Source organism: Symphodus melops, assembly GCF_947650265.1.
Source record: "Symphodus melops genome assembly, chromosome: 2".
NCBI lineage: Eukaryota > Metazoa > Chordata > Actinopteri > Labriformes > Labridae > Symphodus > Symphodus melops.
The window spans coordinates 6,381,434-6,453,522 of NC_136692.1; the positions used below are offsets into that span (position 1 = coordinate 6,381,434).

Below are 72,089 nucleotides of genomic sequence, written 5' to 3' on the forward strand. Positions count from 1 at the left end.
ACCTATTTTTAGCCGGTGCGGCTTATATCCAGGTGCGCTCAATAGTACGGAATTTACGGTACTTCCTGTTGACTCGACAGTCATTTGAGAAGAGGGCCTGTGACAACGAGAAGCTGCAAGAAATCATCGCAAAGATCTCTAAACTCTTTCCAGCGTGTGTCTTATTGAAAGATGTGTGATTTATAAAAAAAAAGACAGCTTGTGTACTATCAACGTTTTGAAAAGGGGTTTATTTGTATAGCAGGTTTAAAACAGCCTCACCTGACAGACAAGGTGTAAAAACAACAACAAACAAAGAAAAGCTTTAAAAATATATCTTTATAGAGTTTGTTTTTATTATTTCAAAGGCCAGGGAAAAAAGGAGGGGTTTGAGTTGGACTTTGTATTTATTCACACCTGTGGTAAGGGGAGGCAATTGATTCCACAGATGATGGGGCCAGCAACTGAGAGGTCACAGTCGCCCCTGAGTTTCCATTGCGCTCTAGCAGCATTTTGTACATACACGAGAGGGAGGACTGTGACGCAGCGGTGTCAGTGCTGATCCCAGTATTCACAGCGTGCTCAAAGGGGATTTCTCTTGGCGTATACCTGTATCCTTCCTGTCTGTCACACCTTCTAAATTCCCGAGAGCTGCTTTCAACAAGAACACAGTTGTCCATATTGTGCAACAGCACCCTCCTGTGGTCATTTTCACACATAACAGATCTGTAAAACTCACTGAGTATCGTGACATGTACCACGAATCTCCTTGTAAAACATGATGAGAACAGAATTAAATGTCATCAAAGGTAAACATTGAAGTATATATTGAATATATCTTCTTTATATTGTTTATTTTATTTCTATTCAAATGATTCAACTTAAGATGATCATAAAGAAAACACTCATGAACATACATGATTAATAAAGATATCAGAGACATTTGTGTCTTTTTCAATTTTCTTTCCCAACTCAATCTCTTTACTGACTAAACCTCTAACCAGTTTATATAGGATGTCCATGAGGTGGAGCACAACAGAAGGTCTCATTATACATGGATAATTTATTTCTGTTCGTATCTGTTTCCATCCCTTTAACTCTGGCAACACTTGGGAAAACCAGTTGGGAAAGATCTGAGGATGATGATTAAACCTGAATGAGAGCGCTCTCATGCACATCAAATTGGCTGCGAGAAACTCCCTCCCCCAACCAGCTGCTTTTGAAAGTTTAGAGATTTGGGATTTGTGTTTCGTTCAGACCAATTATGTCTACATCAGCAACCCTTAAGTATTATTTTGTCTTGAGAAAATTCCACATGATATCTGAAACTATAGTCATAACTGCTGTTCATATCCAGGTAAAAAAGCTTATTTTTGTCAACAGTGAAGATGTTGAACAGCTAATTATACTTACATTTCTCTCACAGGCGAACTCACTTCATACTATATACTTTTTTTATGAACCAACAATTTAGTCTAGTATGCAGTATCAGTCAAATTCCTTTTTTTTTTCAGATCCCTTAGCAGGTTGGTTAAAAAAAATGCTTTGCAGCGAACACCTGCCCCTGTGGACTGCAGGACAGACCGAAACCTGATTTCGAAGAACATAACTTAAAATACCTGAAATCCCTCAGTTAGTTCTGCCACTTGTCAGAGATAGCAGACGAGTGCAGGGTTTAAGCTAAAGATACAGTATTATGTTTCAGCTCTCATCTGGACCACCAAACAGGTTTTTTAACATGCACATCTTTTTGAAAGGCTTCCTTAAAACAGTAGATGAAATAGTTTTAACTTAGTCATCCTGTGTGACATTCCTGCACCTTGAACTTGTCCTGCATTCATTCCTGTCTGACTGGTATATGTCATTATTGATTTATTATTAATCAGTGCAGTCCTCCACTCCAGGCGCTTTTGTTTAGACCACCAAGGCATAAATCGGCTGACGTGATGTCACTGCTCATGTCGTGACCTGTTTCTCTGGTAATGTCAAAGCTCTCCATCACATTTATAGGGAAGTTACTTGTCAATAGCTCGGCAGTCATTCTACCTGGCAGCCCTTACTGCATTTTATTCCAACACTTACCAACATCCTCTAACATTGCTTGCAGAAAACCCAACCAGGACCCTCAGGTCATCGAGTGAAGGTCTGTTAGTGGTACTAAGAATTCGATCAAAGTCTGGAGAGGTGGCCTTCAGTTACTATGCTCCTTCTCTCTGGAACAAACTGCCTGTTGAGCTGAGATCCCTACTGTCTCCACTTTTAAGGCCAAATCTATTCATCCAAGCATACAAATAGTTGCTCTGTGTCTGTGTGTGTAAATATCATCCCCTGTTTCAGTGGTTGTATATGCAGTTTGTCTTTTTGGTGTTTGATTATTACGTGATTTAATTGATGTTCATTTGATGTGTCCTTAAAAAAAATATGAAAAAATGTACAAAAAAAGATTTTTATATCTTATAAAAGATTGTTTTCTTCCTGTGTTTGAATCGTCAATGTAAAGCAAACTTATGTGCGATGCCCGTCCACAGACTCGATCCTGTTATTTATACAGGCTATTCAAAGATGTCTTGTGCTCTGTACATTTCTTCGTCACCAACAACAGTGAAATATCCTTGTTGTTTAAACGTGTGTGTATAGGAGGTAGGCTGTTAGGGACTAATGCAATACCTGACAGACATACATTCTTCACACATCTCACTGTCATGTGTGACACTATTACTCCCCCGGGAGGACAAACAGTCCATTGTTTCAAAGACTGTGCGACTCTGTGATACAATGTGCAGCTGAAGACGTGTGCCAGCAGAGTATGGATCACATGTGTCGCTTGGCATGGGAGAACAAAAAACAGCTCATGTTGTCATTCATTTCCATGTCTTTAATTTTGGTTTCTGTGTTTCACATTTTGTGGGGGGTTTTGCAGTCAAATTGAAGCTCAACAACGTAGGCCACTGATTTTTTTTTTTACAAAGGAATAAAAAAGGAGGTTCAAACTTGAATGAGATTATGATAATGCAAAAAAGTGGCCTGCAGTTACAGAAGCTACTTAAAGGGTCTTGGAATGAAGTGTCGTATCCATTTGGCCGGTTTCGGTTCCTTTTCATCCGCAGAGTCATGTTTCCTCGGTCCTTAGCGCTTAAATCACTAGCGCTGCCGCTCTGCTGGACTGACATGCTGTTCTTCTGCATGCCTCGTCGCAGGAAAATAATGAGTGGGCAAATGCATCTTGCTTCACCAGTCTATACTTTCCAGTGAATGCCCAAAGTGACATCTTTAAGGGGGATAAATCTACCAGAAATTATCTTCAATTAAAAAAAAACAAAAAAACTAAAGTAAAGACAAATTATGATGGAAAGTAATAGCCTGCCACCCACCCTGAGTCTACACACTTATTACCCATAATGATTCATTCTCATTGTAACAAAAAAAAAAGAACAAAAAGAGGAAGTAAAACAAATCTACACTGGGTGCATTTTTCCCTTTTTGTCTTGGAAATACATGGAATGGATTTTAGTGCAAAGTCATATCTCTGGAAACCACGCACAGCCGACCAGCGCTGCCCTGGCATCGTAAATCAAAGATGAAATGAAACAACAATAAGAGAAATCACCATCTGATTCTCTGCTGGTCTGCAGTTAAAAGCTTGCACAGCTCAGAACAGGGTTGGAGTATTCAAGAGTTGCAAAGATGCTTCTCTTCTGCCAAATTCCTCTTCATCAGGTCTCAATTTCTGCTGACGGTAACCTAAAACTTGCATTGCTTTAGTCCCTCAGATGGTTCATCCATTCAATAGTTCAGTGTCAGCCCGTCTAAGTGTCTTTACGCTGTCCTGACCTCTGTTTTCTCCAGCAGGGTCACAGCTCCTACGTGAGACAAGGCTTCCTGTCCTTGCCGTCACCTCAGGGTTCACTCAAAGGCCGCAGACAGTCACATCTGAAAGTCAGGCGCTGCTCCTGGTCTCTTCCCGTCATTGACCCATTGACCTTTATCCCCTGTTCATGGATGCAAAGGTTATCTAACCTTCAGAAAGAGGTGAAGAGAGAGATGGGATTTGAGAGGGAAACAGAGAGAGAAGAGGGGGTGAGAGAGGGAAGAAGGAGTAATTTAATTCCGTTCTGTTTATTTATTGATTTAAATGTCAGCCATGGAAAAAGAAAGATAACATGCTGTGATGGCTGTGAATGGGTTTGAAAAGCAAGCAGACTTGTCAAGTGGCTCCCTCTGATGCATAAGCAGTGAGTAACAAAAACAAATTCTCCGACAAAAAGACAAACAGTGTCGAGCAGTGAGCGAGCGGGCCATGCAGGGATCAAGGTGAGGTGGCTGTCAGGAACAGCACTTAAACCATGAATAGAAAGTGAATGCTTTGAATGCTTTGAAAGAATTCTGAAGCAAGACAGTTTGAGAAATATCTCACTTGTCTTCACTATCACCCACTGATAGTTTGAGTTTTTTGTTGGTCACTCCGTTTGTCCAGTAAAACTTTCTCATCCACTTTTACATTCTCACTAAAAGCGACGGAATCCATCATTAACACATTTTATTTCTGCACTGTAAGAATTTCTATGTCGTTAAATATTTTTGAAAGACTTCTGTATGTTGCATTTTGTCCTTGCTTTTCTGATTGGTTCGACAGGACTTATGAAAGTCTGATGTCTGATGGGTGCCATGCTCATTGGTTACTTTCACATGCTTCTTCATTAACTCGTGGCACAAGGCGGTTTTAACTTGATCTTAAGTTGGATCAATTTGATCCAACTTTTTTCAACCTAAAACAAGCGTGCTCGACGGAGCGAACACATTAAATGGCTCAGCTCTGTTCACTCTTGCAGGCTTCTTTGGCTTTATAGATTAATTCAACCGTTAAAAGGACAATTTATGGCGGTTATGTTGTGCAGAGGCTGCAGCCCTCGTTGCAGAGGCTGTAGTTTAAAATCCAACATTGGCCCTTCGCTGCATGTCCTCCCCTACGATCTCCTCACTACATTTCTCGTCTCTATCCGGCTGTCCTATCCAATAAAAGTAAAAATGTTATAAAAAAAAAAAAGAAGAGAAAAAAAAAAGAACACTTCAGAAAACATAAATTAAAAGACCTCTCTCCGTTATCTTATTTTTATGACCTTTTGAGGGTTACAAGCTTCACAAAAACGTTTCTACATACTGTAATTGTGACCGACAAGTTTTTCAAGACGTCCTTTACCACTTTTCAACCCTTTCAGAAGAACTTTTCTTTCACTGCCACCTTTCTTAAATTGGTTTAGCCAATTTATCTCCCACTGTCTTAAATTGTGTGATGAGTGTCCCAGAGTTTAATGCTGCTGACCTTCTGAAGCTCCTCTCTCAGCCAGGAGGGAAGAGGCTGTCCGAGACGATGCAGCAGCTTTGACAGCTCCACGTTGTGTTCCCTGTAGTACCTGGAGAGATATGCATGAGCCTGAGGACAGAAGGGGGGAGAACAGAGGATAAGCAAAATAGATATAAGGAAGAGCATACATACATTGGGAAATACATGCAATGGAGTGTGGAAGCAAAACAATTAGGGGAATAATTCAAGTTGGTGAGCAAGTACATGGCAAAGACAGGAAGAGGAGACAGAATGAAGGGAAGATGGTGGCAGGAGGGATGTAAAAGTGTTGTTTAAGGAGGGATATTAAGTGAAGAAAATAAAAGAGACAGCGTGGGAGTAAGGGACAAACACGAAATTGAGAGAGATTAATGATGTGCCACTATCATTAGATTAGTTTATTTCTCCACAATAGGACTTTAGGGCCTCTAAACGCAGAGCTTCAAGAATCGAGCTCAGAAAGTATAGAGGTCAGAGAGAGGGAGAAAATTACATGAAGGATGCATGAGATCCATTATCTTTCTCCCTCCTGTGTGCATCCCTCATCTCTGCCTTTCCCTGTCTCCCCTCCCCGATGTTCCCCATCGTCCTCTCTCCCTCTCCGTCTGTCCCTACGGTGGAAGCTCAAATACAGTTTAATTACAGGTGACACTGCAAGGCAGCCATTAGCCATGTGTGATCACATGTGTGGAGACAAAGCGTATCCCTGTGTGTTTGTCTTCATGCGAGAGCAAACGTGTGATTCATTGTCTGCACGTCTGCTCTCTCCTCTGTGGAATCAGTGGCCGGAACAAAGATTTATGGATTGGATTTTCTCCTTCTACCTTCCTCTCTCCGTCCTAACACTCCCCCCATCTTCTCTCTCGCGGGTGTTGTGTCACTATTGAGTCCTCATAATTAGGTTGTAACTTTCTGGCAGGATCTGATTGGCTGACAGTTTCCACCCCAACGCAGAGTCCTGTGGGAAATTTTGCCACAGCAATGGAAAGCACTGTGGGCTGTCACTGTCAGTCAGACTGCTGCTTTCTCTTTATTATTTGTCTTTTTCGCCAACATGTCATATAATTTTTATTCCAACTGGGCTGAAATCTGTTTTAATTAAAATGTAGACTTTTTACCTCTGGCTCCATAGGTGGGTACTTTCTCCCTTTGCTTTTTCCCAAACACTTGGTCTTTCCTCCCTCAAGTAGCTGGCACCAAAAGCCCTTCTGAGGGTCGAAACTGTGAGAAGAGAAACCGAGAGAGGAGAGAAAATGATGACACGTCTTTGTGAGAAATTCAAAATGAGTAGTATAAAGCAGAGCTTCTTCCTTGAAGGAATTAAAGTTGAAAAAGTATGGCTCACGTACACTCACTCACACTCACATAAATGTCAGCACACATTGGGCACACTCTCTGTCTATCTCCTACTCTTTGCTATCGGTGTCTCTGCAACTGACACACTGTCTCCTCTCATCTGTCTCCGCCTCTCTCGCCCTCTCTTTACATGCTTCTCCTCTCCGTTGAGAAGCCTGGCTCTTTCTCGGTTACGTATACTGGTACTCAATGCAGACACGCAATACTGAGGGAATAAGTTCTTCTGATCTTTTGGCCCCTTACACAGTCGTTGTTTTTTTGTTTTAAACTGAGGGACTAATGTTTTACTGCAATTGTGTCAAGCATTTGAAGAATATTATAAAACATACAGCACATCTTTCCTCCTTTTATCAAATGCTTTTTTTCAATAGGCCTCCATCCATCCATCATACATTCTTTAACAAAGGACCTTTCATGCAATCAAGGCAGCCTATAGACAAACAGAAAAAGCTGACTATTATCTCAATGATGTGGTTGTCAGATTGACATTTTTGGTCACAAAACAATGGACAATGTTTCTTAAGGCAGTATGGGTTGTGTGTGGGGTTTTCTCATCTTTACCTCATGGATGTTGTTTTTTATGCATAAGGGTAATGTGCAATATATGTTGTTTGTGTTTTCATTGGCGTGTGCTTCTCTGTTAAAATGTGTTGTTTGTTTCTATGGTTTTTATTCACAGATTTGACAGTAGAGACAGCTTAGTGTGTGCACTACAGGAGTCCAAGACAAGTTTCTCCTGGGACAGTAAAGTGTATCGTATTGTAATGTATCAGATTGCGCAGCAGCCTTATTATTGGAAATTTGGCAACCAAAGACGTAAAATAACAGGAAGAGGAAATTGTCTGATCACTTGGGGATGTACCTACAGTATGTGCATGGCTGATGGTTGGCAGCTTTTTGGTGATTGAATGTGAAAAACACAAAATTAATTTAATGAATATTTAAAAAGATCTGCTGACTCTATAACATTCAATATTGGCCAAAGCAAAGCATGTTTCTAAATATATGAATTTGTCCATATAGAATAAATAGATACACTTTGATTTATGCAGGGACATAAAGTAAATAGGCTTTATTTCATTGTATATGTGCATGTGTTTACAATATGCATTAGTATAACTGCTCACGCATAAAGAGCACGCATTTATGAAATGTATTTACATTTTCTTTTTAATTACACAGTTATGCACCTTGATCATGCAGTACAGTCATACAGCTAAATAAGCAGTGAACAGACTGTTTCCATCTATTTGGCAGTCAGAGTATAGTTTCTGATGTGAATTTGACTGAAGGGCGCAAATATTGTTATTTATCTGCACGCATCACCGGTGAATAAAAAAGAAGAATCAGTTAAGAGGTTCTCCTTCACTTTTCCTCCGACAGGACAGGAGGGAGAAAGGAGAGAGGGGGGATTAAATAAATAGGCTCTGGTGTTGAGGATCTGTCAAACGGCTGCCATGTCAAAAGACTGAGAGGGAGAGAAGAAAGATTAGGCTTTTGTGTGACTCTGTCTTCGCCCAAAACATACGCACACACAAACCCCCTGCGCGCACACTTACACACCAACACAAACACAGCTTCGTTATTATTCTGTCAAAAGCTTCTCTTTACGAATTATTTGTATGCATGTGAGCTTGTGATTCAAGACAGAGGCATTCTTTGTCCCAATTGAAACTATAAGTTCTCGGTGTCCCTGTCTGGAGATTTGAGGGCCTGCGAGCAGATTGCATTTTGATGAGTGGTGCTAGAAAAATAAAGTCACTTGCGAAATATCTAATGGGGTTGAAACAGAGGAGTGTGCTAATTATCTGGACTTGTATTAAGGCCCTTCTTATATACTGAATTTGCCAAGATGCCAAGATACATTCTATCTGCATTAAAGAGTAAGATATACTTGTTCTGAAAAATACCTTAAATGTGCCTAACACAACTTTTTCATGTCATTTTCTAAAAGTACGTGTAGTTCATACAAATTGCATTACTTCTGTGCAACTGATCGTTGTGTATTCAGGCTTCTAGTTTTTTGTGATTGACATTTTGCAGGAAACTAACATGTTCCTGCTATTATTTATTCAGATAGCAGTAACAGAGACAGGAAAGCAGTGTACGTCTGTGAGACAGTGAAATCTCTGTTAGGTTTCGATCCCAGACAAGCAGTTTAGGGGGCTTGCACTTCAAATATTTTTTGTTTGTTATTGTTATCATTACTGGCTCAACGGCCTTGGAAAATAAAGGGTGAGGTGACAAAAAATATCACTACATATAAATATTATTACACCAAACTAAATACATTTACAAAAGAGATGAGCTTTGGGTGTCATTATAGTCAGTTGTAAACAGTAAGTGAGTGGGTGTGAGAAAATTGTGCATTTGTTGGCTGGAGAAGGAAGACAAAACAACCAAAGAATGCGCACGCAGAGCGTTTCTAAGGTTCAGCTTATATAAAGAAAGAGAGCGTAGGGCCCAGATGCTATCAATCAGGCTGATTGGACAACCATGTCCACCTATTACATGCAACTCAAAAGAGAGGGATTCAACAACGAGGTTTCAGTGGTTACTTCAAAAAAAGATGAAAAATAAAAGAACTAGCACTGTTTATGATACATGCAGTATTCATGTATCCACATGTAAATACTTTGGGAAGTAATACCTAAAGTCTGGGTGTGAGTTCAATCACCAGAATCAGAATAATCAGAATAAATCAGAATCACTATTGCTAACCAAGCCTTTTTTTATGCAATTCAAGCTACATCTCATGACACTAATCTCCTTTAATGCTGTTAAAGTCGTTCCAGTACCTTGGTATTTTACTTTGCTTTTATATCTATGTATGTTTTAATATTTCATGTGTAATATTTGATGTCAAATCAGTGCATCCACCCATCAAGTCTCCATCCCTGACACCACCTGGCACCAACGATGAAGAGGAGATGACCACGTTAGTTCCCAGCTGTTCGCCAGTAGATGTCAGTCTTCACATAGATTAAGCTTTGGCGAAATGTTACAGCTGGAGTATGAAAACATATTTTCTCTCACAGCACATGCCAGGTGAAAGGTACCCTTACACTGCAGGACGCCAGGGACAGAGTGAATAAAGAGAGAAAGAAGGAGAGACTTACGTGAGAGCCTGGGAGTAGTTTAAGTGAGGAGTGACTCCCAGGAACTTCTGGACTTCATCCATCACTGCAGCAGGATCCGTTCTCAGCTGATGGCCGTCTATAATCATCACCTACACAGACACAGAATAGTTAAACCAGTTAGGTAGGTACCAATAACTGCTCAGAAAATGCATTCAGCCATACACACAGAGCGGCCATGTCTCTTTTACATCATGCTAAGGGTAGAAAGCTCAGACACATAATTGTGTGATGTAATCCATGTTAAAGGATCCGATAGCTGAGCCCACCTGACAACTCTTTCTTATTTAACCACTTCTTATATAACTTACAACTGAAACTGAACTTGGGACATTTAGGGACATAAAGTTACAAATTATACCTAAGTCGCAAAGGTAACAGCAAACAGCTAACAACCTTTTAGGCTACATAAGCAAGCAGCCAATTCCTGGCTAACTGTCAGCTAGCATTTCAGTTCGCAAATACTGCCAACTGCCAACTGCGAAATGACACCTCTTTCCTATCATATCGTTGACACTATTAGAATAATGTTAGCGAGGAAGTGCTTTATTGCTTTTTAGCTGCTGTCAAACAGCAGCTTTTGGGACATAAAATACGCTGTTAAAACCTGGAACACAGCAGATTGAAATTTGAAAAGCTTTAACTTCCAACCCGAGTGTAAAAAAAGAGAAAAAATGGCCACTGTGAAAGCAGATACTGCGCTAAAGCATTTGGGCATATTCTATCATATGATCCTCTTTTTTTTGGGAGGGGGGGGATAACATGCGGGAAAACAGCAACAGGTCAGATTCGATTTTGACAACCACATCCTCCGAACATTGGGCGTGTGGACTAACCAATATATTACCGGCGCCCCCATTTCATCCGCTTGATCCAACTTATTCCTGTCAAAAGTGTACAAAGTGTGCATGTAATGTCTAAACACTACATTTAGATCAGTAACAAAAATGTTGTCACCAATCCAACAATAAACTCTCTGACCAATATTTACTTTAGAAGAGGAAGTTTCAATTGCAGTTTCATAAAAAATAACGCCCTTCTTTAATCCCCAGTCATCAAGGATGTAAATGACAAGTATCATCTTCCAAACTTAATGCAAGGCTTTAACATTACATACTGTATGAGGTGTGCATGTGTTTCACCTAGCAGTGGAATAGTATCTGTGCATGTACCTGGTTGGCAGGATAGTAAGTCAGCCACCTCTCCAGGTGTGTGGAGTAAAGACCGGGGATGAGGCAACGGTTCTGGAGGGAGCGGAGCTCAGTTGGTGCGCCTGGTCTCGCGCTGATGACATCATAGAAGGTGAACTGTAGGGCTGCACGGTCCTCGTGAGCTCTTTGATGCTAGAAAGGTTATCAGAAATAGATCTCAATTTTAACGCAGTCTCTCTTTTCCAAAACTTTTCACCAGAGGGTGTTTTCTTTGTAAATGAGACATTTGGGCCCACACATGTATCTCCATAACATTTAAGCTGGCACGTTGTTGACATTGATGTCTAATTAATTAAACACAATACATTTTCAGGACCTTGTGACATTTCCGGCGTTAAAGTGTTTTGGTGAATCAGCCTAATTAATTTCAATGCAGACTGAAATCTGAGTGCAAAGACAATCTTTGAAAATTAACTTAATTGCTTACAGAGATGAGCATGTTGAGATAAAGCAAGCAGCTGCAGAGACTTTAAAATATTGCAGACACGGGCATCTAATACATTGTGTGTGTTTTGTGTATGCACCTGATACCAGCTGTAGGCTCTGTCAGAGGGGTTGATGAGCAGGGTGATGATCTTGGCCTTTGGCAGCAGGGCAGCAGCCCGCCGCGGGGAGTCCTCTGATGGAAAGTAGTTTGCGCTTTTCTCAAACAGGAAGTCAGTGCTAACATTAGAAGGCACAGGGAAAAACTCCATGTACCTGAGGCAACAGACACGCAGAAAAATGGAGAATATAAATACACACGCATGCACGCAAAGATACAGAACTCATAGAAGAGCCTTACTGCAAATCTTCAAGTGAAGTTGATGCAGATTTTTTCAAAGTCGGACACAAGTGCCAAAGTCACATCAAGTTATTGTCAGTTAATCTGAGCAAAGGCAATGAGTTTGAAACAAACTTGACAATGTAATTTTGAACACTGTCTAATGAAGAATTTTCAGAGTGAAGCCTTTTTCCGATGACTTCAGAGATTGCACCAGCTGTGTTTCTGTCGTCTAAGTAAACCATTATGGGTCAATTTAGGCAGCCATATGTCTGTTGGCGCATGTTTGCAGTCGTAAAAGATCATTTTGAAAACATTTTTTAGTACTTTTAAACTACTTAATGTAACATTTAAGTCTACACAAAGACACTACAGGCTGTTGTAATGAAAAAGGCTTGTTTGCAGTCTTTCATTTCACCTTCGCTTCGAGCTCATAAAAAGGCAGTGGGGGAAATCAAGATAGCTGTAAGTGTGGGTCGTGTGTATGTGCTCGCACCAGTCGATTCCTTTGTGGTAGTTATTGGTGTTGAAGAACTGGACCTCCTCGTAAGTCTTAGGACTGGGGAAGTTACTGGAGATGGAAGAATGCATGAGCAGGAAGAGATAAAGTGCCGTCGTTCCTGGAAGAAAGGGCATAATTCATAACTGGCTCATTAATTCAGCTCAACAGAGTGTGTGTCAGAGTAGTGTGTGTGTGTGTGTGTGTGTGTGTGTATGTGTGTGTGCTTGATCAGTATGTGTGAGAGCTGTCCACTGATCCTTACTGGATGATTTTTCCCTCGATGAGATTTATATCTTGCTGAGTTCACACTATATGTGTTTGTGTGTGTGTGTGTGTGTGTGTGTGTGTGTGTGTGTGTGTGTGTGTGTCTGCAAAGATCACAGGCTTCCCCATCAAATGATTCAAGACCATTTGACACCAATCAGCAGAGGGGCTCTGGTTGTGCCCTCTGTCTCACCCTCAGCAGCTCTTTCGTGCCCCACTCACCCCACACTGACTCCCACACATCATGTTACAACCTCTTTCACTCCGTTTTCCGATTTGCCTTCGAACATCTGTGACATGTTGAAATGACATTTTAATGAACTGCTGCTGTTGTTGGCCTGCTAAAGTTGCTCAAGTGAGCGCTCCTCCCCTTCAGAAGCTATCACCCGGTTAACTAGCATCATTTCAGCACCTCTTTACCTCTCCAACTAAACAACGGCAATATTTGAAATCACACCATGACAAAAAAAAAAAAAAAAAGGAGCCAAAAGTCATTTATACAGATTTTTAACAATGTCCTCCTCTTTTTGCCTCTTTGACAAAGACAGAGTAGAGTTTAAAAAAAGAAGGAGGGTACAGTCGGCCAGTACTGTATCTCTATACATCTAAAGCAGATATATGTGGGTGGAAGAAAGGAGGTAAGAACCTCCGCTTTGTCTTCCTCTGACAGGACCAAAGGAGCAGGAGGGATTACGGGAGCGGGCTGTGATGTTGTGGATTCCAACAACTCGGCACAAAGAAGGAGCCTCTTTTGTTGCTCGTGTGTGTTTGTGTGTGGCTCACCTGTTTTCTGTGGGCCTATGACCATAAACTTGGGTAGCCTGTCACATGTTTTCTCTTTGGACCAGATGTCTTTGTGCCGTTTGTCATCACAAGGGTTCTACAGAGGAAAAGAAAAAAAAAAGGATTAGCTGGTTAAAGTGATTGCGTACGGATAATACGAGCAGGAACATACATGCCCATACATCCAAGGGGGATTTACCACGAAGAATAAATTAAGCTTATCTTATTGTTTCATGCATAACACTATTACAATCGCACATGAGAGTACATAACACCACAGAGAAGCAGCATATATACTTTAATAAATACATTAAAAAAAGTCTGAAAAAGGAAAACAGAAAAACTGCTTTTTTTTCAGGTAAACCTTCTGTCCTCTTTTTTTTTTCAACAAATAATTTCATAAACCTCTATGAGAAATGTGCTGTTGTAAATCATATATAAACGATATTATGGGTGTATGAAGCCTCTTCGTTTGCAAGCGAAACAAACACAATACAGCTGTTTTTTTTCTTTCTTTTCGAAAGGCCTACAGGGGGAACAGAGAACAAGTTGAGAGAACGACCCTGCTTCTCAGTTTGTTGTTAATCTCTGAACATTTTTCTACTGATTAAATTGTCTCCGTTGCCTCTTGTCTTGTATAATACAGATGATAGTTAGTTTAGTAAATGATGATGGTCTCATTTAGGGGGAAAACAGAATAAAACAGGTTATTCTTTAAAGTAGGGCTTCAACCAGGAGACAGACATCCTGTCATCCAAGTGTTGTCACTTCTGGCTCCAAAAGGACAAGATCGCAAATGTAAAAAAGGATGAACTCGAGGCTCCAAAACATTTGTTTCTAAAACAATGAGTGAAGTCAACGGAGCTGCATCTGCTCATTTTATATTGCATCGGGTAAATACTTCTTCAGGAGGCATGCACTCCTTCTTTCCCGACATTTGAGTCAAAGTCAGCAATGTGCAAAATGAACTCAATAAATTATCCCACTTTGTACAGTACAAAAGACAATGGGCCCCACTTAGCTCATACAATCTGTTTTTCTGCTGAATATTTTTCAATCTACATAATAAGCCTATCTTATTGCGCAGAAATGCAGCTGCTAACGCAGACAAGAGAGGAAACTCACAAGCCTGCACATGTGGGCAAACACCTATGCATACACACCTGCCAGTGTGGGTTCCTTTGTTCGGGGAAAAGCTGGAAGTACTTGTGTGCGAGCTGCAGAGGCGGGAGCGTGTGGAGTCTCAGGTTAGTCCACGAGCGAAGAAAGGAGGCCAGGTTTACAAATGTGTACAGACCCAGGCGATCATTGCCGTAGTTGGACAGGTGGGTCATGAAAATACTGATCTAGAGTGGAGAGAACAGAGACAGAGTAGAAAATGGAGAGGGGAAAAATAAAGGTTTTTTTTTGTTTCGTGCACAATGAAGTCAAAATCTAATTTCCCGAGTTCCAGTGTGTGCGGGAAAAAAAACAGAGGCAGAGCAGAAAATCTAATTACTGGAGTTGTAGCTGCAGTTGGAAAAGCAAACAGATTATTTTTCAGTTTGTGATGGTTTTTAAGTCACTTACAGAGCAGCCGTCCACCAAGTATCAATATTTGCTATCGCTTTGCAAAGTGACACTCTCACTTTAGTTACGTAAAAGAATATGCATTAACTGTTCAGCGCGAAAATAAAAAAATAAAAAAATAAAAAAACCAGTTTCAAGTACAGAGAGGAGGACAGATAAACTGGAGCAGACACATTCAGCCCTCCTGACAGATAAAGAAGCCGAGGAAGGCAGCACAATACTATGATGGGGGAGATGCAGCTAAACACATGGGAGAGTGTTTTTGGGAGTGTGTCGGCTGTTTGTTCATGATGGTTAATGTGTGAGAGGGAGAAGGAAAGACTCAGGGGGGGAGTGAAGGAGCGATAGGGTGTTGGTCTGAGCTATCTGTCCACGCCTCGGTGCTTTTATAGGCTGATCAAAGAGACAAGCTACGATAGCTACTACACACGCGCACACACACACACACACACACACACACACACACACACACACAGTCGTCTTTTGTGATTTAGAAGGGAAGTTGGGAATGTGAAGAGTCTGGATAAAACTGTAACATCAGCCATTAAGATATAAATTATTCGGTGAATGTGAGAGCATGTGTGTGTGTGTGTGTGCATGGATGATTATTGTGTGTCAGTGTACTTGGTCTATGAGAGTGAACACACACATGCAAACACACACACACACACACACACAGGCATGCACAGTGAATTTCCTGGTGACAGCGGGCTGTCGGTGCTCCGCTCTAATGCTGAAGGTTCCCGTAGATACAAAGCGACACAATGTCGGGGCTTGATGGATCAGCGTCCGGTCGACCTGGAAAGCTGTTCAGAATATTGATGTGAGGATCATGTGTGTGTATGCGTGTGTGTGTGTGCGTGAGTATGAGAGAGAGAGACACTGTGGGAGGGAGAAAGAGAAAGCAGACGTGTGTGGCTCCTTGTGTGCGTCTTTGTGACAGAGAGCACGACAGGGAAAGAAAAGAGAGCAGCAAGGGTATGCATGTCAGAGTCATTTTTTATGTGCCCGTGTGCGTCTGCGTAATTGTTTGTGCCAGTGCAATTGTGTGCATCTGCCACCGCCTTCTTATCACGCGCTCACTCTAAGTAAACCAGCAGTGTGCCCTCCAGCCTCGCCTGCTTCATATCAATCTGGCTGATGTTGGAGCAGCAATGTGGAACCACTGTCAAGGCTTCACCAAGCGCTCAAACGGGAACAACAGCAGCGAGAGCCAGGAAGAAATGTATGTGTCCTCCAAATTGTAATGTCAAAAAAACCCAAAACATCCGTCTTTGAAGCATGAATGCAGAGCTTACTCTTAGAGGATGTGTAAAATTAATTTGACAGTGTTTCACTGGAAACATCTTTTCACATTTGAGGCTGTGAGGGAGCGTTTCCCACAGCATACTGCAGCAGTTCAGAGGAGGAAGGAGAAGTGAGGGCAGGATAGGCTTATTATCAAATGAAAAGGTTTAGGAGTCATATATAGTGAATTCAGACAAATCTTAGTTGAGTAAATAAACCGTTTAGAAGTCTCCCACCAACCTCCTTCTGTGCTGTTTCACGCTTTTTTGAAAGCAGGCAAGGTGATCAAAAAGTGATTTATGTTCCCTTCAAACCTCTCAATAGCCTGTGATGTGTGACTCAAGCAGTGAGGGGACGTGGTGTACTATATATACTGTGCATGTGTGCTGTATGTGCATGAAAGACAAGAGGGGGATGGAGGAAGGGAGAGAGTGAAAGAGAGAATCTGAGTATTATTGAACATGGAAACATTCATTATGGAGCTTAAGCACTTGCTGCCAGATTAAACAAAGGAGGGGGTGAGAGAAGATGATTTGTGTTCGTAATTGGAAGACTGCGGAAAAAAAGAGAAGAAGAAAAAGAAGAACAAGAAGAGCGGGGTGACGAAGGGAAAGACAATGAGAGTAACCTTGGCAGGTGAGTCTGAATTAAAAAACAAAAAAAACAAAGAAAAAAGGCACTTGAGAGAGTGTTAATCTCCAGATGCAGAGCTAGTCCTTAACTCCTTTTCAGTGGAGGAACTCACCGTGGCTACGAATTCAATTAACTGAACCGTATAAAACCTTTTCTCTGCATCCAGTGCCACGTCTCATTTCCTGAATTTTGAATTGCTTCAAGTCCCCCCCCCCCCCCACTCCTTTTCACCTTTAATAAAGAATACCACACTAATAATTTAACACCAGAATTGGACTTAAATCACACTCAGAGCTCGGCTGGGAGAGAGAATTATAAAGACAGAAATAAAAGACCCCAACCCTGCAGCGTCCCTCTTTTAATCCTTGTCCCTTGTCTTCTCTCCTTAATGCTCCTGCACGGCTTCATTTTCCTCCCTCTTCTCTCATCTTTTGTACGCTCCAAAAAGTCACTCTTTTTCTCTCTCTCGTGCTGACCTAGATGCTCTGATGAAGCTCATGGAGTGATGTTCTTCAAAACCCCATGCATACATGAGTACATAGGCGCTGGAAAAACCCCCCCCCCCAAAAAAAACATGCACAAATGCCATGTCTTGGAGGATTAAGGGAGCCACCGGTCATGTATTTGAGTTAGTGACATGGTCCAATCCTCTCTGACATGATTGCAATTTTGGAGGAATTGCTTGTTTTAGTGGCCTTTGCTCTATCTGTGTACCATTTTTGCCTCCCGCTGCCCGTTCCCTCACTCCCTGTCCCTCTCTGCCCCTCTCTCTCCTCCTGTTAGAGCCTATTTCCCATTACAGACCACTTAGTTCCACATACATTTCTCCTTGATTGAACTGTTATTGCTACTAAAAAGAGCACTGCACATTCCCTCGTCCTCCCTCTCCTTTCTCCCCTCTCCTTCACCATCCTCATCGTCCTCTTTCCCCTTCATTCTCCTGCACTGTCTCTGCCCCTTTCTCTCTCATCAGTGGATAATTGAAAGTTGAACGTCAATACAGCAAATGATTTCAATTCAATTTATTCTGCCTGCTCCAGTCAACATCTTTTGGCCCTTTCAATTGTGCCAGTCTTTCAGTGCGTTCCTCTCATCTTTGTAATTTCTTCTTCTGTTTGGATTGCAGCTTATTGTGTGTGTGTGTGTGTGTGTGTGTGTGTGCATGCACGTGTGTGTGTGTGTGAAAGGGAGAGAGAGACACACACACAGCCTGTATGTGTTGATGAGACGTCAAAGCCTTCAGTAGCAATCAGCACGACTCCGCAGAAAGAAATGAAAGGAGTGGAAATGAGAAACAAAAAGAATTGTGGAGAGGTTCACGTGCGTGGGCAAAGTCAGCATTAACAGGTTGAATATAAGAAATCGACAAGGGTAAAAAAAAAAAAAAAAAAAGAGAGAGAAAGAAGAAAAGAGGGAGGGAGGGAAGCAGGAGAGAAGAGCCACCAGCGCTCTAGACAGGAGCGGAAAGGTGGGGGTTGTGGGGGAGAAGGGGGGGGGGGGCGCACTGGGTGAAGAAAAAAGGGCTGTAAAGGGGAGGAAGATTGTGCTGATATTTGGTGTTTGGCTAATAAGCTTAGTGGCACAGCTAAGCGCTAAATGTCAGGCCTGATATATGTCTACAGCTCTGCTTATGTCAGCTCGACACACATTTAAACAAAACGTACACATGCGCGTGGACGCAGATGCTGGGGTGCTGACACACAAGAACATGCACTGGCGTGTGTGTGCGTGTGCGTGTGTATGCGCACACGCCCGTATGTGCATCGCTTCCTCTCTGTATGTGTCTGGATTCTCAAGTGACACAAGATGCCGTGACCTGAAAATTAAATCTCAATCTGTCTGCCACCTTCTCACCCCACTCCTCCTGTTTGTCCCCCTCCCCTCTCTCTCTCTCTCTCTCTCTCTCTCTCTCTCCTATCTCGTCCCCTTTTTTTCTCTCTCACCATTTCCTTGGTCATTTATTGGGGAATGACTTGTTCCCTATTGGCTGTTTGCAGAGTCGAGGTCGTCAAATCGATTGCAGAGCTTATGCGAGATGGGGAGTTCGATGATCGCTGATGCAGGCCAGAATGATGCAAAAGTATCCAAACACACGTAGACACATGCACACACATAGAGTACACACACATCTGAGCACACACACACGCACAATGATTTGGTCAGTGGTTAACTGTCACCACAGGCCACATGTGATTGAAAGTCATTGAATGGGAAGTTACAATGTTACCGGAGTGCAGATGATCAAACAAAAGGAAACTCCCGCGGGACCAAAGCAGTGAGCAACAAAACAGTATTGATTACACACACACAGAGTGCACACTCTAATGAAGGCGTTTGCATCTGCAAATAGAAGCATATCAGAGAGAACTTAAAATAATGCATCAGCCTACACGTGAGTGTGTGGATGTACAGTACATCACGGTGGAGAGCTCTCATTTCAGGCTTTCATGTTTAATAGGTCTCTTCATTAAGAGATAAAACAAGAGGAGGGTTTCATCTCGTATTCAGCTGATGATAAAAGGGGGCACTGAGAGAAATGGAAAAAGAGTTTTTTGGAAACAGCGGAAAAAAAATGTCATTAGCCAGAGAAACAGTGCGTGTGTGTGTGTGTGTGTGTGTGTGTGTGTGTGTGTGTGTGTGTGTGTGTTTTTGGTGTGTAAGTATGCAGCGGTATCCCTCATGGTTTGTGAGCTCATGTTGAGATGACATCACTGAAGATGAGAGCATCTTGTAAGGTCCTTTGTCATATGAGCTCACAGAGTATGAACCCACATTCACACACATGCAGGCCATCAAACATGTTCCTGGCTCTCATCGTCCCCATGGAAACACAACTTTGTAACAATCAATAAAATAATGACATTAGCCCTTTTTCTGAGGGTTTTTTTTCTCAGTCTAAAGTGCCGTCGCAAAGCTCATCCATAATAACGTCTTAACACATTCATACTGAATGTTTAACATTGTTGTCTGAGTCTGTGAAATCACGTTGCCTTTCAGCATTGTGGAAGCATGGCGAAGTGGGATTTTAGATACGCACGCAGTTATTGATCGGCGACATTCTGATTGAAGGCGAAGCAGGGGCGTAAAAGAATCGTAGCTTGAAACAGCACTCTGAATAGGGCTGATGTCATCGGCTGACATTATTTTGGTTGGAGGAGAATAGGAGAGGAGCCGTTCAAATGTTTCTGAAATGAAAATAGATTTCTTTACACAAGCTCAAAAAAGTTGGGGAACTGCGGTATTAAGTTATATTTTGCAACGTAATATTGTCTTAAGAAATCAGTGCCTTCTTTCTCTGTTTATAAGCGATTCAAATAAACGATTTTAAACGCTACAGAACTCTTTTCATTTATTCGGCAAGCTGTTTTGTTTGTTTATGTCCTTCTAACCATTTTTATTTTCTCATCAAGGAAACACTGTTATAACGTATCATTTATTGATGTTTTATACTACATTTCACTGTATGATTATAAGCACCATTTAACCCTAAATCATAATAGCTTTATTATCCAAATCATTATCAGAACATCATCAGCCATGTGTTTCCACACCTGCGAGGGATTGTGAGAGAACGCAGACACCGTATCGTGATGGCTGCAATGTGTCAAAATTCTTTCATAAATGAATAGACATTTTCAACAGCTAGTCAAACACGCAGATTCGTCAATTAAAGCTCATGTTCACATCCAGTCAGTGTTTTCATACAACTGCATTCCTGGAGGACATGAAGCTTGGGGAGAATAAGAGTTAGGAAGGCCTCTTTGGAGAAATGAAGGAGTAATATGTGTTTAAGTAAACTAAGCCTTTGGATGTATTGGACCATGGTGGTCTTGAGTAATGATAGCATATATCATATATAAAGGCACTCCTGGGTTCTTATTAGGTGGTCTTGGGTCAAGAAAGACCGCCTGCGGTCACTGTGTGCTTCTTTTAAAAAAGGCCGCTTTAAAGGGGCCGTGTCACTATGGAGTGCCATGAAGACTTGAGTTGAATCTAAATGTCTCTAAGTCTTCTTTACAAATATAATAGATGGTGACAGTAACAGCCATAGTGCCCTATGGGGATTGAAAACTTTGGCATTTCCTTTTTACAGGGCACTCGAGGAAGTCTTCACCTTAGTTATCTCCGACCTTCAACTAGAATTTAGAACTCCTGCTATTCTGCAACATTGCGTGTGTTTGTTCAGCCATGTTGACTTGTGCTGCATGCTTGCGAAGTTTCACGAAAGGTCACATAAGCATTAGCTGTTATCAGAATTCATTCAGTGGAGCATGTTCAAGCAGCTATGCGAAGGACCTTTATGGCGACAGGTAGCAATTTGACAGGGACAATTTCCCCACTGATTCCTCGTATTCATACAAATCTGTGCCGCTTATTTGAAAGAATACATTGCAGGAAATCACCCTCATCTGACCACAGCCATATTCCCTCTGTTTCCTCCATGCAGCCCACATCTATCTGTTCTTAGAAAACAGTTGTACCATCTAGATTAGTGGAGAATTTGGGATTTCCTTTTCTTTTGAACTGGTATAATTTGGTTAATATTTCAGTTTAAGGACAGGTTTCTTGGTACATCTATGCATATTACATGCAGGAATTTAAAAGCAGTCAAAGCTGTGTGTTAAATGGAAGAAACAGGGCTTTGCAGAAACGAAATAAAGGGTGAAAAAAACAGAATAAATAAAACAATACGAATGAGAGACAAAAAAAGAGAGAATGAAACCAAAAAAGAGAGGAAAATGTCAGGGGAAAGAGAACAATTCAATAAAAAATAGAAGAAGAAGAATAACAAAAAGAGAGAGACAGAGACAAAGTGATGCAGGGAGAAGAAAGGGCTAGATTGCCCTGTGCGAAGATGTGCTCGACTCGACGATGTTCCCTGACAGCTCCTCTGTTTCTGCACTCCTCTACCTGACACTTCAATACAGCTGACTGCTGGTCTGTGAGCATTTTGGTGCGAGTCTGTGCATGTTCACGTGTGTGGTTTTGAGTTGGAAAGACAATGTTTGGGAATATTTCCTTGGAATTTTTTGGTGCCTCTACCCCTGAAAGAGTGCGGGCACATGCTCACTTGGATGAGCATCTGAACTGCCAAAAAAACCTAATTCTGTTCCTTAATTCAAAGCAGGATCGAGTGGAGCTGACACACACACAGCAGGGGTAAACGAAAGAGGGAGGAGGCAGTTTGAGTGTGTGCGTGCGCGTGTGTGTGTGTGTGTTTGTGTGTGACAGCAGCCCCCCTGTGGTGAGACCTAATTTAAAGTGGGGAGATGAACACAGCTACACGGTGAGAAGCAGCCCCTGACAGGAAAAGAGACAAATGCACGCAAACACACACACACACATAAAGAAGAAAATAAAATAAAAAAGAATGAACCAGAAGTGAAGGAAGTTACCTTCACAGAGAGAGAAGGAAACCAAGTTGGTGCCTCTTAAGGCATAAAAATCAAAAGACAAAGTAACAATTCTCCCTGTTTCTTCTTCTACTTTACATATGAGTGTGCGTGTGTCTGAGTGTTTGCGTGTGTGTATGTGTTTCTCTGACTCACTGGGTTGAGTAGCACAGTGAGAAACAGCTCTCCTCCACGGATGCTTTTGTCCAGCTCTTTAGGTCCACCGGGGTATTCCTTATAGTAGATGGTGTGAGTAAACAAGCCACATGTCTGGCGAGGCAGCACCTACACACAAAAACAGGAGTAGTTAACAGGTCTTCAGTTTACACAGTAGGTGAAAATTCAAGCATAGTGCATACAGCCAGACTCATACGTATAGGCAACAATCGACAGCTGGTTACATTTTTTTTGACACTGGGTTAAGTCAAGCAGCAACCTCTTGTGCTGAAGCCAAAGCAGAGGGGCGTGAAACTGCAGTTCATTGACTGTCCACTAGGCCAGCTGCAATAACCAAAGAATCCTCATTAGGTTCAATGCTGATATGCCCATTTTTACAGATGTGTAGAAACTTATATTAGGAGTCAGTGCTACTCACCAGCCTACTTCAAGGCCAAAGAACAAAAACCCCAATCACAAAAAAAATGATGAAGGATGAAGTGCTCATCGGACAGGGCCTCGGACAGGCACATGCATAGGTTCTCTCCAGGTACTCCTGCTTCCTCCATCAGTGCAAAGACATGCTTTTTAGGTCAATAGTAACTCTAAAATTGCCCTTAGGTGTATATGTGAAAAGCTGGTTGTCTGTTTCTGTCAGCTCTTTGATTGACTGACGAACAGCCCAAGGTGTACCCTGCCTCGCACCCAACTGATCCAGCTCCAAGCGGCCCCGAATGAGAAAGGTGATGTATGTAATAGATGGATGACTTTGACTGGATATAAAGAGCACAGTCAAGCAATGATTGACAGAATGATGAACAAACAAAAACAAAATTAAGTAATTACCAGTATTTGAAAAGTCTTTTTCCAAGATGCACTTCAATATTATTTAAAGACAACCTTCCCCTGACACTTTGCTGAGTGGCCCTTTTACACATGACCCTCACAGTGGGAGTTTTGTGTTTTGCTTTTGGCTGAAAGATGTTTGTAACATATCCAAGATGGCTTAGGAAACAATTTGAAGGGAAAAGTTTGATAAAGTTGCGTTGAAACGAGTCCTTTTGCGTTCGTACATGCAGCCCACCAGAAAAAAATAAAGGACATTTTCAGGAATGAAGTGCATATGTGAAAAGGGCTTTGGGGTGAAATTTGAGATTTCAAAGAATACTGCATTAACTGCTGGGATTGAGCTCTCCCATCATGTTAACTCCACCACAGCTGCTGAGACCTTGTTTTCATTCAGGAGCATAACATCAGGCATCGATTTACACTCGTGAAGTCAAGTCTTTCTGGGACACTGTTTTGATTTTTTTTTACCCCTCACCTACACCTGTTTGGTATTTTTCTGACTCGCTGTTTACTGGAGCGGGAGGAGATGAAAAGGGATTACTTTTAATCCCGCCTTGAGCAGGTGGGCCTAGCACCTTTGGCCATGAAGATACCAGAAGTACACCGCCATCCACGCCCCGTGTGGGACACACAATCAAGAAAGCAAGGTCGGTTTCGCAGACACTCTGAGTAGGTTTTTACAGAACAGTGGGAATAATAATGCAAATGCAATGACATTGTTTTCAAATCTATATATTATCTGTAATATCTCTAAGAAGTCTTTAAAAGTCCTCTAACCTGTGCTATTTATCAAAGAGACTAGGCTAAAGAGTCAAACTGTGTTTTGGAGGATACATAAAAATAAATATACATAAAAATGATTGCATGCTGTAAAGAACCAAAAGCAATAACAAGTATTAAAGACAGAGAGGGCATTGGGTCTAATGTTGAACAGCTGATGAATTAATCGCCTTTTTATGAGGTCATTAAATGAATTAAATGAGGAAAAGACGAGCAGAGAAGAAGATGGTCTTTATTGGGAACTCCTTGTGGAGCACTTCTGCGTGTGATATAGAGAGTAAAAGCTGGAAGCGCAGATATTGGTTTATCTATAAAACACTGCAGACTCGTTCACACTCTCTCTCTCTCACACACACACACACACACACACACACACAGAGAGAGAGAGAAGGCCACCGAAGCCACAGACACTCAGCACTATTTCACCAAACCAATTATCCGCAGAGCTATAGCTCAAACTGATATAGTACATTTTAAAAAGAAGTACACACAAACACACACACGCACACACACATACAGCACAGTCCCATATCTCAGTCTGATTTGTTTTGATACTGTGGGTTCAGTGGGTGGCTCTCAATCTGCTGACAGAGACACACAAACACCAATTTTACAGCCTTAAGACAACTTCCTGTCCTCCTGTGAACAAACAAAGATGGAGAAGGAAAAGAAGAGGAGAGAGAGAGAGAGAGAGAGGGAGAGACAGAGAGAGAGAGAGACGGAGAGAGAGGGAGAGACAGAGAGAGAGAGACAGAAATCAAAAGAAGGAAAGCAATAGGTAAAGGAAAATGGGACGGTTGCAAAGAAAGTCCAAGAGAAACTTGAGACGATGTCATAAAACTCAGAATGTGAAAGTTCACCAGCTTTATCGTGTCGTTCTTCCAGCTCATATATTTAGACGCAGCTGCTCACAAACCACGGACAAAAAAATCTCATCCGTCTTTATTTCATGTATAGGTATGTGCAGTATATGTATGTATACTGTACCACTCACTTTAGCAGGGAAACATTTTTAAAAAAGGCTCTTTTCGGGAATATGCTGTCGGTCGCCTTGTTTTACACCAACCTCTGAGATGGGGTGACGGATGTTAATGAATAACTAATCAATCTGTGCTCTGATGATGGCATCTTTGTTTAAATAACTCTCCAACTAACCACCACCCAAAAACTCTTTCATATATTAAATGATAGCTTCTGATAAATGTGTGTGGGTATTTTTCAGTTTTTGAAGGGAATTTGGCAAAGCAATGACACCTCAAAGTCAAATTTACGCTTTCTTATACTTCATAAGACTTCAACCAGCAGCTGGTGCTGTTAGATGTTCAAATTCTGTGTATTCATATTCTGAGTATTTTAGGGACTTTTAAGTCTTAAGTTAGCAACATTTTAAAGTTAAAAAATCAATTAAATCCAAGATCTATTAAGTAGGTATTGTTTTGGGGTGAGGTCTTTGGATGCCTGTATTTTAGAGACAGGACATTGGATAGAATCAGAGTCAGAAAATGGAAAGACAGAGAGAGAGAGTGGGGAATGACATGCGGGAAAAGAGCCACAGGCTGGATTCAAACCAAACCAGGGCCGCCCCGCTTCAAAGTTGTAAACATCCATACATGGTGCCCGCACACTGCTCCCCAATATTGCGTATTTTTAATCTGCTGCCATTTAAAAAGAGATGAGGACACACAGTACTTCACGAAGACTGAACACCCTCCAAGTGCACACCAGCTTCTTGTTCAGGACTAGCTGATAAGTAAGACGGTTATTTTCTAAAATGTAAGAATGAAAAATGAGCAGCAGGGTGTCCCACCAACATTCATGCTTTTCGAGATTGGTGTGAGCTCAACTTAATTTCGCTCTGAGATATTTCTAATTCACACACAAGACCCAACAGTTCTATTCATTACGAGATTTCTCAGTGTTATCGGAGTCAATTCTTCATTCAACTTAAGTGAGAAGCATGATTATCAAGGCCTTGAAGGCCTTGTGTTTTTCTTGACAAAGTAGTGTGACAAAAGGCCCTGTCATACAAACTGTACACGGTTCTCCTGAACGTACACATACATTTGACCGCGTCAACAATTATTTAAAAAAAGACTCAAATGAAAGTCTTAAGTTCTTTCTCTCCAACAAATCTAACATTCAACATCTACTGTAGCACAAAACTAAAAGTTTCTGTGAGCTGATAACAAATATTTGTTAGATGAAGTTTACGCCTATTTGAAGGACAATGATGACAGAGTAAGACAAACAATGTTCAGCAAACATCTGCAGCCCTCCTTGCTGTCAATAGTAAGATGGAGAGTTTTATTTGTGGGGATTTAATTATATTACAGCCTCCACTCCCTCTCCATCTTTTGTTCCAAAAAATCTTTTCTTCTAAGACAAAGAGGAAAACTTCTTTTTTTTTGTTAGTTCTGCCAGTTGTTCTTTTGTTCTCGGCTTTTCTTTATGATGTATCGAGACTTTAAAGTGTGTTTTTGTTCAGTGGCTTGTTATTTAATTTAGTGATTCACTCATGACTTCAATACCTCACTATTGATAATGTATAATAACACATTATAACCTGTCAAGCTGTCAGCTTGTTATTGTACTGCATGGAAGTGGAATTAAGTGGCTGTCGTTTATGACGCTGTGACAAAATGTCAAGAAATAAAAGCAGACTTGTGGGACTGATTAGGAAATTGACAGAGCTGTCTTCTCAAATTGTTTGCTCAGGATCCAAATAGGGCAGAACAACATGGACTGGTAATTTTGGTGTCAGATGTGATTGGTTCTTTTGTCAATACTGCAGAAGTTGTACATACTGACAAAGAGCATGACTGACAAGTGAATGAGGAAGAGTAGGAGGAGGAGGGGGAGGACGGGCAGAGGGGGGACAACTTACTTATAGGTGAAATGGGGGACAACAAGAGTTTTATTGTATTGCTGTCTTAAACAGTTCAGTGACAGATGATGATTGTACAATGTGACAGACACCCTGCACATACACAAATGTACACACATGAATACACATAGCAAAGCTCATCCCGTTGGCCACATTAGGAAGCCAATAAATATTTAATCAACATGGAGCTGTGCTTGCTATGGTGAGACATGGGTCAAAGGAATATGAGACACACACACACACACACACTCACACACACACACACACACACACACACACACACACACACACACACACACACACACACACACAGAAAGGTACACACATACCGGTCACAGACTATGTAGAGAATCATTGATTTTCTGTTTAGGACTGCAAAAAACAATCAGCACACAGTTTACTATTCAGCAAACACTTATTTGAACAAAGAGACAGTGGATAAAAAACAGCTTTTCAAAGTGAGATAAAAGAACACAGCAGATATAAACAGACTCTTTTGACTTAATGAATCTGCATTTTAAAGCTCACTTTGATTTAGTCACTCGAAGAATTTACATTTCATGGTTTTAATTTCAGTCAGACGAATTAAGCAAATCATTTTTTCCCTCCCTGCGGCAAAGACACAGCTCAACGTGCTTCAAATGTTAGGTTTGATTCAGGAGCTATTCTTGTTGAATGGCGTTTTTTGTTGCAGGTTACATAAAAAAAATCCTCAAAAGAAGCCCCTCGTCATGACATTTTTATCATGGCTAGCGAAGACGAACCTGTCTCGCTCCCTTTTGTGAGACAAAAAAACCCAATCTATGCTTTGTCTGCTGGGCCAACACATCCCTCTTAAGTGCATTCAAACACAGCAGAAACACTGACTTGTTTCATGGGATACCCGCAACCACCAGCTGTGAAAACACTCACTAAATTATTACTATCCCAAGCCCTACAGAGATAAAAAGGCAGGGACCGGAATCAAAACGACAAAAAATATATAAAATAATCATGGAGATGTTTGCCTTAAAAATGTTTAAAATGCAGACTTTCAGAACTTCTTTGATATTTAGACAAAAATATAAGATGTTCAATACTGAATATCCAGCAGAGAGTTGTAAAGGCACTAATCAATTTACATGTATGTGCAGAGACATGTCGATAGATCAAAGTGCATTTATGGATGAGCACATTTGCATCTGTGTATGCCTGCAGCCACACTTTGCATGGATGTGTGATTACCACAATGTTGTCCGCTCACCATGATGTTGTTGTGGATGAAGCCCTTGCGGTAGCGAGCAGGTTTGAGGTGGGGGTACTCCTCAGTGCTGGTGACCTGGATGTTCCACACACGCCTCCATGCCTTGTAGAGCTGCAGGTGAACCGGATAGACGCCTGAGTGGTGGGGGGCCACGGCGTAGCCCATGTCCACCGGGATGTTGTGCTCCTGGAGGCGGAGGTCGCACACACACACACACACACACACATATGTGAGGGTTGTAGATGTATATTAAACGCTAAATTATAGCATACGACTCAGGCAGAAGACATGTAGGTACATAAACACACACAGTCTGACCTTGTAGGAGAAGCACATGCTCTGTGCTGTGTTTGTTACGATGCTAGCCTTCAGGGTGGAAATTAAAAAATATTTATGTTTTGTGTGAGCATGTGTGTGCGGTGGATTGTGAGGGTGGATGGTTGCCGGGTGCATCTTGCAGACTGATGGTGTTGTCCTTCGTTCTGACACACACCTACACACACTGTCAAAGCGAAGCATCAGCGGTCAGGGGATGAGCGAGTGGAGAATAGATGTGTGTGTGTGTAAAATAGAGGTTAGGGATCGCACTTTATGATCACACTCACCTTCAAAAACATAACCCCCCCACCCCCATTGAATCATGTTTGTGCGGTCATACAAATCATATCTAACCGCTCATTCACACGCACGCACACACACACACACACACACAGACACACACACACACGCTTATTGACAAATCACAGGAAAAACAAGGCAGAGCAGAGGAACAAAAGCACTCGACCTTGCAGCCTTCCGATTAAACAGGAGGCGTTAAACAGGGCTCAGGTGTGCCCATTAAAATAGTGGCATAACTTCCCAATAGGGATGTAACACTTTGCTTGTTTTGTTTTATAGAAAATGAGTACAGCAAAAGTACAGTATATTCAATGAAAACATTGTAATAGCTCATGCTTACAGATGTACAACTAATACTTGGATTCTAGCAAATTTGTAAATATTTTATGAGAGATGTAAATCCATGCATGGTTCTGTTGTTGTTGTTTTTTTTAAATCAATTTAAGAGAAGAATATTTTGTCAACATGTTTATAGGACTTAGAAGCCCTAAGTCAGAAGATCAGAAGATTTAAAGCCCTACTCACACATGAACTAGATTTCTCCTGAAATTGCAGGATGAGCTGCTTGTGTGAACTTAAATGTCCTACATTTTCACATCATCAAGATTTGTATTTATTTTTTTTTGGAGGGGGGGGAGGAACGGTCGCAAGAAGTTTGAGTGAGCCAACATGTCAACGCAGCAGGAAATATTCTGGGAGATTCATCATAAGGGATTGGGCAACGGGCATGACGTTTATGGGACCTGTGTTATCATCATGCACATATTAAAGTTCTTCATAATCTTTTCTGCGGTCAGTTTATTCTTTTCCACGCTTTGGTTTATAACTTATGCAGCATCCTTGCCTCCTAGGTTCCTCCCCCCCCTGTCCCACAGGGAAAATGTCATGCTTTGAAGGACATGTGTGTTAGAGCAATTTAGGAAAGCACTGGTGAAATGTTTTACAGAAATGTTCAGGAGTGCATGTGTGAAAAGGACTTATTAAACCACTTAGAACTGTTCCATCTCCATACCCTGCAAACATCACGTGTCTAATATCCTGTGGAAAGAAAATAACAATAGCTAACAAACAACAGACGTCCTTGAAAGAAATGCAATCATGGGAAGCGGGCATGATTAAAAGGACACACAAAGAAGAAAGCGACAACAAAGTTGACAGCTGCAAGAAGCGTGTGTTCGTATGTATGCATGCATGTGTGTGTGTGTGTGTGTGTGTGTGTACGTGTATGTGAGTGTGTGTGTGTCTGTGTGCGCCACTCACCAGAGCAAACTCCTTGTTGAGGACCATCTGCTCCAGCAGTGAGGACTCGTTGTGGAAGAGGTGAGGCTGCATGTGGCTCCACATGTGGGGGAACCACCAGAACTCATCCACGTACTTCAGCAGCAGATCGTCTCCTTCATCCTCCTCGACTGTGCCTGCACGCACACAAAACATCACACACAGTTACACGCACACACACACGCACACACACACGCGCACACACACACACACACACACACACACACACACACACACACACACACACACACACAAACACACAAGGACAAAAGGACACGGAATTGAATGTATATAAATATATGCTTCCACACACATCACACACACACACACACACACACACACAGACACACACACACACACACACGCAGATTTAAAACTATATTCTTCTTCCAGGTTGGAAAATAAAACATCACCAAGCAACTGAGTTGTTCAGGTCCTGTTGCATAAATAGGATAACCATTTTGATGAAATGTGATGCCATAGCAATGACAGATGCTAAGGGGATATGTTCTGTTCTCTATTTGATTCTAATTATAATAATGTCTCACCTTCGTCTGTGTTACCCCGTGCTTTGTTCTCCTGGAGCAGATTTACACACTTTAACTAGACGATCAATAATATCTGTCCTTGCTGTCACAACATAGTGTAGTGTTGTAATGCACAGCAGTATGTCAACACCTCACAAATATGCTTGTTTAATCATTACTTTGTTCTTTAACGATCCAGAGGCAGAATGACATTGAAAAGCAGTAGTTTCATTAGTGCTGCCCTCAGGTGTTACAGTCTTTCAATGTGCATACCTAAATACCTCTGTCATAATCTCACAGTAACACACCATTCATTTGACAACATTTAAGGCCACTACTACTATCACTACAACTTTTTTTGGTAATTTATTAGTCGAGTTAGTCAACATTCACATTCATATCATGTATGTGTAGATGTAGAGCAGTGAGTGTATATCCTTTAATAAAAAATTAATGGTCTGCCTTTAAACTGTGACACATATTGTCATCATGTTCTGACAGCGAATGCAATCACTTATCACTTATTCTAAATGACCAACAGGGTACACTGTGCGCTGTATATAATATCTCAGAGGCACACGTTGCAGAAACATGCAATACATTTTTTTTTTTAAAAACCTTCAAGTGTTGTGTCAGTGACACTTAGCAACATTTTATTTAACTTGTGTCAAGTAAGAGTGGAGCGGGATAAAGTCCATTAATTCAAAGGCAGACACAATTATTGAATTGTATTTTAAAAATGTTTACATAACGGCAGGGTTACTATTTGTATAGTTGGGTTTATTACTTATATATTGGTTTTAGTATTTGTATATTTCTATATTTAACAGGTGTTAATCATCTACAGGCTTACTCCAACAGTATGTTGTTTTACTTGAACAGTGACAAAAACATATCTGATCTTAAAGTGTGTGTAGTAGCAGGAACAGCAACACTATGATCTCAATAACAGTTAAAGTCAACAGGTCTAATTATGAGTAAGGACTGCTACAGAAATGATGATATGTGGAAGGTAGATCATATCCATGAAGGCAGTTTGAGATAAGCAGGTTGGCATGAGTATTATAACATCTGTAAATATGAGGTTTGAGAGCTGTTTCTATGGTTTCAATGTTTGAAGAGAGCTCCTCACCAATCAATGGCACAAGGTTACTCGTTTTGTTTCTAATCTGTTTAGTTTATCAATCAAGACGCTCGTGAAATCATTACTGCTGAGATTTAATGGAGCACATGGCTGAATGGAGCTCTGGCTCTCGGTCAGCCGGGCGACAGTGCTGAAAAAAAGCCAAGGATTGTTTTTAGGAGTGTTTTGCTCTAAAGGAAGGAGACAGCTCCAGCCTCCATGTTTTTTATAAAAAACGATCTCGCCAGAGCTGACAAGTGTTTCTTTTTTTTTTTCTTCATTTTGTTTGGGTTCCTTGTTCGTTTTGTTTCTTTCAGTTCAAGCGTATAAAACACAAAAACAAGGACTTTTTTTTGTCAGAGAAATGTAAACTTTTTTAATACTTTTTCCTTCTAAAGCTAGTTTTTTTTTTTGTCTTGAACTGGTATGAAATCAGATAAAAAAGAACAAACCTGTGTGGTAAAACTTTCCAGAGAAGCCCAGGTTGAAGGTGAAGTTGGAGATCTGAGAACGCAGCTGTTTCTGAGTGTCGAGGAGAGCCTGCAGACGGACAGACACACACAGACGGATTCATAAATATTCCAGTGTTTTTTCTCTGTTCTTTCTCTACATTGTTCCTGTTGATGTCACTGTCCTTAAAGTTACCTCAGTCTCTGGTTTCGATACTTGAATCAGTATTTCTTGCACTTATTTAATGACTTCATTAGTTTACTGGCCTTTAAACAAAGACACTGTAATGAGTGTTAACTAAAGAGAGTTGCACTCTTGCGCACACAGTCACACACACCGACAGTAATGCGAGTTAATGAAGGTCAGTGCATTAGTAGCCTCTGGAGGCCGGACTAATAACCCCCGCACACACACCTCCCTCCTCATCTCCGTCAGTCCCTAACATTACCAAATGAAACCCTTCACCCCCCCCTCCTCCTCGGCTCCTGTCTCCTTTCTCTCTCAATCTCCCTCTATTCTTCCTTCTTTCTGCTTCTGAGAAACCTGCAGCCGCCTCTCTCTCGCCCCCCTCTTCCCTAAGTTGTCTCCCACCCCACCCTTCTCTGAACCTCCATCTCTCCCTCCCTCTCTCGCCTACTCCGTGAAAATGTCACACTCTCAGGAGACGGGACTGTTTTAATTTGAAAGGAAGGCTGAAGCAGCATGGAGGAAATATCGCTCTCTCTCTCTACATATAACTCTCTCACTCTGGCTTTTTCCTGCGCACTCTCTCGCCCTGCTATCTTTGCACTTATCGCCATTTGTTTCCAACTCAAATATTTGGTCTATTTATGAAACTTTTAAAATCCTCTTCATCTTTTGATTAGGCAATGTGCCACAACTCCATTAACAGTCTTTGTCGTGCTGCTCTTAATCGATCCCAAGGAACCCCACCTGATTTAGAAGACCTGAGCAGCCGATGTCAGAGCAATGAATCACTTCCAGGCAGTGGGACTTGTCCTGTATGAGTGTGTGTGTGTGTGTGTGTGTGTGTGTGTGTGTGTGTGTCACAAACTAACAAATATACAGACACATGCACAGAGTGTCTTCATTAGCTCTAATCTAATGCTGTTGAAGATGGCTGCATGCTGACAGATGTGCACAGCTCCCTAATCTGATCTCCTGTCTCCTCTGTTCTGACATCCTCTGCATCTTACACACACATTCAAACATGTGGATACAAAGACTTAAGCATTAAATTAAGTTTGTAGCTGAGTGCTTTGCATTGTAACTCAATATTCACTCCCCGATGCACTTGGTTGAAATGCATTATTAACGTGTGTGTTTGTATCTGTGTGAGTCTGTGTATGTGTCCTGGTGTGCTGTATATTAGTTTAAACACCTCATTTGTATTCTGGGATCTAATATCCAAAGCAGGTAATGGTGAGAGCTCTGCAGGCAATGTTTCCAAGGAGGTGGTTTCACATTCTTTAGTCCTCTAACTTAGTATTTTGTCCGTCAGGAGATAATCTTTTATCAGGAACTAATCCCAGTTTAAAAGTCGTATTTGGTGCTGCATTCATGGACACTACCCAAGTCCAAATAAAACAAGTGCAGAGAAATGAACAAAACACTCCTCTTCAAAACCCCCAAGACTGATTATGATACTTTCCTCAGGCTACAAATTAGTCAGCATGATGGATCAACTACGTCAAGCAAGCTTCAAGCTTCTGCTTTCAAACCACTCAAAAGAAGCATTTTGTTTAACAGACAACTTTTAAGAGATACACCTGACAGTTTAGCGTCTCTTTCATCTCACTGTATGAAGCTGAAAATGGGACACGAGAGACGAATTTTTCACCGCTCAAACTGAAAATAATGTCTTCACACTTTGCTGGATTTGACTATTTCAACCCGCTTGATATTTGTTCAAAAACTCTTCAGGGGATTAGTAGATTGTGTAGTAACTTTAACCCAAACTTTTACATGTAATGACTGTATCTAAAAATATTACTAACTAAGCGTGGTGTTTTATCAACTTCAAATATAGGGCGACCTTTCTAAACTTTATTCATAGTCTATTTATTTCTTTCTGCATTAGTCATTATAGAAAGGTTATGGGTGTATTGTTCTTCTCTAATCCTTCTTGACCCTTGGTGTAGGACAAGGAGACCACTAAAGGCTCAGAGTCAAATGTGAAGTCACAAAATGAACCTCATATAGCGAGGGAAAACACTATATTGTTCAATACATGGGGATATACTTTAAAAGAGAGAAGATTAAAGAGAGTTTAAAAAAAAAAGGTTGGTAATTGGGATCATTTCAAAGCAGGTCTCTTCACTGCCTCCTGCACAGCTGGCTATTGGCATCAAAAAGTGCATGTGAATGTCAGATTGTTGTTTCTGGAAAGCTACAGAAGTTTTCGGACACAGCTCCTTCCAATAGGACGATAAAGTCCGTTAAGTAGTTTAAAGAGCTATCGAACCATCAGACAGTTAGCTCTGAAGAAATACAATGTAAGATTTACAGCCTTTGCCATAATAGTATTTCATTCCATTTATTCAATATTTTTTTACTCCATTGCACTATTATTACACGGAAGTACAGTGCATAATCGCAAAAACATTTCACTGTGCATCCTGTATGCGTATGTGACAAATAAAAAAAACCTTTGAATCTTTGGATACTATCCTAACGGTTAACTCTCGGCTTTTACAGCATCCATGGAGAGTCACATTTGGAAGTTCCTCAGACAAATAACATAAGTTTTGTTTTTTTCAGGTGGGTCACAAACCCAACAAGATTTATTCATTCATTGAACTTTTAGTCAAAGTCTGTCTTGCATCCATTTGTAACACACAAATTAAGACATGATATAAAGATAAAGAAAAATTAAAACACAAAACTAATATCCATAAGCCTTCAACACATGTTATTGAATGTGATTCAGTCACATTCAATTTTAAGATTGACTGGTGTACTGTGGAGAGTTTCAGTCTGACCTTAATAATACGTGGTCAGTGACAGCGATGCTAGCCAGCCGTAACATGTTTTTATAGCAGGCTGATTCATCTCTGGAGTGGTTAGCACTACAATCTTTGAGCAGATATTTAAGAGCAGTTACACCTGCACATAATACACCATCACACCAAATACCACATCCAGTAATGACAGGATGTTTGTTAACACCTGAGTGAACCACAAATGTGGGCGAATTGTGGCAGTTAACTCCCCTCAAAGTCAAGCCGTGAGAAAGCCTGTGCTTTTCTCACGGCTATGGAAGATCTATTGTCAGGAAGAGACAGAACTATAGGTACATCCATCACAAGAAGAGTACATTTCTTTGGCAGAGACACTCATTAAGTAAATGACAGAACCCTTAAACTGACAGGCGATGAGGTCACATCCTGCTGTTTTTCTGAGTGAGCAGATCTGGGAGAATGAAGGGCTTTAAACAATATGGAGCCAATCTGTCCACTGTAACTAAGCTCAAAGCTGGATCTGTTTTGTTTTTTGTTTTTTTAAATGGGCCATCAGAGATACTTTAAAGAAAGAAGGGGGGATTTGGATTAGCAGGAGGAGGGACTTTGTAGCACGCAGGAGATCTTGACAATCCTGGCGATGAAGGTAAACACACACTGTGATTAGCGGTTAGCGATAGCTCTCATTTCTGTGCCCAATCCCACAGCTGCCTAACATTGCTGGTGTCAGAAGTAATGCCAGTTTGTTTTTTTTGTGTACTTGAGAGCCACAGTATGTTTATGTGTGTGTGTGTGTGTGTGTGTGTGTGTGTGTGTGCGTGGTAAGCACTGGGTGAGGTGCCAACTAGATGTTGGGGTTCAAACAGATGGGAGACAGGCATCTGGACAGCTGGCATTCAGTGCTTTTCACAAACCCTTTACACCAACCACCTCTCCAACATATCCCCATTCTGTCATCCTCGCCTTTGCACTGAGTCTGTTCTTTTCTCCTACTTACCTAAGCCATGCTGGGCCATCATTGATAATTTAAGTCGCTACAAAATAATTTCGCAAAAGGGTTTTATGTTCCAGATATTTCAAACAGGACTAACAAGAACAAGAAAATAAGACAACGGGTTAAATTTTGGTTCAAAAGCAGGTCAAGGTTCTTGATTCATCTCCACGAATGCACGTGCAGTCTCTGTTTACTTGTGTATGTAATGTGAACACCAGACCAGCAAATTTAACTGGGTCAGACATCTCTATTTGATGAGCAGGAGGAGCACTTTAACAGTAAACGCCAGTCATCTTCTTTTGCTTACTCTTCCCTGCTCTGTCTCACTTTCAGTCTCGCTTGTCAGATTCAAGTCACTGTAGCTTTCTTTTTTTTTTTTCTGTATTGGAATGTTTCACAGAAATCATCTATTCACTTTGCATTTACAGATCCAAGGTACTTGTGATTGCTTTGGCATCGCTTTACTTACGCTAAATTCTACTTGGCAGCACCTCAAGGATTTTGAGTCTCAGTGATTGCTGTGACCGCAAAACCTGCCTCATTTTTGTGGAGAAAAATGCATGGCACGCAGCCACGCTCTCAGAGGGAGTCTGGAGTAAAATCAAGAGAGCTGACAAAAAAAATTGTTAATTAAACCAAAAAGTTATTAAGATAATTTCCCTCTTCACAGATGCTTTCTTTAGAGTATTCATTATTATGACACAGTTCTTGTATTTATGTCAGAAAAAAAAAAAACAATTAAATCTGACACACAACATTTATCAGCCCTTTTTTCTCTCCAATATCCAAACTGTAAAACATCTCCTTCCCTGCAGGGCTGCCTGTGATAATTTTCCCCTGTCCAGATCAGGAAGATGAATGAGAGCAGATGTCAGTAAGCATCATGCTGGAAGCGATACATGAGCCTCTCTGTCGTTTTATATGCCATCTCCTGTTCTCTCTTTTCTACCTGCAACTTTCTCGTTTAAAGAGAGAGAAAAAAAAAAAAGACATCTAAGACTCTCACTTGCAAGCGCGTCAGCCTTGCCACGTACTAAATAAATCATGTGGTCTGACAAGAAATCTGTGTGCCTCTTGTAAACGAAAATGAGCCTCCGATTCTCCTCTTTCCTCCTCTCTCTGCTCCTGTTTTCAAATGTTTTCTCTGCACTTTATGTATACTTCATTACTCGTGTAATACAATTTGGCAAAGTCATAAAAAGATAAGGAGCTCAATGCCATTGACTTCAGCAGCGAAAATGCAACACTCTTAATTAGGCCTAAAGATTAACTCTAAGTAGGACTGCACAATAAACTCCACACTGCTAAGCCAAAAGTCTGCAAAGAACTTTAAGTCTCACCCATTCTTTTTTGTTTTCAGATTTGGGTCGCAGCTGGACCCAAGTGATCTTTAGGACATAAAAAAAACCCACTGAAGCATTCGTCATAGCAATCGATTGAGGTGATTAAAAAGGCTGTTTGTTTGTCCTAAGGTTAAAGTTGCACTATGTAGTGTTGGTAGAGAAATGTAAAAAGTGAAAATGAAAATGTACAGATTCTGTGGTATATGTTCATCACTGTACACACAGACAGTCTTCAGAGGAAAAGTCGGCCCCTGGAACAATGTTTGACAATAAAATGTGACGTGAAACGTTACGGTGAAACAGTGAAACTGTAACTCTGGTGAGGCTTTTAAGCCCTGAACAGTTTTTCAGGGACCCATTTTCTTTTTTGGATAAAGATTGTGGATTCACTTCAGAAAACATAGCATAGAATTGTTTCAATTCTCTAACTTTCAAATTTTATGACCAAATCTCTGTGGTAGAACATGGGGGAAAATATAATCTTAAGGGGAATTCTTTTAGAACAAGATTAAAACAAAGATGTCTTTCATGGAGTCAAATTATGAAACTGTCAATAGAGAGCATGACATTGATGTAAACGCTCAACAACTCAAAATCTTTTATTTGAAGAAAACATTAGCCCAGTATGAAGCAGAAGAATTATGTCTAAGTTGACCTGAAAGACCTGTTTCTCTTTCCTATGTTAGGTGTGTGCTGAATTATACCCACGAGCCGTATACAGATGTGAATGAATTTAAGTATTTGTTTTGGCCACAGTACATAACTGTGTTGTACAAAATAAATAACAATTTTCTTCCTCCTGCACCTTTCTGTTCTTTGTAAAGGCAAAAAATATATATATTTTTACTAGTATTAGTATTTGTCTACATTGTATGGCTTAAAAGTAATGAAATACAGCACTTTTACATCACATTAGGTGATGTAAAAGTAATGATTGTCTTCAAAAAGTGCCGAAAACAGAGTATTGCTAGGAAACCATTCATTGTGCGTGGAATACAAGTTTCAGTCTCATTAATGAAGAGACCTCAGTGTGTCATTGGACAATTACCGTAAATTCCGTACTATTGAGCGCACCTGGATATAAGCCGCACCGGCTAAAAATAAGTAAATAAATGTATTTGTACATATATAAGCCGCACTTGATTATAAGCCGCAGGTGTCCACGCTATAACAAGAGCTATTTACACAGACGTAGGCTACCGGTAACATCCGCAAATACTGTAGCGTCCGTACGGACGTTAAAGGACGACGAGAGCGTTCAAATAATAACTTTTAATAACCCGATCACTGTCGGCCGTGACCACGCCGTTTACAGCAGAGAGCAACACATAACTTGCCGTAACAATCCAACTCTCTCCCCCAGCGTTCTCTCATACAGCCACTCAACACGTTCTCGCTGGTGCATTCACTGACTCTCCACATAATCGGAATTATGAACACATTATCAACTACTGACTTTACAACATGAACCGTTACAATACGAAGCCTAGCCGACGGTGTCTGTAACACGGCTGATGAAAAAGATGACTATATATATATATATATATTCACAAGAAAAAGTCCATCCATTCACTGCCTCAGAATGACTTCATTACTCACTTCCTCAGTCTCTGTTGTCGCTGTCAGTGTCATCTTAACGTGCAGCAGCTCTGTTAGCTTCTTTGACAGCCAGGTCGATCGCCTTTAACTTGAAAGCTGCATCATATGTATTTCTCCGTGTGTTTTCCATCATGAGGGTGCGTGCATGAAGCGCAAAATGACTGATATTAAGATCCGACGTGACGAAGTCAAATGTTTTTGCGGCAGAAGCTCATTGTCCCCCATAAAAAATCCATGCATTAGCCGCACCGGAGTAGAAGCCGCAGTGCTCGAAGTGTGAGAAAAAAGTAGCGGCTTATAGTCCAAAATTTACGGTACACTTATTTTTCTATGACAAAGCTATACATAAAGGTTTTGCTAAAACTCATACCGTACTAAACTCATTTCTCAAATCAGAAACATCTTATCACACTAAATTTACATTTACATGCCAGTACACAGCTTAATTTAAGGGACTGCCAGGCAAAAAAAATAAAAAATAGAGCGTTTGTAATGTAAAATTGACTGCCAGTACAGCAAGAATAATGTTATAATAACTTGTTTCTCAAAAAAATACACACCATCTAATTTAGAAAATCTTCACAACACAATTTCCATGCTGTGTTGGCAGCTAGTTTAACTCATTACAAGCAAGTCAGACCTTTTTTATGTTTTCACTTCTTAATACCTTGAAATTAGATGTGTCAGCATTTGTGATATTAAAGTCACTTGCATTTAGAGTAGTGAGATATTTTTTTGACATGAAAGTAGAAAGTAGAGTAGTGAAAAAATATGAATTTTTGCACTATGGATGCATCTCAGTAAGCTATCTGATGCCGGGTCGCGATGACCCCAGACGTCCCTCTCCCCACCAACATTTTCCAGCTTTTCCTGGAGGATCCAAAAGCACCCCCAGGACAGGAGGGACACATAATCCCTTCAGCAAGCTCTAAGTCTACCCCTTGGTCTCCTCCTATAGCTGGACCTGCCTGGAAGACCTCCCAAGGGAGGCAGCCAGGAGGAATCCTGATCCTGATCCTGATGCCCCAAACTACCACCGCTGGCTCGATGTGAAGGAGCAGCGGCTCTAGTGCAAGCTCCTGTCGGATGTCCAAGCTCCTCGCCTTATCTCTAAGGCTTAGGCCAGCCACCCTTTGGAGGAAACTCATTTCAGCCACTTGTATCAACGAGCTCATTCTTTCACTTTGGTCACTCATGACCATAGGTGAGAGGTGGAGCATAGATCAATTGGTAAATCAAGAAGTTTGCCTTCCAGCTGGGATCACTCTAAGCCACAAAAACATGTTGTTACATTAAAAGATTAATATTGCATTTTTTTGCCTGATTTGTACAGCATTTGGGCTTATCTGTGTGCGTCCTCTCGACTTAGATGACACACCCTCAGAAAGCGCCTCAGGGAGATAAAGAGTGAGAAATGGTTTGAGAGAGAGAGAGAGAGATTAGGGAAGAATACAAATATGCACAAGATATGATCAATGGGTTGGGCGGGGGAAGGGGGGGGGGGGGGGGGGGGGGGTGATAAAAATGGATCTGAAGATGCCAATCGGTCAGTTCTTTTTTAACAGCCACTCCAAGCAGAGATGAGGAGGCGAACCTAAACACATGAATTAAAAAACACAAGTACTGGCACGCTTTGATCATTGATGGGACTTTTTGACTGGCATCATCCCTCATTTTGAGAAATGTCATCGGCAGGGTGCCTCCCTGTGAATCATTTTAATAGAGGAAATACAGCTGTGTGTGCGTGTGTGTGTGTGTGTGTGTGTGTGTGATGACAGGGGGGTGTAGGTATTGTTTGTCACCAGATGAACTCGTGGGGTGAGACTAATGAAGAGTGCAGCGTGAAGGAGGGAGGCATTTTAATTGGGCTCTTTCTCTCTGTCTCACTCCGCTCCCTTCGTCTTCTTCTTCTTCTTCTCCTCCTTCAGAATGCCACAGGAGATTGAATGTTGGCTCTGCAGAGGTAAGAAGGGATTTCTGACACTGACACAGCTCTGGCCTTGTCCTGCTAATTGGTGAATAACAAAGACTTGGATGCAGGGATACCGACCACTTTTTCTGAATGAAAAGAGACGGGAGGTGACGTCATCATAAATTGTGTCTGACATTTTCTCACTGTTCAATCCGTTTTGCATTTCTGCAACAACATTTAGAATAAAACACTTTAAGATGTCTCTGTAAAATATTTTTTAAAAAACCCCTAACATGCTCGATCTTAGATGTTGTTTTTGTAATGTCAGTCTGTTCTGACCTCATTTTAATCTACGACAGTGTGCAAACATTTTCACTCGCTGATTAAATTGCTCCTTGTATTCTGCGTGCAGTCTCCTCGTTCAAAAATAATAATAATAATAATAATCTTTTCAGTGGCAACCTTCACCAAAAGCTCTATATGCGTATTTGACATATGGTCAGTCCAATATGAGTCATCCTTTTCAATGTCACTTTGCAAGAAGGCATTTTTGAGCCCATTTCAAAGTAATTTACAGGATTTAAAAGGTAAGAGCTCCCTGCAACGACAAACTCTTTTTCATGAAGACTTATAAAAAATAAGAGGTTGTAACTATGACTATCAAAAACATGATTCACTTGGCATACAAGGTATTCAGTTAAATCAAACGGTAATCTGGCTCATCTACCTGATGCTCATCTTCTCTCAGGGAAGTGATGTATATTGACATATTCCTGCTCCTCCACCTCCCCTCCTTCGCTTCATCGTTCCCTCCAGCGTTTTGTTTCTCTCAAATCACAAACTTAGCGACTGGCTCTTCCCAGAGGTGCAAAAAACTCCACCTTACTCTTCCTCCTCTTTTTCTTCCTCTACTTGTCCTCTTCCTGATTACCAACTACACTGACGGACACAAAAAACAGTGGAAGTAGTGTATTTTTAAAAGGCATCAATCTCTCTGTTCTGATCCTCTCTCTCTCTCTCTCTCTCTCTTTTTATTGTATCGCTCCATCTTCCGCTCTGCACCTCTTCCTTCTCATCCCATATCCCGTCTTTCTGGTATGGCACTGGTTCATCCTCATGTATATTTATGTTACAAAGCTGAAGAGTGAGGCTGACTTAAAATGAAAACTCAAACGAGAGTGGGCTTGTGTGCTCATTTTGTGAATGTGTGTGTGACAAGAGTAAATGTACGTGAATACACACTCGTTTGCACTCTTAGGATACAAGCATCTTTTTTATATTCAGGGGGGGGGGCTTCCTCTGCGCTCCAGCACCCACTGCCCTCCTGTTTTCCTCTACATCCACATTCCTCTCATCTCGTCCCCAAGCTGCAGCCACAGACAGTTTTTTTTTTTTCACACTGCCTGACGGGACAGGTGTCAGCCATAGACGGAAAGTGACATTCTAATCTAAAGTAGTGATTCAGAAAGCACACATGCACAAACACACACACATTTCTCTATCATGTATTTCTAGTGGCTGGAGGGAGAGACAGACAGGCGCCTCAGGGTTTAGCTTGTGCACAGCGCAACAGAGATGCATAAATCTCACCTGTCTTTAAGCCCCTCTGCCACACACACATATAAACACATGCACACTATGTGCCACACATGAAAACAGACAAAACATAATTTGTTTCTCTTGAACGGCTCTGAGTGGGGACGCAGTGGGAGAGTGTGACCACTGTCTTCAAACAAAACTCGTGGTGCAGAAGCGTTTCATCCACACTCCAGCAAACTGCTTTTAAAAAATGTTCAAATTCCTAAAGTTTATACGCATGTTGAGTGTGTGCAAAAACTTAATCTGTTTGGGTGCACTTCCTCTATGTGTGTGTGTGTGTGTGTGTGTGTGTGTGTGTGTGCGTGTGTTTGCTCATGCAAGCGTGTGTATTGAAACAATAGCTGTCTTGAGAGGCGGGCTGCATGGCTGACTCTCCTTTAGTTTCCCTTCGAGGAGGAACGTGGGAAAAGAGGAATAAGTGCCATTCATCTTTTCACTGGCTCATTCACTACCTCTCTTTCTCTCGCTCACCTCTCGTCTTTCGCTCATTCACTGCACGTCTTTGTTCCCTTAAATGGCCTCTTTGCTTCTGGCTTAAACCTCCCTTTGAGATAAATACGCTCTCGCTGTAGCCCAACACATATGCCAGTGGTGCACAACACACAGAGCCATTAACACGCACTCAACATAACATGAGCTTTCCAAAAATACCCACTTGATGCACACATGCCTCAGCTAGAATCCTAGAGAAAGGCTCTCTAAGTTACACAGCAATATCTAACCCATGTTTTTTTTTTTTTTCATTTATAACTATGTTTATAAGATGATAACAGAATACAGAATCAAATCCAACACCACTGACCCAATATGAGTCATCTTTATACACTATCCTGCTCCTTTCCCACATTAACCCTGACTATTTGTCGACAATTGCACAACATTCAGGTCAAGGCATTATCTTGAAAAACATATACCTCTTGGCCACGGTTTGTCAGTGTTTGACCCGCTCTGGGAATATGCAGGAGGGGTATTCTTCTCTGTTGGTGACTGTTTTATGGGTTTTAAATCACTAGAAATTGAACGGGGATGTTTCCGCACCACAAATGCGAAAGTAGAAAACATAACGCTGCAACCCGAAACGAGCAGTAAAAGGCATGAAGCTGCATAAACTCTGCTGAGCATGAGCAAAGTCATCAGCCCACCTACTCACTTGTGGTAAATATTCCAGACTATTACCTGATGTGTTCACACATCAGCTCACCCGACACGCACACACTTCTCCTAAAGGGCAGTCAGGGTGAACAGTTTAAGACATGTTGCATTCGACCATGCAGCCTCACTTTAAAAAAGGGATTCAATCTCTGTCATTTTTTTTGTCAATAATATCTTTAAGTACCGAAGCTCTGACATATTTTAACTTCAAGCTTCCCTAGAGAATAAAAGACTGCAGCGGTGGTCAATTGATATGAACAGGTTGGGAAATAGTGCCGCTTCTCAGGTCCTTTCAATTTCACCGAGATAAAAAAGTTTCATTTATGTCTGTTAAGACGCTCTTAACATGAAGTGAAAGTGGCGGATGAAGCCAAAGCATTTATGAAAATGTTCACCTTAATATCCAAGTACATCATGTTTGCCCCGTGTAGTTTGACATATTCACAGTATCCGGAAAAGCAAACGGAACACACAACGAAGCAGTTTCATTAAGTGCACAGAGATTGCACCAAACATGTGCACACACTTTATGGTCGTGCACCTGTTGCAGAAACATCATCACCCTTCCCCACTTGGTTATGGGAAATATGAATAGTTACTACTGCGTTTCTACATTGGCTCATCCTGACTTCACACAGAAAATGTACTTTGGGTGATTTAAAGGAAAACTTTCTGGTTAAGTCGGAGTAAAAGTGCACATGCAGCTCACCCTGTAAATCTAAGTTTTCCAGGAGTTGAGCATGTGTGAAAGCCCTGTTACCGACAGACAGCAGAGCAGTTTACTGCAAGGTAAAAGGCCCTATTCAAATAGCACAGAGTTACCAATCTATTTGTGCAATGAGAGAGTGTGCAGGAGTTTGTTTTCAGTTTTAGGTAATAATTACAAACTCTAGAGACTCCAATATTCTGTGCCTATGACTTCTCCTGCAGCTGCTGTGGTTTTAAACAGGTACTGATGTATGTTTTCACTTCTATCAGTTTGAATTTAAAACATCTGGTATTGTGACAAACCGAGCCCAATCTGACAATGACTGGTCGAGTGTATGCGTGACAGGGTTTCTTTCTCTCTCTTAAATCCAAATACCCACACACCCATCAACCCAATTACCTTGACATCCTTTGTGTTCATGCGCGTTCCCTCCTTCCCTACGAAAATGTCATCTATATCCACCAGTATGTGCCGGTCCAGTCCTAAAGTTAGCTTCCTTTCTGTGAGGTAGGAGATGGCATCCACCAGGATGAGTTTGTGCAGCCAGTATCCCAGTCCCTGGCCGAACAGCACCCTCCTTACCCCGTCATAGAGCCCCATGTCTTGGACCACAGTGGCATGGAGGCCGAGACTAAACCCAGGCCCTGAATTATCACCGCTGCCTGCCCCTGCGCCCTCCTTGGCCCGTGCATGCAACACAGCCTGGTATGTCGAGTGATTCGAGGAAAAGGATGTCCAGTCCTCCCCTGGTAAAGCCCCTCGATCTGTGCCAGGTTTGGTTAGATGGAGGAGAGGTGAGCTGGAGACCACGCAGCAGTCCCAGAGCGCCTGGTTGGTCCTGAGCACCAAAGGGAGGCCTCGAAGTTTGAGTAGAGGGGGAGAGTTCTCAGTGGAGCGGTAGAAGCCGATGATGCCCACTCTGTACTCTGTGCAGTATTGATGCAGCAGCTGTCTGTTCCATGTGTCTGCATGTGCATACTTTAACAAGTTCTCATAAATGATGAGCGAATAACGTCCTCTGCCTTTCTCTGTCAGCGGCGGCAGGTCGCCCTTCCCTGAGGCAATCTCCATGCGGAACTGAAAGTGTGCCGACTCCAATATAGCCACAATGTCCTGACCCAGCTGGGAGTACTGAGACTCCACCAGTACCAGCACCACTGGGTCAGTGTGGACGTGGGTGTGTGGGGGATTAGGAGGGTACGGGTACGGGAGTTGATGGTACGGGGACATGGAGAGAGGCTGTGCACAGGCAGGTTCGGGAGATTGTCCAAGTTGCATGGAGGGAGAGGAGTTTGTGAACAAAAAGTACGCAGAGAGGAGGAGGGAGAGGAGACAGCAGGAGGCCAGCAGGAGCAGGAGCCTACGAAGGTGGCGGCGGAATCGCACCGCCACTGTCATTGCGAAGAAGGGTTGTTTTGCGTCGTCACTATTTCTCAAAGAGTGCGTCCTCAGGTTTTTTGGGGTTTGATGAGCCCGGATAGATTGTCTTTGTGTGGACACTCAGGGGTGTGTCATGTCACCATGGCAGGTGGAGAGGAAAGCTGCGTCAGATAATGGGGAAGCAAGGTCTCCATTTATGGGAAACGCAGTCGAGGTACCCTGCTTCCAGCTGAGGACTCACATGCAGAAAGGCAGAGAGCGATGATTAATGTCTGCAGAGAGAGAGAAAGGGGACAAGGAGAAACGAGAGAGTGAATTTGTTGGGCAAGGTTGAATAGTATGCTGAGTTCTGTTTCTGTGGGTGTGTGTGTGTGTCTAGGTTGTGCCACCCGAGGGACTGTGAGGGCACAGCTGGTAACTACAGAGCTGATTGAAAACAACTTGCATCCTCAGGGCTTATCCAACCTCTGGCACATGCACGCACACAAAGCGACACACCGGTTAAAAGCACAAGCAAACACAAAAAGTCAATCCTCAGAAATAAACAACAGCTGGTTGTGTGTTAATATGTGCGATAGGGGGAGGTGGATCGGAGCACAACTAATCAGTCCCACAAAGCTCTGCAGAGAATTCCTCTAATTGTGCCAAACTCTATGCACTTCTGTCCTATTTCTGAACCTAATCATCTGAAATACCACAAAATTAGAGTTGGAATCCTTTTTGCCAGGAGCACTAATCTGGTGGGGGTGATGACGGAGCAGAGGAAATGGAGAGCAAGAAAAAAAGCGAGAATGAGAGAGAGAGAGAGAGGGAGAGTCAGAGAAAATGAGCAGAGAGAGGAACAAAATGCAATGAATTATAGAAAGAGACAAAAAAGAGCAGGATTAGCATCTTAATGTATGTGCCGGGAGCCAGGGAGAAGAAAAGATCCCACAGCATCTCTTTCTCCCTCTCTTTTCTCTCTCTACGCCTCACTCTCCCCCTCTATCTTTCCAAACCCCCTCTTTCTCTCCCTCCATCTGTTTGAATATCAATAGTCTTTCCTTCTCGTTCCCCATTCTCCTCCCCCCCACCCCTTGTTGCTCGCCTTCAGAGAACACACGCGAAGAGAAGGTCATAGAGGAAGAACCGCCAGTCATATTTCTTCACTGCGAAGCCGTAAGAGGAGAAAGGGCAGGGATATAACTCTTAACAGCTTCAGCCAAAACAGAGCCGTAGAGATGTTACGTCTGTTAAGCAAAAGTGCCATCATTGTTGTAGTTGTCTAATATCTTAAATGTGGTTCTGGTGTTTAATCACACTACAAAACTGTTTCTTATTACAGTGGAACTAAAAAAAAAAAGGACAGCACACTTAATACTAAGATTTGTTAATTGAAGCTGAGGTTTTGACATTCAAATTAAAGAAAAGAAAACACTTGGGTGTCTGCCTTAACTGTTTAGGTGAGCGCTGTTTTAACCTGTTACTACATACTTGCTGTCTCTTAGTATTGGGAGCCACATGAGGGCGCTGGAATTGGATAAACACAAGGTACTTCACGTGGAAGTTTCTCTCAGTGCCTTCGATAACTAGAACTCTCACCAGCAAAGCTAAATTGTGAAAGGAAAGCTTGAAAAATCGGTCTTTAATAGTTTTCAATATAAACTTTGTAAAATTCAACTTAAATAATTACAAAGTAATTAATACATTGAAAACTAAAGATGTAATCAACTTCAAAATGGCTACAAGTTTTCCAAATTTAATACAATAGTTCATAGTTTTGAATCACTTAAAAGTTGTTATCTACAGATCATTGTCAGTTGTTGCCTAAATTAGACAACTGGACAAACATCTAAATACACAAAAATGGAGCAAAGGGTAGGCTACTAGTGTCGTCCACAACTAAGTTAAGGTTTTATTCAATCTGTGATGGGTAAGAAAGCAGCTCTGCGCACGAGCAGGCTTTAGTAGTTGTCTGAATGATTAACTCGAGCTAACGAATTTCCGTGGAGTTTGCGTCCACTCTGCCGCTAAAGTTTCCAGCATCGACTCGTCCGCTTACCTCTGGCCGGGGCTGAGGCGCTGTCTCTCGGGCAGGAGGAGCGATGGAAGCGCGTTGAGTCTGATACTGCTGCTGCGGCTGCTTCGGGTGGGTCCGGGGCTCCGGTCTCGGTGGCGCACCACTCCCGTGTGTTAAGGATGCTGAGGCGCTGTTCCATGTCCTCTTTGCCTCTCCCTTTCTCTCCCTCTCTCTGTCTGTAACCCCTTCACTGGAGCAGCAGATGCGGGCAGCCGGAATGATCCGCTCTCCTCCCCCCTTTCATCATTCTTGTCTTTCTCTTCCTCTCGTCTCCCCCGCTGTCTTCCTTCTCTCTCCCGCTATGCTCACTTGTCCCCTTAATCTCTGTTCTTTTAAGGTGGAGATTAGGTGGAGGAGCGCCGTTATCGGGCTGCCGGTTAACGACTGACTGCCGTGCGTAAATGCTCTGCTTTAAAAGAGAGCGCCTACACAAGTGGAGGCGAGCGAAGGAGAGGGAGTGAAAGAGAGCGAGAGAGAGAGAGAGAGAGAGAGAGAGAGAGAGAGAGAGAGAGAAGCATAAGAAGGAGGGAGAGAAGGGGAGGGCATGGGGTCTGTTTGATTGACACAAACAGCCTTTTTCTCGGGCATCAGCGATCACGGGCCCCGGTAAAAGCTCACGGACCGTTAGTTGGTGTAAGTCGGTTGAGGGATGTCACACACGGATACGCACCGGTGGGAGGTAATGGCGCGGCTTGCTGATTCTCGCGCGCTGCTGGCAATAAAGGCTAGTTGTAGTAGCCGAAAAGAAAAAAAAAACAGACAGGGATGCTGAAAACCACCTTGGATGAAGCAAAAATGCATTTCCACATGATCAAGAGTGGTATTAATCATAAGACTATGCAAGCCATTTGTGATCAGATTCTCTCATTCATGCATGTTCATTGGAGCAGCCCCATTAGGCTTACTTCTGCAGAGTGTCAATCAAACAGGCCCAGCTTGTCAATCACACGGCGTTTTTAAGTTGATTAGGTGTTTCTGTCTGCTTTCTCACGAGTTCATCAATCTCTCTAACCTATTTGCACTGACACACTCACTCACATTTCAAAAGGAGCCTCTGGGCCCCCTCATTCACATTTTAATGGCCTAACAACAGAGCTTATTTAGTGAGAGTGCATGTCCTGTGTGCTTGAGAGAGTGAACAAATGTATAGAAACAGAAAGAGAGATACACAGCTGTGCTGTTGGGTGATTCTGGGGCTAATTGTGGGTTTAAACAACTTTAAGACCCCTAAAAAAAACCTCACAAAGAGGCATGGAAATGATGCAATAATAAGTGGCGAGGAAGGACCTCTGTTTTCTTTTGCTCACCTCTTACTCTGTATGAAACATTTAGGCATTCATGGGACACAATCTCAATGAAACTGTCCCTACTCACGGCTCCCAGTCAGTGTTATGACTAAGCAATGCAGCTGAGAAACAGAGCTTGAATGAAATATAACAGCCAGATTATCATGCCCTACAGAATGGGATTCAGAGATAATGAAGGTTTTGGTTTTGGAGTGCGATTGTGTTTGTATGTAAATTAGTGTCAGTGGGTGAAGTGTAATTAGAGAGGCTGTTCACCCATTTCCTCAACATTACAAGCTAAGAACCACTTCTGCTAGTAGGAGACAATAAGCCAGAAATGAAAAGCAGACAGCGGCACACAAGCTGCATGCAGTGAAGGCAACAATGTGTGTGTGTGTTTCCAAGCATTTGTGTGCAGATGATGACATAGACATTCAGTGCAAACACCAGGACAATCAAGCACAAACACACGGTCACTTTTACAACAACTTCCAGCAATTTGCAGCTTTACTGTAAAATGGTTGTTGTGAACTTTACATTCCTGATTTTGGCCATATAGTGAAATAGATCCAATACAAGTTGTAATGTTTTGACCATTTTTTACAGTATGTGAATACTGCTAAAAAGTGACCATAACTTTATGATAGAAGGCTTAATCACAACATTAACAATAAACAAAACAGGCTTAAAAGATCAATACGTGCACACGGGTGGAATTATTGAGGAACCAAACTCTCATTTGTTTTGGTTTCCTTGTCAGTTTGAGTTCGAAACTATACAAAGTTTACAGTGTTAATAACGTTCATAACAGTGGCAAGATTAGTTTTCAAAGGTAAATTGAGCACACTTTCAAAGCACCACAATGTTTAGCCTCTCATTCGCACAGTCATGTAAGTGTTCAAGGACACACAGGAACCAGGGAGTTGAACCACCCCCTGAGCCACAGCCACCCAGGGGGAATCTACACGATATTTTGTCACATTTCAGTTGTTCTTATTATTCTTGGTGCCATCAAGTATTATACAAGAAACAGAAGAAACAAAGTCTATAGCATACTGTGTTACAAAGTTATTGAGGGTTTGTAGTGGTGCCGGTAGCCGAATGGTTCGTGTGCCCACCATGTGCAGAAGCTAAAGTTTGAAGCATCCTGGGTCAAATCTGACCTGTGGCTCTATTCCTGCAGGTCCACTCCCCGCTCTCTCACTCGTTAACTCTATCCGATTCCTTACTATATCTACTGTCTTGTCTTTAAAATAAAGGAATAAATAGCCCAAAAATAAACCCCTTTTTTGTGTATTTGATGTTTACGTCACTGTTGAGTAGTTTAATAATCTAAAAACAAAGAATTGAGTTTTGTGGTGTACATGACAATGCATGCGGCGGAACTAGCATAGCTGGTTGTATTTATTTAAAAGTTGTGGTTATTGTATGAACTTACAAAGTTTCACAGAGATAACAGGGATTGGTTGGGTATGAGTTGTGGATATCACCATATTTGGACTTCCAAGAGGAACTGTTTCAACAGACACATGGGCCTCAAATATATAATACAGAGACGCTGGCAGATACGCTAGCAATTCTGTGCTATACTCAAACATATCAGCGTTCATGCACATGAACATGCTGGAGCACACACACCACAAAGGGCTATAGATGAATAAAGTGTCTGAGCTGCCATGTTCAACTAGCTGTCTGACAGTGAAACAGAGGAGAGCAACAGTCCAATGAGAGAGAGAAAAAGAGAGTGGGGGGGGGGGGGGGGTGAAGGCTTGTTGTCTTCATCAGAGGCTTTTGTTAAGTGAAAGATAAGAGAGCAGGAGCAGCTGATTCCCCCTCCTCTTTTCTCCTCTCCTCTCTGCTGAGAGCTAAATGGTTGCTCTGCAAGTCCCGGGTCCTGTGTGCGAGGCCTGAAGAGAGCAAATGGAACTCGAGTGTTAAAAACAGGGAGAGACACTATCATCACCATGTATCATATCAGCCAAGCAGTGAGTGCAGGAGGCGTCCAGACAGAGCACACAATCCCCTCCCCTTTAATTAAAAACAAAACAAAACAAAACGTTGCACAGATTGTTGCAGGCTAACGTTAAACACATACAGGACCCTGAGTTGGCACTTATAATGACTCTGTTGTCTGCTGGCTGTTTTTTTTTTTCAAATTGCAGGGATCTATGGCTCAAGCAGCTCTCAGAGATGTATCAGCTCTTTGCCTCCCACAGTGTAAACAACAACAAGCCTCAGCTTTGCTTAGGTGTGTTGGCTGCTTGATGCTGTTGCTATTTTAATGATTCCTGCTCCCTCTCCTCTGTGTGTTTGTGTGTGTGTGTGTCTATGTGTATGTATGTGCCTGTATGCGTGATCGAACCACCTACCCGCTCCTGAACCCTCCCTATGCATGCCTGGAAATGTTGATAGATAGATGCTCTCTTAAGAGCTCGAAGGCTAAGTGAAAGCTGCCCCCCCCCCCCCCCCCCCCCCCCCACACACACACACCCACCCTCCCTCTCACACTCCTCATCCCAGAGCACATTAGAGGGAATATCTTTTGGGCAATCAATAGAGCGCTTACAGATTGATAAGGCAATGATACACATGCACGCAGCACACACATGAACACACACGCGTGCACACACACATTCAGAACAGAGAGATTTTCTTCTTCCATCTTTGGGTGTAGTGTATAGAGTAACCAAACTCAAATCAATCTATTACTGGAATGCTGCCAGTTGCAGGATTACCATAGCAACATACACCAGCAAACTCTCCTACAAACACTATCAATCATGCATTCCTTATTTATCAGTAGCAGATAAACATCTTATTTCTATCTAATCTATCCTTCAATATAGAATGATACTTCTACAGCAGACCTATATGCATTGACATGACTTTTATTACCATACTGCAACACAATCAGTTTCATGCTCTGTATTGGAACAATGTTAAATTGCATCGTTCCTTCAAAATGAATAAAATCAAGTTTTCGATTAGTTGGACAAATAACTACTCTAAAAATATATGCATAACTGCTCTTTGTGCTGTCTTTGTTTACTTGTTCTGAGCCTGCATTGAATTAAATAATTCAAATGTACATTTATGTACAAAATAGAATGTATTTCATTCCTTTTTCAGTACTTAACAGAGGCGATCAGCAATAGTATAGTACTTCGGCTGATTCTGAACTCTTGTTCATAATTGGACCTTTATAAGTACAATGCAATTTCAATTCACAGCGTTCAGGGTCTTAAAACCACTCAAAATATGGAACTACAATAAAACACATTCAAATTTAATGCACCTATGCAAGTTTGTAATCGGTCACACATTGTCCTTCTTTACAATACGTTTAAAAAAGTCTCCCCAAAACATATCTGAAGTTTGTGTTCTAAATCCACTCATGTGCTGTATCCTGTCTTCCCTGTAAACCCCTCTATTTCCGCCTCAATTAGAACAGACTGTTTCTGTGTCTGTAGCTTTAAATGTAAATGAGCTGTGTCTGACCACGCCCCCCTCTGGACAGGCTTGGGTGGCTCTAGCTTTCTCTCTCCATGTCCTAGTGTTTATAGTGAGAAGGCAGACTCAAAGGGCAGAACAAACACCTCGCTGTGGGAGTGTCACCCACCTGGAGGCGGAGTTACTGCCCTTTGTGATGTCATGAAGGGAAAATCTCCAGATGGCCTGTTTGAGCACAGATTTTCTGAGAAGGGAAACAAGCAAAAGCAAAGAGGATGGACTCTTCTCATAATTGGATGGTTTATAAACATGCGAGGGAGACATATTCATGTTAGAAAAAAAAGGTGAAATATATTTTGCATAATGTGACCTTCAAACAAAAGAACATTGAAACATGTACATTTTTGTGTTTGCTCTTAGTTTTGTTTTGAAAGATTTTATGCCAAATATTAGGCGCCATATATATTTTCTTATGAACTAACTATGGGGATGTATGTGTAGCAGTTTTTCGTGGTGTAGATGCAATACTGTATGTATCACACTATTCAGGCCAGGAAAGCAGGTTTTATAGGGGAAAAACACTTACTGCCACGTGTCTCTAGCTCAACCAAGCACACGTTTATCTGATCGTAGTAGTGTGTTCCTGTACTCTTTGTGTCTCAATGAAACGACAGGATGTGGTTCACCAATGAGAACAGAGTTTTTTGACATATTCAAGAACAATATTGTACCAGCACAAATAGAAATACACACATAAATGCGCTTGCATACCCACAGAATCATGCTTACCGCCCACACATCTCTGTAAACAACCCAGCACTCCCACACTTTCACAAGCCCCAAACACTGGCAGGCTTGTTGTTGGAGTGACAAAGTGCATCAACACTTCATCTCTGCACTGATTAAAAGTGATGCTGTTGACATGCAAGACGGCTCTCAGCATGGAGAGAGTGCTCAAGAGAACATACATGAGTCTAATTTTGTATAAAATTAAAGGAACATGTAAGGGGTTTGAAAAATATGTACAGAACTGGAGATGTGTGTGGAGACAGAAAGGACAGGGAAGGATGTCAGAAAGCACAACAGTGATCAGATCGCACTGCACTCAAGGGAAGGAGCGGGTAAAGTGATCTATCGCTGTCTCCCTCTGACCTTGTTCTCTCTCACCAAAACCTGACTTACAAACCCAAACTAAATATGATACCGTCGCCCTCAGATTCTCCCCTTCTCCCCCCCCCCCCGTGCTCTCTGGTAATAAATCGCGCTGTAATTACCAGGAAGGATCGATAACAGTCACATCACTCCTCTCCTGAGCTCGTCTCCCTCGTCTGCATCTGACACTAACGTGTTCATCCCTAGCTGTGTGCCACTGTTATAGATCCATGAGTGATAGATTGCATCCTGTTTCGTCTGTGCATGCAAAACACAGGTACACACTCAAAGGTTGGACACCACAAACACAGAGAGATGAAACCATGCAGACTCACAGACAGTAAGAGAGACATGGACACTCACAAACACAAGTATGAGAGCTGGACGCCACAGGGGGGAGGCCAGAGGTCTCAGTTGCCATTGGAGACGTCTCTTCAGCTGAGAAACCAACAAAGAGTTCCCGTTCTCTCCCAGAATAGCTCACTCGGCCCCCTGTCTAATGAAATGGAGGACAAGGATGAGCATCACATGGGCAGTCACGGAGTGTGAACTTGGAGAGTTTGTCTTTGACAGACAGTGTGTGTGTGTGTGTGTGTGTGGGTGTGCAAGGGTGTGGTTTTCCCTGCAAAATCATGCGAGTGTAATTATGTTTAATAGGAAATTAAAAATATCCCGGAGAGCGAGAGCAATTTTCACACCTCAGAAATGCTGACTTGCAAGATTCACTCACACCCACACTTCCATGCACACTTGATCGGTGTGTGTGTGTGTGTGTGTGTGTGTGTGTGTGTGTGTGTGTGTGTGTGTGTGTGTCCAAAGGCGTATCATATCAGCTTGAGGGAGAATGAAAACTTACACAGTCAAACTCTGCAGCTTTCAGGTCAAAGGACATGAGAGAAGACAGTGTTAAATTAGCCATGACATAACTTGAGTCTTTCATATTCATTTTATAGAAGCCCAACCCATTAAAACTATTTTTAAAAAAAGCATTTCATATCTGATTCACACACCAGAGTAAAAACGGAAAATATTATTTTTAATGCCAAGAACAGCAATATTTTTAGTCTCTATATTTGATTTCTTAAAAAGAAATAAACTTGAAGTGCTCTTCAGAGGCCGCTAAAGAATACAGACAGGTCATGAAATAATAATAAGGACAGCAATGATTAAGACATACATAAGACTTCAGACAACATAATCTCACTTTAAATCAGGAAAATTGAGGAAAGACTTGTGGGTCAAAGAGATCTGGGCCGTTTGAATTCTCTAAAAGCTAAGGAGTATAAACTCCTTTAGCATAGCATACACTGGAACATCCTTTACATTTAAAGCATCTTGTGCATTTGACTGTTCACGAAAACTAACAATGACCAAAAAAGGGAATCAACAGTTTTGTCCCATTATGCACAGCCTGTATCTGTCATAGCAACTGCAAAGCACAATAAAGTCTAGATGTCACAGTGTTTACTGATTTGTGTGGTTGTTCTTAAGATATTATGCTAAGCCATATAATCAGATTATAATCACCATAACATAGAGCACTGTCTTTCAAGAGAAAGGGATAAGAGACATTATTCACCAGATGATGTTTTATTCAACATTTTTCATTCACTTAAAAATGCCTAGTGCAGTTCTTCATTTGTATGCCCAATACATTTAACTTGCATGAATGTAATAATGAAGCTGGGATTTTATTACAGAAATAAATCCTGCTTTTCACTCAGGGCGAGGAAACTTCTTGTTTCGTCTACCTTTCTTCCTTTGTTGGATTATGGCGATGTGCTGTACATGGGCGCCTCTGCTAAATGTTTACAGTCATTGGATAATCACATTATCCAATTACGTATCACATAACTTATTGTTTGTAAATTGCTTTAATCATGGCGTGTGCTGCTGCCCTCTTGGCCAGGTCACCCTTGTAAAAGAGATCTTGAGCTCAATGGGTTAATTACCTGGTTAAATAAAGGTTAAATAAAATAAATTAAGTAAAATGAACTTCATACAATTATACTTATTTTGGATTCATGTTATTTATGCTTAGACAGGAAGGTGAGCATGAGCAACCATGCTTGTGACAAACATTTAGTTTCACTTTTGTTTCCTGTATTCTTGCATTTGAAAACCAACCTTGTGGTAATAAGGATGATTTCAACACTGAGTTTTTTTGTTGTTTTTTTTAAGCCTCTTCGACTTTTATCTAAGAAAAGCTGATCATACTGTTCTTATTTTCTATTTACATGTATAATTTTGAACGAGTGTTTCACTTCTTGTGGAATCATGCTTCCCAGAATCAGCTTTGCCGGGCTGATCATTTTACAAAAACAAAGAATTTTACTGCGCTGCTCTCTGAGAACAAACGTTAAATATGGGACTAATATGTACAAGCATAAATGAAATAATAATGCAGGGGTGAGAAGTGTAAAAGATGCTGAAATTGACATGACAGCTTGCCAATGCAGAAATGACTGCTGTGAATGAAACATTAACAGGTAGTACTTGAGTCTAGCACTGTATGTGTGTAGTATATTGCTCTGACTGTTTGCCGGTCCGGTGGCAGAAAGTGTAGAGAGTGAGCAGTGGTGGGCAGTGCTCAGACAGCATGAGGTGATGTCTCCAGGGACCTAACTGTTCCTGAATCTCAATGTGCAAACAAAGGTGAGGCAGCAGCAGTCGTGGGCTGGGTCTGTAGGAATGTTTATGGCTTCTGAATGTTATAACTGTCCTTGATATCTGGAGGCAGTGATCTCATGGTCCTCTGGTCAGCTTGCATTGTATCTGAGGCAGAAGAAAAGGATGTAACCAGCAGCAGAATAGAAATACTTTTAAACTCTTTTCTATGAATTACAGATTTACTGGACAATTTTGCACCTTATTATTCAGCCTCTGTGAAAACATTAAATATTAACCTGGAAATAATAGCAGCCTTTGTGTAGACCTGTGTAGCATGTGTAGATACCTGTGGAGGGCTGAATGTGTCCTCAACATGTGTAAGCATGTATTGCATGGCAAGAAAAGAACAACCTTATTCTGCTGTCTTTTGACAACCAAATGTATTTGCCAAACTATGTCACTGGAAATATTGTAAAAAAAAAACACCCAAAACAACAAACATCGGTTTTTGCAGTTTGCTGTTAATTACTTAGCGTGTCACACTGCAACAACGATTTCCGGCATTAAAAAAACTGAATAAAATCAACAAATCTACATGGTCTTGTTTGGTTTTTGTAGCTGACATGTATAAAGAGGGATCAGTATTAATTTCAATCTGTTCCACAATCAGCTAAAGAAAAACTTTTTTGCACAAACACGTCTTTCATTTTTTTCTTTGAAAGAAATTACGGGTTTGACTAATATCATAATACCAACATTATATCTTGTTAAGTGTTTTTAGGTTTCTGAATTCTCAATACATAATTGTATATGCACAAAGCCACTTCTGTTTTGCTTGCCTAGGGAAACAGTGGAGCGCCCCGTGCTCTGCTCACAGCTGTGGTTTGTTCCCTGTCCACTTGGATGGATGGATGTTCACTTTTGTCACACTGTCTTGATTTGCTTATTGCAGCTGTGCATACATCTGCCGCCTTGCTTTAAGTAAATAAAACGCCCTTTGTAAAATGCTGTTTCAGGTTCATAAATATTCCAATGGAATGCACTTCTTTTAATAAACTATTTTCAAATTTGATGATGATTTGATGAAATTTGAGATATTCACTTTTATAAGGAGAAACACACAAGCCACCACATGAACCATGGGTGTATAGAGACTGTAGTCTGTAATTGAGCTTATCAGATACGTAGTTGTGAATTGTCATGTTGTTCTTGTCCATGCTGACAGTGCTAGTAAAGTCCACTAAGAGCTGAGCCAGCGTAGTGGAAGCGACACATTTCGCACCACATTTGTAGTTTCACGCATCAAAATCAAACATAAGCCCAGTAGGTTCACACTTCACTAGCTGAGATATTATCCAAGTCATGCAATGGCGGATTCACATAAACTGCAAGCATCCCCGCCAACCCTTGATAACAACTTTGTTATCTGCGCTGGACACCTCTCAACAAAGGGGCAGGAGGCGACAATGTGTGGAGAGTTACAGAAGGGCTGTTTATTACAAGAACAATACCAACAAAATCCTAAATAAAGAGACAGAATCACATGCTTTCTCATCAACAATACAGAGTTCAAGACATTCTGCTTGTGATTAAAGAAGCAGTTCAGTTTTACACATTTGGGTCAGTTTACTCATCATGAGGAGAAATGCTCAGGCTGTGAGAAATGGCTATGGGATGTTGGCAAAGGCTTATCTCAGTTTTGGGCTTAGAGACAATAAATCCTTATCATACAGCCTGCTTTGCACAATATGTGCTTATGGGATATGGCTTTTTTGGTATCTTTACTCATATTGTGGACTAAAAGTCTCAGAGTTTCTTTGAAATCAAAAATTTGAGTCAATCAAACTCAAGGAAATGTATTACTAAAGGCTATCCTTATTTCTTAGACATTCCCCATACAAGTGTTGCTTTCTGTAATTATTTCTCCTTTTCACACTGGATTTGAAAAGAATTTTTCCTCATGGCCTCTACATAATCCACAATTATTTCAACTATAGAGGAGAAACGTTTCAAAGGTTTTCCCACCTTTGCCTACAACACCCTCAAAGCAATATTGGTTTTAACTATCTGACAATTAACAATACGTTTCAAATATTTTCCAAATACAGTGCCAGACAGCATGATGCAATATAGTAGGATACAACATAGTTTGGTATAATACAGTACTGTAAGATACATATAAGACACGCTTTATTTTGCCTCCACGGGGAAGTTTGATTTAGACTTGATTTGGTTCTGCTCTGGAAAAAAATGAAAGCATTAGTATCAACTTAAAATGATACTTAATTTGATACATAAATCCTGAATGGTTCTGTTTTTCCTCTGATATATTGTGTTTTCAATTCTATAAAACATGGATAAAGAGCTGCAAAGATAAAAAAAAAAAAAAAAAAAAAAAAAGAAATTAGTAAAAAACAGAGAAAGATGATCTGTGTTTCTGAAAATGATGGGGAATCTCTGCACATATGCACACACACTTGCACAGACACAGTCACACATAGGATGAGACCTGCAGAGAGTGTATGATTAACTGTTCTGTCAGAAGTGAGAACTCTCTGGGGCGGGAAGGGCAGAAGAGGAGGAGGAGGAACGAAGCAGAGGAGAGAATGAATTGGAAAGGGATGGAGGCACATTAGGAGGGAGGCTGAGGTCTCTGGGGTTTCTGAAAAGAGGTCTCGAGGGTTTGGGAAGAAAAGCTACAGCAAACTGTTGCTTCTAGTGTGTGTGTGTGTGTGTGGGGGGGGGGGGGGGGGGGGGGAGTCTAATTCCTGTGACACCTCAGTAGAAAACTTCTTGAGGAAAATCTTCCCTTCAATCTATATGCAGAGAAGTTAGCAGTGCAGTATGCAGTTAGGTGAAAAGTGTGTGTGGAGTGTGTGTGTGTGTGAGAGAGTGTGTGTGTGTGGGGGGGGGGCTTATCACAATTCTGCAGTGCAAAACAGTCAGAATGGTGGACTGAATCTCCTTCTTTCCTAACAAATCAGAATGGCGTACGTGTAGCTACAGACACACACACACACACACACACACACACACACACACACACACACAGCGCCTCCTCTATTTTCTCCCATTCGTCACAGGGCTTGTTGTTCTAATGCAATGGATAGGTCTGCATTCAGGGTCCCATATGCTGGGCCGCACTGCTGCTCATAATGACTCTCAACAATTCGACCAGGAAAAAAGAAAGTAAAAGGTAGACAGAAAAAAAAAAGCTTAAATATGTCAAGCAAATTTAAACATAAACATTTCTAGTTAGCAAAGCCGTTCTTTATCAAAGTGGTTGCCGTGTTAGCTTGTGTCCTTACAGTCGGAGCGATTGGAAAGTGCTTTAAGGTGCTGAAATGTAGCTCAAAGCTTTAAAGGGAAAGGCAAGCTAATCTCTGAGAACCTGCAGCCAGCAAAAAAAAACGCTTGCAGATTATTTCCAGTACTACCACAACCTCCCCATGCACACAAAAACAAGCACGAAAAGTCAGCTTTGGGATAAATTCTGCTGCACAGTCTCTTAATATTTTAAAGAAAAGATCACATTTCACACTTTCAAACGGGGTCAAGATGTGATTAACACGTTTGTTAGAAAACATTGCAATTAAGATTAAAAAAAAAAAAAAAAGCAATATGGCCAGTTGAGTTTCACTCCTTTTTTCTCCTTCCTCTTCGCTGAAGGGTCTTCTTAACCACAACCTTCAAAAACACTTCACCCCACTTTAGATCCGGAATAGCACAGCTCTACATGCTTCTGCAAGCTGCTGAATGTTGTTTATGAAAGGGTATTGTTTGGCCACTTCAGATGATATGGCCTCAGAGCTGTAAATCACCAGTTACTACTTAGCTTACTAACACTCCATTCAGGAGCTGTGCACAATGGATCCCCAACACATTCATTCATCTGCTCTCCCACTCCCGCCCTCCTGCTATTCAACCTTAACTCTCCTCCCGCGTTCTTCCTTCTTTCTCTCTCCTCCCTCCTGCTACGCTAAGCTGTTTTCCCTCCTTCCCTTTCTTTCTTCTGGGTTTCTCTCCCCATCAATTTCCGCCACTCTAGTTCCTGATGTGGTTTTGTCTGTTGTGGGGGCCAACAGTTTCCCATGCACCTGCCTGGTCGTAGATATGTCAGAATGCAAAAATGCACACACACACACACACACACACACACACACACACACACACCTACACACACACACACACACACACACACACACACACACACTCATGTCCACGAACAGTCATCTTTAATTTGTTCTTTAACGATGATAGCTCAGAGTATAAACTCATTTTACGAACATATTTTAGCCAGTAGATTCCATCTGTTATGAGTGTAAGTGTGTGACATTGTTGTGGTTTGAGACAAACAGAGAGCTCCGAACTGCACAGCAGAGAGCAGCATACCTTCTTATTGGTCTTGACATTTCAACAATCTTTTCTTATTGGTTGTGGCACTTCCAGAGTATGCAGTTTCACTCTCTATATGTTGGGTGTAAAAGCAGTGATAACTGCACACAAACACATGTGCAAAGAACACCAGCAAGGACTGTCAGATTCAATCACCTCAAACTATGCTCTACGTCCACACAGCAGGTAAGAGCAAGAAGGGAGGAAAGAGGAAAGAAAGGGGGAAAGAGAGAGAGATACAGAGAAAGAGTGAGATGCCAAGTAGTGATTTATGACCTGAAAAGACAGATTAACTCCACTGGCTGCCTAACTGGCCCTGAAACAAGCTGAATTACAGCCCAGGCCAGGAGGAGAGGAGAGGTAGAGGGACGGAGGAAGACGAAATCTGAAAGGTCAGAAGCATGGCAGGATTGAGAGGGAGTGGAGACGACAAGATGGAAGAGCAGATTGGTATGAAGGAACTCCAAAATGAAAAGGTCAGAGGTAAAGAGGAAAAGATAGATTGAAGACTGCTGGAGTGAAATAGAGATCGAGAGGGACTGGAATTGTCCAAAAAAGACACTTGATATGGATGGTAGATATGGATTTTTGTTGGCCTATTTTGCCCTCAAGTTTGTGTGCACTGATGAACCCTATCAAGCCATGTGAGACATCAGATTTCATTCCCTTTGCATGCTGCCAACAAAAGCAGGGTTAAGGTCAACTCTATTTCACCTGCTTTGTGGCGTGAGACCTGTGAAAGGCCAACATAGGGCCTACGAGCAATCCACACAAATCATTTGAAGCTAAAGCTCCCTGGATTTCTCTGCTGCCTGGCCCCCGACTGAGCTGCACTGAAGCAATTTTATGTTCAAAGGAGAAATGAGCACAAAGAAAACAGGTTTCAGATCTGAATGAAGGGGCTCGTTTTCATCCATTTGACTCATATTAACTGCAGCCATATCTTCTAATTGACTCACTGCTGGGCAAATGGGGAGTTGTGGCCGTAACATTTGAGAATAATTTTCATACTGTCTTAAGTTTTTTGTCACATAAGCAAGTCATGTCTGTATTTGTTTAAAATATTTTTGAAGAATAGAAGAATATTTTGTGTTTGGCGACTATAGGCTAGGCCTAACCTCATCACTCCTTAGTTTTATTTTACATGCAGAAAATTGATGAGTAATGGGATGATAATTGGATGCTGGAAGGTGGTATTGTAGGGTGATTTTGGATAATGACCCTTAACAATTGTCAAATCAGTGCAGCTCAAGTTATCTGTCTGAACTAGCTCACAGGCATCGTCCTTTTTTTTTAACTTTTAAATGTGCAAAGTTCAAGTACGCTATCTCCAGATTATTGACCATTTAGCATGCAGAAGTAGATAAACTAGAAATGAAGAAAGTAGAAGTGTTGCTTGTGCACAAATACAGTTTGAAGACAGTTTTGAGTCAGCAATCAGTTGTGCATTCACATCTTTTAATTCTCCAAATTATTTAGCTAACACTGAGCAAACTGTTTTGGCAGCTTCTCCTTCTGATCCTTTTTTCGTTTTTTTCTAATTTTTCTAAAAGTCAGGACACAAGCAGCAGAAGCCTGTAGGGACTTGGTTTAGAAACCAGAGGGTCGCCGATTATAAAAAATAACACAGTGCGAACCAGAATTTCCCCCTTGGGGATTAATAAAGTATATAACATTTTAGAAAATAATAATAATTAAGGAAAGAGAGAGAGGGAGAGTAAATAGAGCAACATGAAATCAACAGAATATATCTTCTGGTCTAATGGGTAGGGTGACCATACCTTTTAACCTCGATATCGGGACACTTTAATTGTACTGCAAACCTACAGTGACCTGCAGCATAGTGATTTATATAGACATATTAGTACTTAACGTTGACTTGCATGCATTAGTAGATGTGATTAGTTATTTTTTATTGGTTAAAACAGCAACAGCCCTGGTAGTGGCATTGATTGACATGTATACAAACAAATCAGTGTTACAAGTATCATGTATAAGGCCTATTGTTTCAGTTGGTTAAAACTGGGTAAGTGACTGTTCAACCCAGGAAATATTAGTGTTTTACAGATATTTGTGGGGAAAGGTCCCGGTCAAATCGGTCTATGTATAACACAGTGAACACTTCTAATATCCTATTAGTGACCACCTCTTAGCGGAAGACATTTTTCGTTGGATTTGTTCTCTGGAGGAAGAACATAACATAAAAAGGATGCCCTGGAATTGGCAGAGTGGAGTGTATGGCTTTGACGCCAGTTTTTGCCTCTATATCAATGTTAGTGTTATTGAAGTTATTCACAATATCAGCAAATGAGAAGTAAAGAACATGTAAGCAAAGAGGATATGAAACAGCTTTACTTTGTGTACAACAATCGCACTGCCCCCGTTTTATTTCTTAAAGCATCCAATGTAATCATTTTCCTGCAATTCATTCAACACGTATTTTGCAAACATTAAATACATAATAAGACAGACAGACCCCCAACTACATGCAACACATGCTTGCAGTGAATGTCTCAATCTTTTAATCACTCGTTTAGGCCAAAGGACTTTTCACAGAGCCCGTGTAGGACTGCTCAGTAATCTGCATTAACCTAGCCTACACCAGCAGAAGTTCTCAGCAGCTGGAAATAGATTATGTCACAGGCTAGTCTGTCAACTGAGAAAACCACAGGCAATCATGTAAAAGATTAAGAAAAGTATAGGCTTAAACTCAGACAACTAATCCTGCGATAAACAGGGAATTCAATTAGACAGTGGGAAGGGAAACATGAGAGCAGGTTCTTAGCTTGTGGGGAAGGCCCTGTCAAGATCTTTGCAGTCTTGCCACAGTTCCAGCACTTACATTGAGGTTAGCTATGTGACACACCTGCTGAGGTAAACAACACTTGCTAAATACACTGTCTAATTACTCTTGTTTTTGAGTATTTTGAAAAGTGCTGTATAAATCAAATGTATTATTATTATTTTTATTATTATTATTATTATTATTTTTATTATTATTATTATTATTACTAACGTGAATCTCAGCTTCAAACAGTGTTTTAAAGCTCTGGTTACCATTCAATCCTGTCAGTGTCAACATTGACACAGTGTCTTTACATAGAGGCATGTTGGGTTTTAACATATTGTCCTGCAAAGCCACAATATATCACAGATACATTACAGGTTGTAACAGAAGCATAGGTATACTTAAACACAGTATATAAATTCCACTGCCAGGGGGCTCTCAATCAAAACAATACTGAAGATGTCAGGAAGGTTGGCGGGGAATCACGGAAGGGATTCTCCCTGCGACCCCCCTCCCCACCCCCCCAACCCCCCCACCCCTGGCTATATCAATGCCACCACTAAAGTTGGGCCGTTACAACTTTAGTGGTTTTAGAAAATGTATTGTAAGCGTTCTTAATATTAGACCTTTGAAAAATGATTTAGGTAAACTACCCAGTGAAAGGTAAACCTGACTCTGACTCCTGTCTCGAAATTCAAATCTTGATTATGGGCTATGTGAAGTTAAGAGAAAGGTTTTCGTAGCTGCTTTAAGAAATTGAAGAAAAACTTGCATGATCAGAACTTACTATCAATATGATTGATTAAATCCCACCAAATGAGGTGCAAGCGGCTAACAAACACTATAGTTACAGCTTTAACATAATGGTTTATGCATATAGCAGCTATGTTGGATTCTAACATGGGCATCTCTGACTTTCTGACTAGTAAATACAACTTCAGGGGGCGTTCCAGTTGACACTTCCAACTGGGAACTTGGAATTTCCCAGTTAACCTGGAACGCGGCATTTGTCATCTTGCTAAAGTCTTGTCAATAAGGAATTGTTTGTTGGGTATGAAAATCATTTGAACAAACACAATATCTGTTTCCCTCTCTCTGGCCTTTCCTCTTTCTCTCTCTCTCTCTCTCTCTCTCTCTCTAAACTAGCATAAACAAATGACAGAGACGTGGCCATAAATACAAGCAGCTACCTTTCAGAAAGCATTCAATAAGAGATGCTGACAAATGAAGTGGCTGTTCACCAATTGCCCTGGGTCCTGTTAATGTCTCTGGGGTTTATTAACTTACTGTTTTTATGGTTATCCTGCGCCGTATTTCTACAAAAAACACACACACATGCAAATGCACACCCGGTGACAAGTCTTGTTCCATTAAGCATGAATGTGTTTATGTGTGCCCGTGTGTGAGTTATGCGACCAGTCGCTAATTGCAGACAAATCGCTTTGCCGCACACAATAATTCCTGTTTTTTTTTATGTTTAATTTCACCAGTTGATTACCGGCAGAGTTTAGAGCCGCCATTCCTCTTCCTCCACCACCGGGACGACTCATCCGTCTTCTCACTCTCTCACTGCTCCGCATACATAATGAGCTCACTCTGACGAACAGAGGGGTGGATTTCATAAATCATGCTCTTGTTTGTAACAGCTTTTCTCTCTCTCTGCCTGTCTCTCTTTCCCTTTCAATTAAAGTAGCAGTCCCGATTCTAAATGTTGAGTGCCTAGAGACGTACGGCCCAAGTAAATTACTTCCTGTGTAGTTTCACGATTTGAAGCAATTTTGCTGTCCTTCTATCAATATCCTCCTCACCACACCTGCCACAAGACGCACTGACACATCGGCTGCATGGGCTTTCCTCTTCACAGTCTCTTATGTGTGTTGACTTTCCAATAATAACTGCAATAAAGAAAGTGAAGAAGCTACACAGCATATGGACAACACTGTGGCAGGGATGAGGCTATAACATGTTTATATCTGCGCACATAGTGCAGAAGAAATGTCTGTGTTGTTAAATGGAACCCAGTGGCCTGTAACTTTGTGTATGTTATGACTTTGTGCATCTGCCAGGTGAACAAAATCTGAAAATGCCGTTTTTGCTGATACACAGATATAAACACACGTGTACACACACACACACACACACACACACACACACAAATGCTGTGCAAGTAAATGAAAAATGCAAGCCAAGCTTAACATTGGTGTAACACAATTTTTATTGCTCACTGCTCTCTGTGATCGGAAAATAAACCCGGCAACTAAATTGATTTATTTGTTTTTATCACTTGCTCTGTTGCTCATCCCCTCCGTGTTGCAGATTGGATTCTCATATAAACCCTCGAGATACACATTTTTACAACCCAATTTAAAGACATGTTCACAGAAATGTTGGGGGGCTGAGGGGTGGCTGTGTTTGCTAGCTTGTTCTATTTAGGCTCAATTTTCTTTAGTGGCATGCTTTCTTTGCTCTTCACCCCCTGTGACCTCTTTCAAACAGCCTTCCTGGGTTATGGAAAGATCCAGCTCTCTTGGGGTGTTAGCGTCTCTCCCATGCAGCCTGTCTACCTACAGGTTCACTTTCATCAGCTAAATAAATAGCACCTCTTGCTGTTCCTATTCGACATACCCCCTGGCCACACAGGCCCAGTTATTCATTGTGTTTGTGCGCATGACATGCACTCTTGTTGTGGCAGGAAATAAAGAGCACGAGTGTGCAGGCATGCACCTTTTCTCTTGTATTCCAAATGATGTGGTAAGCTCGCTCTTGGCATATGGAGGAAATTGGTGTTCGATCCTTCGCAAGGTTGGCTTGCCTTCAGGCTAGCTATTAGCCATGTGCTAAGCTAAAAACAATGCAAATGCAGGCCCAGGGTCAAGCAGAGGCTCATTAACAGGCACTCAGCCTCTTCAATTATATAGCAGGTGATGCATGGCCGTATTGAGGGGATGCTTACACCAATTGTTCCTCAGTAAAGCTCCAGTGACACACTCACTTACCTAGTGCAGGGTCAAGGGAAGTGCACTACATTGAGAATGTTTTGAGAGGGGGAGCTGACACTGCAGGCTGTTATTAGAAGCATCTTAAATTCAGTGTATGATGTCTTGCTGCTATTTGAGATGTACAGATAAATTCAGGACAGGTGGCCCTGCACCTTTCAGAGCTCCTTGTGGATTAAATATATGGTGCTGCTTGAGATACAGCATTTACTTTGATAATGGTTTTCTGGGAGGAAGCATGTCACTGGAGGAAAGAAGGAATGAAGCTACATACAGCTTTACTGGAGGGCAACAATCCATCATGACTGAGGGAGGTATTGACCACCTCAGAATACAAAGGCTTTCTTTCTTTCATTCTTTCTTTGTTTACTTATTATTGCTTTCCTCCTTTTTCCATTTTCCTGACATTCCTTTCCACCCATTTTCTGCTCTTACCCATTTGCACTTTCCTTCTTTTTGTTTTCCTCTCTATCCTTAATTCCTTATTTTTTTGTTATTTTTTAGTCTTTCCTTCCATCTTTTTTGTCACTTTGTTCTTTTTTGTTTCACCCAAACTTATATGTTGTACTCACACTCACAACCACAGCACCAAGGGAGAGAAAAGGCCTGTGATAAATAAGTGTGGGTGCAGCATCGATGCCGGTGACCGCTGATGTTAATTCATTTAGACTGTGTGCATTGTGAACACTAATAGACTGTGGCTGCGAGTGTGTTTGGGCATGTACTGTAAGCTCAGTGTGCAACTGTGGCTCTCTGTAAATCTCAGAGTGCGTTTTGCACATTAGCTCACCACCCTCACCCTATTTTATCAAGCCTTCTTTATTCTCTCCACTGATGTAGAACACGTGTGTGGATCCATCAAGGGGTGTCTAAGTGTGCACGAATAGAAATGTGTGTGTGTCTTCATGTGAGCCGTAGATCTGGTGTTTCCAGTGATTCCCTTTTTGCTGACAGGAGTGAACACGCTGCTGAGCTGGGAGTGCGGTGAGCCGAAACCAGGAAGGAGGAGAGTGGAAGGGAAGAGGGAGAACGACAGGAGAGGAGAAGCACATCGGACACCACCTATTTATCACCCTGACTCCTTCCGTCCACTGCCAAGGAGGGCAAAGAGGGAAGAGAGAGAGATGAAGCAGATGAAGACAGCAAGGCGAGAGCCATGGAAATAGAAGATAGGACGGTAAAGATGAAGAAGGAAAAAAAAAAGGAATTGGATCTGTATCTCAAGTTTAAGGCCTGTCTTTATGCTTGTGTTGTTCACCACGGTTCACGCTTCCCTCATAACCTTTTAGCCCACCCTCTGCTCTCCTTAAAGTGCTAACCCCCAGCTGATTCGGTACAGCGGTGGTGCATGAATAGAATAGGATGGGCATGAGGGGGTGGTGGTAAGGGGCTCCCCACAGAGAAAGCTACTGTTACCGGGGAGAGAGTGAAGGAATGTGCATTTCAATGGAAGAAGAAGAAAAAAACATCGAGTGAAACCGGGTATCAGGAGGCAGATTTTAACTTCCAATAAAAGCATGATGATAAGCTGGTCAATATCCAGTAAAATGTTTTGATCTTCAGCTCCAAAATTATACATTTCTTCTAAACCCACTCTCCACATCAATTTGTGAGTGTGTGTGTGTGTGTGTGTGTGTGTGTGTGTGTGTGTGTGTGTGTGTGTGTGTGTGTCTGTGTGAGCCGCAGGGCTTACACAATAAAGGTTTTTATGCTCACAAACCAATTTAGGCCCTGAAATGAGATCTAAAGTAGCGTCTCACCACGCTCTCATAATTAATTGAAAAGAACTAAAATAATGATATCTGGGGCGTTATATTGATAGCCACGGTTTATTTCTGACAGCTGGCTCCTGCCGAGCCCTGAAACTCTTTTTTTTTTTTTTTTTTTTTTTTTAAGCCAAGGAGAACAAAAGATTTAAAAATCTCCATGGCTGCTCAGCATGCAATGTTTTTTTTCTTGTTAGAAATATATGATATGTATGTGTTGCTATTGTCAGGGTATGGATAATGAGAGAGTGAGAGAACAGCAGAATTTAACAGTGAGGTCATGTTGGGAGAATTACTATCAATTTTCATTTCAAGGCTGAAAGAATTATTATTATTATTATTGTTGTACAATCATTGCCTGTTTCTTTGATGATTAGTTATTTGGAAAATGGAAGGGAGAGAGAGAGAGAGAGAGCATTTTGTTATATGGGCATTTCGATTCAGGCAAAGGTCCTTACCACCAGTGGGGTGATAAATTGCATGGCTAAAAAGAAGGGACACCTGTCAGCTACCCCCTATGTAGACCAACGCTGCAAAAAATGAAGAACACACGTGTGGCCACATGCACACTCATATACACAAAAAAAAAATCATGTACACAGAGTTCACATCACACAGTGCAACACCGGACTGATTGGAGGTACCTGTCACCTTGAACTGTCAATTCTTTCATCTCAAACATGTACTGAGCTGTCAGAGCGGAAATAAAGTGTGTGTTAGAAGCTGGACAGTCTGTGTGTTTGTCTGTGTGTGCACTGGCATGCCTTAATGTAGAGGTGTGTGCATGTTTCTGAGCACTCGAGGGTAAAAGGTTTTTTTTTTTTTTGTTACACAGCTAGTCAGAAGTCATTGCGAGACAAAAGAAAAGCTGAGCTCCGTTTGGTGGTGGGAAAGTGATCACAGGCTTACTGTGGCAAACAATTAAGACACACTCACACACAGCACATGCGTGCACATGCTGAAGAGCTCATACACACAAAATTACAGAATGGAATAGGACTGAATGGAGGGTACAAAGAAAGCTTTGATTAGATACAGTGTTTAATGAATAAGCAGTGTGTCTCACTGTCTGGAAGACACTGATAAATCATTCATTCGTGTGCAAGGCAACATAATGCTTGACATCGACATTTCCTTTTCTTTTGTAAAACTAAATGTCACATCTTTGCACATCTTGCAAGTAGCTGATTGAACAGCAAAGTGATGTGCTTTAGAAGCTAAGAGGTTAATTAAGTTCATTTTTTTACAGACTCAATTAGCTTCCAATGAGGCACTTGATCTGAATAGTAACGTTAAAATAGTTAAAGTAATCACAGTACAGCAATAGTTGAAGAGATAAAGCAAGAGCTCAGCTCTCCTTTTAAATATGATTCTTTTTCTTCCTTAGTTCTTTCAAGCTGGCTTCGTGCGCCCCTCCACCTCCCCATCACCGCCATCTTCAGACGCAGAGTCGACTCCCATCAATTCTTCTCCAACTCGGTCTCATCAAATCATCAGTCCTCCACCACCAGGGTCTGGACTCCATGGGGGGATCTATCCTAATGACGAGCAGAACTTCATCACTACATCGCATCTTCCACCCCATAGAGTCCAAGCGCCAAAATGTTCTGTCAAATCTCATTCTGTCAATCACTCTTTCACTGTAATAAATTCATTCTTAATATCACTTGTCTCTCCTGATTGAACTCACATGTCACTTGGTACACCAATCGGCACAAGGTTATATTGTTGTATTCTTAGATTAAATGTATGTGGGAGGTTTTTCTTAGTTTGTGACCATGTAGAATCCACTGGTCAACCAAAATATGACACTTTTACTGCAAACAATTTAAAATATCTACAGAAAAAGAAACAACAGATGATGGCTGAATTACCTTTAGCTGCACTATTTCAATTATCCTGAGACTGGGGCACCGGTGGCCTAGTGGCTATATATTTCACTCAGTGTTGGCGCACTACCTGCAAGGGTTGGCATGATGTACTGCGTGTACACCCTTACACACACACGCACACACACACACATACACATCCACCAATGAAACGATACCATTGATTTACCCTTTCTATAGCTCCACTAATCATATCAGTGTTAATTAGTGTTGATCTTACCAAGCACAGAGCTAAACAACACGCTTCTACTAAATTAGTTGTCGGAGAGCTTGGTGCTGCAGACACTGGAGACTAGCTCGGCAGAGGAAGAAGGTGCCACTCCATCCAAACAGACAAGGCTTGATTATAAATGACCACCAGCTCGGCTATCTGTATGCCAGGACTAAACAGATTGAAGGTATGTTGTTGAGGACATGCTTCTCATATCAACAGTTGAGTCTGTTTTCTTCAGGGATCTAATTACCAAAATATACCTACATATTAAAAATGGCCACAATGTTATGAAGTTTGTGAGTTTTTTCCTCTCTCACGGCCATAGACTAAATGATGTGAAAAATAAAGAGGATTCAAGCAAAACAAGTAACACTAAAATAAATGTCCAAAGAAAGTACTGTTGTTGCTTTTATAATGCAGTCATTTATAGTCACTTACAGGCTGTTTAGTCAAGCAGTTCTTAATTAAATGAAACTTTTCTTGAACATGTGTTGTAAGCTATAAAGATATTTTGCTGGATACCCCAAACCATGCAGTTGTAAGTTGTCCCTTCTCTCTCCCTCTATCTTTATGAGCTGTATGCTTAAAGTCATTAGATAAATGAACAGCTGAAATTGCTCCATTAATCATGGGTGTTGGCAAGAAGTAGCAGTGCAACGTCTACGCCATATTTCGGTTCAATGAGGCTTTCTTTCATAGAGTCATATTTTATGACACAAATGTGGCAGAGTCATGTTTGCAAAGTGCAAGTGACTGAAACAGAATTATGCAGAAAATCTCAGAGAATCTTTTATTATTACTTTTTGCATTAAAATTGGAATAGATAGATATATTTCGAAATAATCTCCAGCCTACCTTAAATGCTGGAAGCTAAAATCTTTTGCTATTCTGTTATTTAATTTTGATACTCAAAGGCTGAAATAACCTGAGGTTGAAATAAAAAACTACAGTGAGCTTTGTGTTTGAATATCCTTTAAACATGATATATTATATATCATCTCCACAGTTCTATGAAACATCTTCCAAGAATTCAACTTCACAGCTTGCGATTCATAGCAGATCATTTCCATTCATTTACATACTGTGCTGGAATCCCATTGGATATCTTATTAAACATTTCCACATGGTCCACTCCATTTCATCTTGCAAATCCACGCTACAGGATTACTCTGGGTGAGGGGCTCCATATAACGAATTTGACACTATTTAAGAACATTTATAGGAGAATGACAAAAGGCTAAAGAAAGAGTGCAACATGAAAATGTTAATCTAATCTTTTTTGAAAGACCTTTCAGACCTGCAACATGCAAGACACAAAGCATGCATGCAACATGAACCTCTTATATAATAATCATGCATGTGTTCCTTTCTTTGTTCAAATAAAGTACTTACAATTCAACAACTTAACTTCAACAAATTAGGAGCTGAATGCCCTTTGGTGTTGTTTTTAGCACTCTTCATTGCAGCTTAGTTGTTGCAGTGCGACACATGTTTAATGTCGTTATCTGCAAGAGTTGGCTGACAAATTAAGTGTCATCTGACTGTCACGTTCAAACTGCTGACAGCCTTTATATTTCCAGCATGGACGGAAACTGTTAAATGCAATGTGCTTGAAGAAGGTGCTTATATCATGCATCACAAATTCTTCATTATGGAGAAGCACTGTTATTATCATCATTCAGCTAATTTATGTTCATAAACTCAAACCTC

At 41.4% G+C, this 72,089-nt stretch overlaps 1 protein-coding gene across 2 annotated transcripts; it reads right to left on the reverse strand.

The window, feature by feature from the left end:
* Positions 1–2,555: 2,555 nt before the first annotated feature.
* Positions 2,556–48,250, reverse strand: ndst3 (N-deacetylase/N-sulfotransferase (heparan glucosaminyl) 3). Of its 2 annotated transcripts, none has more exons than XM_079338274.1 (15): positions 47,816–48,250; positions 44,794–46,046; positions 32,129–32,216; positions 30,009–30,163; positions 28,131–28,316; positions 22,375–22,503; positions 14,500–14,682; positions 13,337–13,433; positions 12,284–12,407; positions 11,549–11,723; positions 10,986–11,156; positions 9,796–9,905; positions 6,439–6,541; positions 5,300–5,410; positions 2,556–3,991 (listed from the first exon to the last, which is right to left on the reverse strand). In XM_079338274.1, exons 2-15 carry the CDS (start codon positions 45,790–45,792, stop codon positions 3,962–3,964), a joined length of 2,661 nt encoding a protein of 886 aa, XP_079194400.1. In that variant the 5' UTR covers positions 45,793–46,046; positions 47,816–48,250; the 3' UTR covers positions 2,556–3,961. The 2 variants fall into 2 exon arrangements, with proteins under 2 accessions (XP_079194400.1, XP_079194401.1); XM_079338275.1 differs by having other exon boundaries at positions 2,556–3,996; positions 47,816–48,249.
* Between the last annotated feature and the right edge of the window lie 23,839 nt (positions 48,251–72,089).

Excerpts from the sequence above, each read along its gene's own strand:
- ndst3 (XM_079338274.1), bottom strand. The coding sequence starts at position 45,792 with ATGACAGTGGCGGTGCGATTCCGCCGCCACCTTCGTAGGCTCCTGCTC. Across the intron at positions 11,724-12,283 it reads TACCACAAAGGAATCGACTG|GTACATGGAGTTTTTCCCTG; the intron begins GTGCGAGCACAT and ends CTGTTGCCTCAG. Across the intron at positions 5,411-6,438 it reads ACCCACCTATGGAGCCAGAG|GCTCATGCATATCTCTCCAG; the intron begins GTAAAAAGTCTA and ends TTCTGTCCTCAG.